We start from the raw sequence: 72,089 nt of genomic DNA on the forward strand, positions 1-72,089 counted from the left end.
AAACAAAACAGAATAAAACCTCTCACACTAATTATTTATTGAAGCTTTAGGATGCAAGGTGAACACACAAAAATCTATTGTATTCCTATGTCTAGCAATGTAATACACAATTTTAAAATTGTGTTTACAAAATTCAACAACAATGCAAATATTTAAAAGCAACAATGTAAATATTTAACTTCAAAAGGAAATACTCATGTACAAATATGTAAAACATATATATAAACTGTATTCTGAAAACTAAATGCACTGACGAAATAATCAAAGAAGACCCCAAAAGGAGAGATGCATAGGGCTAAAATTTCTATTTATCAATCCATGAACTGCTCAATAAAAGCAATTTGATCTTTAAAATAACTGAGATACATATTGTGTTCATGGATTGGAAGACTCAACCTGGTAAAAATGGCATTCCTCCTACTTTTTTTTTTCTTTCTTACAGATTTGATTTCATTCAAATCAAAATTACAGGAGTATATTTTGTAGATTTACAGAAGCTCACTCAAACAAAAGAAAAGAAAATAGGGGGTGAGGGGGTGGGTAAGGGCGATTTTGCCCAGATGGTGGAGTAGCCGACTGCAGCCTTCATGCCCTCATACAGCACTACAATTAGACAGCTATCCACAAATTTAAGTAGCTCTGGGAGAGCTCAGGGATCCACTCAGAAGCTACAGCAACAGACTGGGGAGAAAAGTCCGATAATGACTTCACAAAAAGGGAAGGCGGAACAGTTTCGAGTTGCCAGTCTCATCCCATCCCCCAGGGTGGGACAGCTTGATGCTGACAGGGAGTCCCAGAACCCAGACAATTCCCTTCACCAGGAAAAAAACAGGGAGGGTAACCAGCTACCCAACTTCTCAGGGCCCTGAGGACCGGCAGGAGGACCGGCTCTGGTTTCACCCCATTCAGAGACCGGCACTGCCAGGCCGTCTAGAGACAGCACGAAACAAGGAAGCAGAGGCTATGGAAACCAGCCCAGAGTTTCCAGTCACCTGCTCCACCAACGCCTCCGCAAGCCCTTGTCTCTGAGGGCCTGGACAGCCACTGCTTACACCAGCGGACCCCTGAAGCTTTCCTCACTGACGACCTCACTGTGGACCCCAGCGCACAGCTCTGCAGCGGACACCTGTCGTTCTCCTCACTGAAGAAAGCAGCGGCTGGCGCAGCCACCACAGACCCAGGCCGCTCCTGTCACTGAGGGCTCCACAGGTTTTCTCGCATTTAGAAACACCGGTGACTGAGTCTCTACCTGCTTCTGCCCTCCTCCTCACCAGCTGCCGCGTCCAGTGCTACCATGGACGCCTGCGAGCGGAGAACTGGCACCTGCGCCCATCCAGCCTCTCTCCGGGAGGCAGTTTGGCCTCCGCCGGCCGCACAGGCGCGGGGATCCGGCGAGATTCCCACCACCCGCCTCCGCCGCTGTGCGCATGCCCACAGCCAGTCCACGCGCTTGCGCCGCGGCAGGGAGCCTCACAGACGCTGGCGGGCCCTGACGAGGCTGGACTCGGAGCTAGCCGCGCGGCGCTGTGGCCTGGGCCCACAGCTTCGCCTGTCGCTCTGCGTCTGCACGCCGCGGACTCCGACTCCTGTCAGTGGCGTCCACTGCCCCGCACAAGCCTGCGGCTAGTCATCCGTGCCGCCCCAGCAGTGCACGCCACAGCCAAGGCCCCTCAGCCGCGCCGAGGCCTGGTCCAGTCTCTACTCCGCGTCAGTGCGCAAACTGCCGCCTGAACTCGGAGCTCAAGAAGTGCCTGGGGATAGAAGGCAGCCCACCCCAAATTGGTAGGTGGTGTTTTTAATAAGCAAGGGAACATATATGAGAGACTTGTTTGGGGAGACTGTGAAACAAGTAGTTGTGTGCATCTGCCCGCAGAATCTTCAGAGTTCCTACAGAGGCCTTAATGGAGTTCAGTCACGTACATTCTCTCAGCTGCTCCCTCAAGGCTGATTCACTGAGACAGCTGCAGCTGTGGGAACGGTGGGCAGAAGATACATTCCCAGGACAGGGGAGGGGTTGAGGAATACCGAATTCCCGGCTTCAGGTGACTTGCAGGTCAGTCAGCGGTCACGTTCTCTGGATGACCTCCTCCAAAGTTGTATTCCTCATATTTAGCTCTTATTTGTGCTCCTCTTGCCCGCCTCCTCTAGAATGTGCCCTGAAGGGTCCGCCATGGGTTTCATTTGCACGACCGTGGCTCATTTGATGACTCTCTGGCTGCACCATCCCAGTGGGACATTCCATTGCAAATTCGAATAGAACGTACACCCCTGGCTAATTCATGTCAATGTATGGCAAAACCCACTACAATATTGTGAAGTAATTAGCCTCCAACTAAAATAAATAAGTTAATTTTTAAAATTCCAATAGAAAGGCTTTCCCCAGGCGTCATGGGGCTTAGGGTTCTCAACAGATTTATCACAACCTGAGTCTGAGCAGTGACCATCTCCCTATGATTTTCATACTTTTACAGTGTTGAGTGTCTTGGCAGGGGTTCCAGTCTGGCATCTGGGGTAGCAGGCTCTACTGGTTGGTCATCCAGATGTGTGGAAGCTTGGGACAATACATTGGTCCACCAGGCCAAAGCAGTTGTATTTGATATTAATTTAATCTCTTGCTATAATATTCGGTTTTTCCTTTCTGTCAACCCTGATGCCTATGGGTTATAGCAGAGAGGAAACCTCCATTCAGTATTGTGTTCTTTTGGCCAGTCTTGCATGCCATGACCCTTAAAATATGAGGCCTGATCACTGTCTATTCCATGAGGATGTCTGTACAGTGGTACTTAGTTTCTCTAGTGCCCTAATGTTTGTAGTTTGGTAACAGGACAAAGCTTGAGTTAGGCCACACATGGTGGCCACACAGATCAAAACATACTTAAAAACCGCATTTGGAGGGAAGGAACCCTTATAATCAATTTGCCAATCTTTTACAAGTTGGAAATTCTGGTAGATACCCTCATATTCCTTTGGCAGTTGCCTTGGAAATTGCTTTGAACACAAAGATAATTGTATTAATCAACTCACTGTATGTAAAGGGCAATTCGACATCCTTGGCAATGTGTCATCCCGTCTGAGTGCTATGGTAACCCTTCTTTCTACATATCCAATCTGCTGTATCTACTGAAGGGTCAGTTTTGAGGATTCATATCTGGGCTAGGACATAAGCTTCCTGATTGCCGGGAGGTATCAGTGCCTTATGATTCAAAATATTGAAAACAACAAGGCATTCTCAGACGCTTGAAGGTGCACCCAAGTGTCTTTCTGTATATCCTGACCCACAAGCACTTACTTATGATCACCCATTACTCAGTAGGAAAAGTTCTTACCATGGCATGTTGTTTCTAAATTCTTCTGGTAATATCTGAGTCCATGCATATTTGTATTTATTTAATTAAAAAATTAAAGTATAGTTGATCTGCAATGTTATATTAGTTTCAGGTGTCATTTAGTTGCTAAGTCGTATCTGACTCTTCACAGCTCCATGGACTACGGCATGTCAGGTTTCCCACTCCTTTACTATCTCCCGGAGTTTGCTCAAATTCATGTTCATTGAGTGTGTGATCCTATCTAACCATCTCATCAGTATTTTTATAGATTATACTCTATTTAAAGTTATTATGAAATAGTGACTATATCCCCTGTGCTATAAATATACCTTTGAAGTTTATTTATTTTCTACATAGTAGTTTCAACCTCTTAATCTACTAACTCTATATTGCCCCTTCTGCCTTCCCTGTCCTCACTGGTAACCCCTAGTTTGCCCTCTGTATCTGTGAGTCTGTTTCTATTTTGTTATAGTCATGATTGTTTGTTTGTTTTTAGATTTCACATATATGTGATAACATACAGTATGCATCTTTTGTCTTCTGACATTTCACTAAGCATAATCCCTCTAGGTCCATCAAGGTTGTTGAGAATGGAAGGATTTCATTCTTTTTATGGCTGAGTAGTATTACATCACATATATAAACCACATCTTTTATATCTGTTCATTTGTTGCGTCCAACTCTTGGATGTTGTAAATAATGCTGCTATGAACATTGCGGTCTATGTATCTCTTGAATTAGTGTTTTTCATTTTCTTTGGATATATATCCAGGAGTGGAATTGCTTGTTAATATAATTGCTAGTTCAGTTTTTAGCTCTTTGAGAAGTCATACTGATTTCCATAGTGGCTGCACCAATGTACGTTCTCACAACCAGAGAACCAGGCCACCAACTGTGGTCCCACGAATCCCTCACCTTCTCAGCAAGACCCCACCAGGAGCCCTTCTGGGGGCACCACCTCTGCTTGTGCCCATCCCTTAGCCCAATTTCCCACCTTGGGCGCCTGGCCCAGCCCAGACTGACAGGTGAGGGAAGGAGAGAGGCAGGGGCATAACTCCATCCTCCCTTCCTTTTGACAAGGTCTTAGAGGTTTCAAGTCAAGGCTGGAGGACAGAGGTCATGACCTCACTAGCCACCTCTGAAGTCATGGAATCTGGGAGCAGAAGTCCCAACCACCATGAAATCAAGCGTCAGTTGCACCTTGGAATCATGGGGAGGGCAGAGATCATAAGCCTCTACAAAGGGATATATGTGTGTGTACATGAGAGTGGGGCCTTTTCAGAGGTCATATCTCATGATTTCTTGAGATGCACCATCACTGCTTTTGAGGCCTCAGTAAGCCAAAGGCCAAAGTGCCCCTCTCCTTTTCATCTACCAGCCAAGTCCTCAGGCTTTCTGAGGGCTAGGGGAGAAGGAGCTAAATGAAAGGTGTTCCAGGTACATATTTATCTCCCCTTCCACATAGCCCCCTAGATGTTTTGTATATTTTTACAGGGGTGCCTCTTCTAATAAGCCCACTTCCTGTTTAAATCCTAAGACCAGTGCTGTGTTACTAAGGTCTGGCCACTCTGAAATGAGGGGGTACTGTATGGGGAAGAACTGTGAGGGAACAGGCAGGAATCCAGGGCTTATCCCTGGAAATATGGGGTTCCAGCAGGAGTTGAACCAACAGGGGAAGAGGCATGGGTACCTGGATCAGAAAAAAAAAAAAGGCAAATTGCTTCCTGCTTATCTGACAGCCCATGTTCCTCCTACTTGTAACTATTGTGCCCCCATCTCCAAAGGTGCAAGCTCTAAGCTTAAGATTCTACTTTGCGGCTTGGTCCTCCCCACTCTCTAAGTGCTCCCAGGATTCCTGAGTCTTGCTCTCCAGAACCCTCTTCCCCAGAATGCTGCCCTAAGCTAAGGAGGGCCAGAGAAGGTTACCATGTACCACATACCAAAAAAGGGGTTTGGCCTAGGGGTCGGCCACTCAGCAGCTTCTTCAGCAGCCTCTTGGCAGCAGCCCCAGCCTTCCCAAAGCAGCAGGTATCCCCAAGCTGGGGCCCAACCTAGAAGGCAGAGGTAGGTTTAACAAAAAACATAATATTGACTTCCCCCACTCCAGTGGGGCTTCTGTAATGTGACTTCCATATGTTTATATAAAATGAGTGTTACATTGAGGAAAAAAATACTGATTTCAAAAGGTTATATATTTTATGATTCTATTTGTATGATATTCTATAAAATAAAAATAAAGCTATAGAGATAGAATACAAGTCAGCAGTTGCCAAGGGTTAAGGTTGGGGGAATGATGAGACTATAAAGGGATAACGTGAAGTGGTCTTTTGGAGACAGTGTAATTGTCTTTATCCCATTTGCTGTATACATGATTCTATACAAATGCTAAAATTCATAGAATGGTAAAAGAAATAAATCAGTTCCACACAACAATAATTAATGAAATTACTGAGGGAAGCATCCTGGTTTATTTAAGTGATAACCAGTGTTTGACATCCTCACATATACAAGGGTGTTAACTATAACAAAATGATGCATATTTTATTTTGAGATAAATTATGGATGTGTTTAAATTTTTTAAACTTCCTTGATGACATCATGTCAGTAAGGAGGAAGGGAGACCTAAAATTATGAGATCAGGCAAGCACTTTAACAGAACATATTTACCAAGACAGGCTGTATAATGAATAACAATTTGAAGTGGGTCTCAAGGTATTGGTAAGTATTGACCAACTTAGGAGGAACCTAACTTTCCAGGTGTAGACAATCCCCTTCTGAAAGCCGTGAACACCTACAATATCCTGGCATTTTTAAAGAGAGTTAAATGATCCTTTATGTCTGGATCTTAAATTTGTAGAAAGATGTAGAATCAAATGGAACTTGAATGGGGAATGATCTCAATTTCAAAGAACTGAGTTTCCAGAGCTGAAGAATGCTTTTATCTTGAGGAGAGTAGGGAACTGCTGAACATGGTTAAGCTATATATCCTCCACCTGATGTCTAAATAGTTGTAAAAAAAGAACCAAAAAAAAACAAAAAACAAAAAAACTTGTTAATGTAGCAAAGCCTGAAGTATTGCCAGATCCTTTCAAAGATTTACATATTATTTGACCTAATTTCTTTTATCTCTAACAAAATCCAGGTAATCTTTTGAATTTGTTTTGCTAGTATCTACATGAGAAATAAAAATAAAGCCAGAAGCATTAATAACAGATTAAAAGAGAGTAAATGAAAGAGGAATTGTTTTATATTTCTACTTATTTCATAAACAAGTACTAGCACTTATCATATATCCAGCAAGATGTTAGGTACTGGAAATTTAAAACTAAACATGACATAGTATCAGTACTCAAAGGGCTTCTTCCCCATGAATTATATATATATATATATATATATATATATATATATATCTCAAGAGGTAAACCTATGATTATAGTGCACTGCAGTTTGGGTTATGGCAAAATTAGTCATAAGAATAATCTCAGAAAAGGTGCCCCAAATATAGCCTTAAAATGTTCTAGGAATCCTAGGAGATGGATAGAAATGAGCTAGATAGTATACCCACAAGAAGGAACTATATGAGAAACAGAAAACAGCCTCAGATTTTCTAAAGTGTGTCTCATCCAGGTAACTGCAACTAATTACATGTAGGTAGATACATGGAGAAGTGGGGACAGGCAAACCTGACAAGACGTCTGGAGCTGGTTGATAATGGAACTTGTGTTTTGTGTCAGGGAGAGTAAATCTGAGGCATTGATTCTGTCTTTGATTTGTTTTAAAACCCAATCAAAATTTTCTTCAGAAATCCAATAAACAAAACATGTTGAAACTTCAGTTTTCTAGTTGCGCAAGGCAGTGCAGAGGGAAAGGGAGATGGACACCCTGAAGGTCTGTCCCAAGCTACTTTTCTGGCTGGTACTCTCTGAAGATCCTCCCCAAATCTGAAAAATTTCACTAATAATTGTGTAGTAGCTAAGGGATTTTCAGAAGAGGCATGATAAGATCATATTTACAATTTAGAGTGGAAATATGCATATTTTCTGTCAGTATCCTCAGAAGAACAAAAATTAAAAGCACCCTCTTTGATTAATCAGCAGTGTATACCATTGTCATTCATGGTAGGCATGTGCCTATGATGAAATGAGACCCCTTTCATTTTTAGGTAAACTATGGAATGCTTAAGGGAAATTTTGCCACTGCTATGGTCACAGCATGGCCATGAGGAAGAGGGCTGACCTAAAATCATTGCCAGACACGTACTTTATCAGAACACATGGAGCAAAACAAGTTTTTGAATGAATGAAAAGCTTCAGTTTTTTGTTTTTTTTTTTTTAAGAAAGGCTAATCAGCTATTTCAAACATCTCTAGGTCAGAATTTTTCTGTATTCTGCAGAAATATTCATGTATAGAAAGTTCCCCGGGGATATTCATACACATTAGAGTTTGATGATCTCTGTTATCTAGATAGTTACCTGGGTGATAGCTCAGTCTTGGTCTTGTACATTCAAACATTGGGTACAGCTCTTATAGCGCTGAATGAAAGAAGAGGGTTGGAGAATCTTTGTAGACTTAAATGTTACTAATAAGCAAAATCAGACAAGGGGAGTTTATAAAGGTCTGCAGTCACACAGTCCTTCACAGGCCTCCTCAGAATCAAACTAGATTATTTTGAAGTGAAGTAAAGGTCACTCAGTTGTGTCCAACTTTTTGTGACCCCATGGACTATACAGTCTATAGAATTCTCCAGGACAGAATACTGGAGTGGGTAGCCTTTCCCTTCTCCAGGGGATCTTCCCAACCCAGAATTGAACCAGGGTCTCTGCACTGCAGGCAGATTCTTTACCAATTGAGCTATCAGGGAAGCCTTTACTTGCTGCAATAAGAGATTCCCACTAATATTTAATCTCCCTAATGCAACCCCTGCCTGGATTCCCAACTGGATATTCCATGTCTCTTATGAACACAATATATATATACCTCAAAGAAAGAACCACTTTTAACAAGTAACAAATGGTGAATACAAGTGTTTCAGTTCCACTGGCTGTTCAGGGAAAACATTTGTGGGTAGTAAGGTGTGTTAAGGGGGGGGTGGAGGTCAAAGGTAACTGAAATCACTGATGCTCCAAGATTATCATTTTGCCAACAGTTTCAGGTTTTCTTCACATTTAATTTCTGACTGAAGCTAAAGTCCAATACAGTCATTTGAGTTTCACATTATCCTTTCCTTTTAGTTTCTTGAGGCCATGCTAAGAATTTGTGAAAATGGCATAGTGTCAGGAAGAAGCAGGAAATCTAAAGAGGTGAATCTAAAGAATTTGAAGCGTGTAATCAAGAAATTTGTTTGTTTTTGCTTAAGTGATTTAACTTTTTATATACAAATTTGATCAGAAAATCCCATTTATACCCTAATGAGGGCTTGAAGCTCCTTGGAGCTCTTTTCAGACATTGACCATTTGGCTTCTTTAACTGAGAGTGAACTCTGAGGATTTTTGTGTTGTTTTTTTTCTTTTTTTTTTCCTGACTGAAGTCAGACAGATTGACAGTGTCCCCAGAAAAAGCCCTGACCTGCCTGGAGCAAGGTAATAAATAATTAAGATGTTGAGAGGGATATGATGATTCTCACCTGGCTTGATCCCTCAGCTGCCAGGGGGTTTCCAGACTATAAGGCTCTGTGAGAAAATACTTTGCTCATGTTGTAGACCTAGGAGAGAATCAGTAGGAAGCAAAGCAATTATACTCATTGTGTAACTTAATGACACAATGTAATGTGCTTACTAAGTGGATGTGAATATATGTGGGTTATTAAAGCAAGGTTATGGATCTGAAGAAAGCAATAACCAAACTCTAAAACATTTATGACAATATTTAACAAGCTAATATTAAACAGACTTTAAGAAGTTTCAAGCAACTTCATATAATAAATGATATTAACCAAAAAGAAACAGCAGCTCCAAGGAGTATCAGTTCAATCAATCTTTTTCTCATTTTGTAATAATTTATTTGTATTATTCTCCAAGACACTGTGAACATATGTGTTTATTTCTGCTTTGATATATTGAAACTCATTACCATGAGGCTTTTTCTAAATATCCTCTGAAATATTTATATAAATTATAGACATACCAATATTGCTTATAAATTGACTTTTATTTTATTCCTTTTTTTTTTTTGCATTGAAGTCTTAGTAAGTTCTAATCTCAGCATCTGATTGTTATGCTTCTGTTAGTGGGGACAGAGAAGATCTCAGGGTTTATAACTCTCCATCTGTGCTAAAAAGTTAATATTTATTTCATAATATTGTTTTTAGCATATGTATACCACATAAAAACTTTGTAAGAAAATTTGACCTTCTGATGTATTGTTGATAGTATTCACTATCGCTGATTATATCATGGAGTCTTAATATCATTATACATGCTGTATGACAGAGATTTTTGGTTTAAATTTAACTCATAAGTAAAGGGAATACTATACAATTATTTTAAAATTTTTTGAAATTTTGGTAAACTTTGTTGTTCTTGTGATATTAAGGTGTACAGTTTAGTGGCTTTAATCACACATAGATGTGCAGCCACTACCACCATCCATCTCCAGCACTTTTCATATTGCAGAACTGAAACTCTGCACCTATTAAACAATAACTCCCCATTCCTCTGTCTCCTCTGACTCTGACAAACACCATTCTACTTTCTGTTTCTATGAATTTGACTCTTCCAGATAGTGGAATCATTTAGTAACTGTCCTTTTTTGACTGGCTTATTTCAAATTCCACAATGTTCATTGTAGCATATATCAGAATGACTTTCCTTTTATGGTTAAATAATAAAATATAAAAATTTAAAAATAAATAATATAAAATATTTTATGCATATACCACATTTTGTTTATCCACTCATCTATAGGTGGATATTTGTTTCCATTCTTTTGACTAATGTGAATAATACTGCAAGATCATGGGTGTACAAGTATTTGCCCAAGTCCCTGCTTTCAGTTCTTTTGGGTGTATATCCAGAAATGCAATTGCTGGCACATATGATAATTCAATGTTTAATTTTTTTGAGAAACTGCCCTACTATTTTCTGAAACTGCAGCCCTGTGTTACATTTCTGCCAACAATGTGTAAGGGTTTTAATTTCTCCACAGTCTTGTCAACTCTTGTTATTTTCTGTGTGTGTGTGTGTGTGTGTGTGTGTTTGATAATAACCATTCTAATGGTATACAGTATTATTTCACTGTGGTTTGAATTTGCCCTAATGATTAGTGATATTGAGCCAGTTTTTATGTGATTATTGTTCACTTGTGGATCTTCTCTAGAGAAATGTCTATTCAAAATTTTTGCCTATTTTTTTAAAACAGGTTAGTTCTTTATTATTGAATAATTCATGTTCTTAAATGAATTTTCTTACTTTTTTCTAAATGCACGGTTTTAGACTTTATTCAAGTTGTTCTTAATAGCAACGACAGAGACTTCCCTACATAAATTTTCATGGCTTGTCTCCTTGCATATTTCAGGGATAAACATATTTTATTACAAAATACACAGACGAATCTTAAGCTGAACTGATGTCTGCAGATTCATGAAATAATGGTCAGAAAGACCAAGCCAATTACCTCTTATTATCCATAATTTCTCCAAAGGAGCTAAAAGAAAACTAGTAATTATTAGTTGTATCTTAAAAAAGCAAAGAATTGACATAAATGAAGTTTGCCTTAGAAATAGTAGAAATGAATTTGGTTGAAGACGCTTTACTAAAATGCAAGTATCAACAACCAGATCCCATAGAACCTCCTGTGTCCAGTTAGATATCCACCTGAAAACCAGTGCATCTAAATCAAATATATCCTTTTCCTTCAAAACCTCCCATTCATTTTAACCCTCCCTTCCAAGCAACATTATTACCACCAACTCACAAACTTAGGTCAGTAGCTTGACAGTCATCTTAGACTCTTCTGCACGCTCTCATCCTTCCTCAAGCAATCCAAATATAAATTCTGTCCCACAGATCACTCACAATTTTTTTCATCCCTCTTGATATTTCCATGTCTCAGGCTATTATGACTGGTACACCATAAATGGGTTTTCTGATTTCGTTTTTGTCTCTCATCAGTTCATTTTATGCACCACAAATCTTTCTAAAAATCTTTCTAAAAGACAAACCTACTAATATGTCGCTCTTATCTAACATACTTTTATATGGCTCTCAGTGTGTTTAGGATTAAGTCAAAAGCTCTGATTTGGCTTGAAGGAAGCATTGTGAAGGAATGGTGCTTGAAGGAAGCACCATGCTTTTTAAATCTCTGCATATTCTTCTTTTCTCTTCCTCCCACACTTCAGGATCACTTAAGTTCCCTAAATGAATAGTCTCAATTCTATGACTGCACAGATTGATTCCTATACCTGGAGTACCCTTTAGCTCTTTGATTTTTATAAATCTGACACATACTTCTATATCAGTTGACAATTTATTATTTTTTTCCATTTATTTTTATTAGTTGGAGGCTAATTACTTTACAATATTGTAGTGGTTTTTGTCATACATTGACATGAATCAGCCATGGATTTACACGTGTTCCCCATCCCGATCCCCCCTCCCACCTCCCTCTCCACCGATCCGTCTGGGTCATCCCAGTGCACCAGGCCCAAGCACTTGTCTCATGCATCCAACCTGAGCTGGTGAAGTGTTTCACCCTAGATAATATACATGTTTCGATCAGTTGACAATTCAGAAGAAATTACATGGTTATCTTTTGTTGATCTCTAAATCTGGATAGAATGTTTCCACTCTCTGCTTTCATGTACCCCATGGTTTCCCTAAGGGCATTTATCACATGGTGTTATAGTATCCTTTTAATTCTTCTATACCTCCACCAGACTAAAATTCTTTGAGGTCAAGTAACAAGTTTGTTTTGTGCATAGTTTAATCGGTTCCTTACCCTAATGTTTGGTGTTATGGGCTGAACCATGTCCTCTCAAAATTTCTATGTTGAAGTCCTACCCTGTAATATATGAGAATGTGACTGTATCCAGAGAGAGAGACTTTAAAGTGGTAATTAAGCTTGAAGTCATTTGAGTGGGCCTAAATTCAATCTGACTGATGTCCTTATAAGAAAAGATGCACCAGAGAGTATGTGTAACCAGAAGAAAAGATACATATCTACATATCGATATACTTACATACACACATATACATACACAGCAGTAAAAGGGCCATTTGCAAGTCAAGGTAAAAGGCTTCAGGAGAAATCAAACCAGTCGACAATCTTGATCTTAGACTTCCAGACACCAGAACTGTGAGAAATAAATTTTTGTTGTTTAAGCTTCATAGTCTGTGATATTTTGTTATGGCAGCTCTACAGGCTGATAAGTATGGACAGTCAACAAAAATGTGTTGAATGAGTAAAACTTAAGGGTTTTTCATAGATTTCTAATGAACTTTGCCCTAATTATTTTATTAACACAATTTTGAACATACTATGAAACATTTATTCTACTATATATATATTTTTTCATTTATAACAGTGATGCAAGTTGGTCATTATTACCCTCAATTTTCAGGTGAGGAAACTGAAATTCAGTAATTTTAACTGAGTTTTCTGAGGACACCTCATTCATGGTAAAGCTTAATTTCCAGCCTGTGCTACTGATTCTAAGTTCAGAACATTACTATCATAACCCAATATCTCCTAAATCATTTCTTCTAATCAGGTCTACTTTATTTTGGTTATCCTATAAATAAAGCAATAGCATTCTATTCTTTGAATATCCATTTCTTAAATATGTTTTTATGGCATATGATACTTTAGACAAATATATAAATTAATCTTGAGCGATCGGTTGACTCAGTGTTTAGTTTATAAGGCCTGAGTCTGTAAGATGCTAATTGACTAATTTGTAAAGTTCATATTAAGTTGCCAGTTTAAAAGGCATGCTTTGATTATGAAACATCTTATAATTAATATATGAGAGTTTATTTTAAAGTGAATCAACTATTCCTGCAGCACACATTTAAGCCTTTTTCTGGCAATATTATAAAGTTGAAAGACTATTCAACTTAGAGACAGCTAGTTTCATAACTCTCCTGCAAGACCTACAAGTGACATGTTTTTGATACTCAGAACATCTCCCTGGATGCCAGTTCTCTTTAAATTAAAGTGCACCTTAAAGAATGGTGGTGAGGCCAGAAAGAGTAAGCTCATATAAAACCCTGACACACATTAGGTTTTCAATGTTATTACTGTTACCTTTGACATGAAGGAAGAAAGATTTACTGTACATGTTATAACTGAACATCTCCTCAAATCCAGGGTAATTCAGCTACATGTAAGATTATCAGGAAAGAAGAATTGGAGATAATAAATTTGCATATTTTACCCAAAGCAATGTCATACAAGTATAAGACTCTGAAGAAATATGAATACCCTGTCACTGACACTCCTTTCTTTTCCTTGCAGTTCTTCCAAAAGGCAGCTATCTATTTGTAAGCCAACAGAAAACTTCCTTTTTCCATCACCATGTTTATACAGTGAGAGCAGAGCTTGGGGAAATGATACAGCTGGTGGTTTGGTCTAGTCTCAGAAACACTTTCTGTGTTTACAAGGAAGAGGAACCCCACCATCGCCGAGCCTGTAAGTTGTCTTTAAGTCTGCTTCAGCATAATCTCTTATTTGGTCTGTAATCATCTCTTTTATTACTTAGCCGAAGTTCAGTTCTTTTTCCATCTTAAAGAAATCTTTAAATCATGTTTCCATTCACTGTTAAATTGATATGGGATGATAAGATTATTAGAATGACCTACAGCTGATGGACAGGGAAGCCTGGCATGCTGCAGTCCATGGTGTTGCAAAGAATCAGATACTACTGAGCAACTGAGCCAAACAGAACAGCTCTTAATAGCTTGCTCTTAGTAACTTCTATAGAACCGTTCATGAATAGTGGAATTCTGCAAATCTGGCCTGCTCTGGTTCCATTCAGTTTGTTGCCAAGTTTGTGTGTCCTAAGTTAGTGGGCTCTACCAAGTTCACAGTGGGAGAAAGTGTCTTCCTCCATCTTTCTTAATAAGTTGATGAGCCTCTGCCATGCCTTCATTGTGTCTGTGATGTTTTTAAAGAACTGGCTTACATGTTGCTTGTCTCTTATTTTAGAGGTATTTTGTTTCTTGAAAATCATGACCCTTGCACCTTTCCAAAACAAACAAAAATAACTATATATGCTATTACTGCTAGTGAGCACTGCCTTTTCTGTGTTTTGGCCACAAATGCTTTTCTCTATTTCTATCATAATGATGTCTACCTGGCTGTGTCCAGTTAAAATATACATAGTGACTGGGTTTGCCAGAAATAACTATAGAGCAGGAGGTCCCTGGAATTATTTCTTCACAGAAGGAACAACTAGCAGTTATCCACATACAAGAATGCCCTAATAAAAATCTCAGAACAGGGTTATCTTAAAGGACTCCCATGTACTACAAAAAAGACAGTCTGCATTAGAAGAGTAAGAGGAGTTGTTTCACTTTGACTGTGTTACCCACGCACACACTGACAGGGATTCTCTGGGTCTACAATTTATCCAGTAGAGGTACAGAGTCCAAGGTATATATTCAGCATCCCTGACATCCAAGGCTCTTCCTAAGAGGCCAGATTCTGTCTCATTAGGAACATGGGGGAGGTGACAAAGCTAAATCACCTGGAGTCAGCTAGAAAGAAAGAAGAGAAATAGGGCACACAGTGACCAGCACATGGATTTTCATGGTGTCTCTGTAACCCCGCTAGCAGCCTCACCTGACCAGGGACTCCATCCAGCCACTTTACTCACTCACAGAGCTGACCTGGTGTCTCTGTCTGCCAGGGAGCTTGGCTGGCAGTTCTGCCTGCCTGGGGTTCCCAGCCAGAAACCCAGCCTAGCAGTGGGCACAGCTGTTGGCCTCACCCTGGTAGGAAGCCGTGTCAGAGACACTGCCCCACTGCAGAGAATAGCCTATGCTTAACCAGGCAAGAAGCCAAGCAAACGATCCTAATGAAATGAAAAACATACTCTGTAGCTCAATGGAAGCAGAGAGCCCAGACAGTAACCCCACCCAATTGTGGAGCCCAGCTTCTAGCCCCACCTAATTCTGGGGTACACAGACCAGCCTCAGTCAACCAAGGAACTTAATCAGCAACCCTGTCCAGATTTGAGGCATAACCTGCAGCCTGCCCAAACTCGTAGCCTAGTAACAACGCAAACCTACAGCAGAGCGCAGTCACCAGCATTGTCTGGGCAGATAACCTTGCCAGTGATCTTTCTCAACTATAAAGCAGCTGTGATCAATTACAGAGTCAAGCCTGCAAGGCCTGCTGGAAGGAAGGGGCAAGACAACACCAGTCTTCCAGGAAGCACAGCCTGGGACCCCACTCAACCAAGGGTAATTATGAAGCCTAGCCATGAACCCACTCAGTTGAAAGGTCAACCAAGTGGTATCACCCTGTCAGTGAACACTAATCAATGAATTCAGTAAATTTTTAGGATAGAAAATCAATGTACTGAAATTAGTTTTATTTCTACACACTGACAACAGACTGTCTCAAAAAGAATTTAAGACAGTTCCAGCTACAATATAATCAAGCACAAATACTTAAAAATAAGGTTAACCAGAAGAATTAAAAGATATATACACTGAAAGTATAGAATACTGATAAAAGAAATTGAATAAGTCACAAATAAATGGAAAGATATTTCATGTTCATGGATTAAAAGAATTAATATAATGAAACGCCCATACTACCCAAAAGGACCTACAGATTTAATGCCACCCCATCAAAATTATAGGATCAATTCTTACAAAACTAGAAAAAATATCCTAGAGTTTGAATGGAACTACAAAAGACCCTAAATAGCCAAAGCAATCTTGAGAAAGAAGAACAAACTTTGAAACATTACACTTTCTGATTTCAAACTATACTAAAAAGCTAAATTAATTAAAATAGAATTGTATCAGTATAAAACAGGCACATGGGGCATTGAAACAGAATAGAGAGCTAAGAAATAAACCCACTCATATACAGTCAACTAAACTTCCACAAGGGATAAGTACACACAATGGGGAAAGGAGAGCCTCTTCAGTGAATGATGTTGGGAAAACTATATATTCGCATGTGAAAGAGTAAAGTCACATGTTATCTTACATCACTCACAAATGAGCTCAAAATGGATTAAGACTTAAATGTAAGGCCTGAATCTATAAAACTCCTCAAAGTGACATGGGGAGAAAACTTGACATTTGTCTTGACGTGGTTTCTTGGATGTGACACCAAAAGCACAGGTGACAAAAGCAAAAATAAACAAAGTAGTCATATATCAACGTAAATGGCTTTTCACAAGGAAGATGAACAAATGGCCAAGAGATACAAGAAAAGATACTCTGCATCACTAATCATCATAGAAATCCAAATCAAAATCACAATGAAATATCACGGTACACCTGTCAGAATAACTATTATCAAAAGACAACAAATAACAAGTGTTAAAGAAGATGAGGAGAGAGAGAACACTTGAGCATTTTTGGTGGGAATATAATTTGAAGCAGCCATATGGAAAAGAGTATGAAGGCTCCTCAAAAAAAATAATAATTAGAACTGCATATGATAGTCATCTCATGTCTGGATATATATCCAATGGAAATGAAAATAGGATCGTGAAGAGATGTTTGCATTACTGTGTTTACTGCAGCGTTATTCACAATAGCAAGACATGGACACATCAGTGTCCACTGACAGATGAACAGATACGGAAGCTGTGGTCTGTGTAAACAGTGAAGTATTATTCAGCTATGAGAGAGAAGGAAGTCTGTAATCTTCATAACATGGATGGACCTTGAGGGCGTTATGCTGAGGAAATGTGTCAGACTGAGAAAGGCAAATACTATATGATCTCACTTGTATTTGAGATCTAAAACAATTAAATTAATAGAAACAAAATAGAACCATAGTTGCCAGGGGCTAGAAGGTAGAAGCAAACGGGAGATGTTGATCAAAGGGTACAAACTTTTATTTATGACTTGAATAAGTTCTGCAGATCTAATGCACAACATTGTGAGTTTACTTAATTTTACAAGATTGTAAACTTGAAATCTGCAAAGAAAGATGATGTTAAATATTCTCAACACACACAGAATGTTAACTATGTGAGGTAATGGATGTGTTACCTAACTTGAGTGCACTAATCATTTCACAAGGCATACGTATATCAACTTATCATGTTGTATACCTTAAGGATATGAATTATATTTGTCAATAAACCTCAATAAAGCTGAACAAATATGTGTGTATATATTATATATATATGTGTGTGGAAATGAAATATATATCAAGTGGAAGTGGATATATATATATCCATTTATATATATATATAAATTTATATCTATATATATAAAATATAAATTTATATCCATTTATATATTTTATAAATGGATATATATATCCATTATATATATATATTCATATATATATAATATATATATATAAAATTGGATGTGACATATATATAATATATATATAAAATATAAAATTGGACATGACATATATATATCCATATATATATAATATAAATTTATATCCATTTATATATTTTATAAATGGATATATATATCCATTATATTTTTTATATATATATCCATATATATATAAATTTATATATATATTTATAAAATATAAATTTATATCCATTTATATATATATAAAATATATAAAATGATGTGAGTGGGACTTGTTAAAAATAGTCAGAGGTGGTATACACTACCAGGAAGGCAGAATAAAATCTATTTTTGTAATTGGTGTTTCTCTTTTTCAGAAAATAAAAATACAGTTATTTTTGGAATTTGAAATTTCAGAAAAACTATCACAAGTAATTCAGTCACAATCCATCACAGAGAACCATTGTTAATAATTGATAGAATATATCATATATAATTTCATTTTGTGTATATGATATATTATAATGAATTCACATATGAATATATAACCTATATGTATATAATTCTGTTTTATGTTAACAATGCATAAAAATCTGAATGTCACAATTACACATGATTACATAATCTTCCCTCCCATAGATGTAACTCCATTTTTATACATACATACATACATAGATGTATCTCCTCCTTTTTATTTCCTTTGGTGTATATTTAAATTATTAATTATTTATAAATAAAAAAGCAGTGGGTACATATTGAGGTTTTTTTTTTTAATTTCTAGTACCCCAATGAGAACCAGCTGCCAAGTCACTGATCCTGATTATATTGATGAGTTATTTGGGTGCACGGAGTGTATCTCACCTTTATAGCTCCAAGCTCTGGAAATACTTCTGGCACATGGTGTCAATTCAATTATCTGTGGGAAACTGGAATAATGAATGAATATCTAGAAATACATACTGTGACATTGTTTTCTTTCTTGTTACCATGTCTAGACAAGGATTGTAGTAGAACATAATAAGCCATAAAAAATCAGCAGCAAATATTTACCAATACCAATTGGAATACCACTGTTCATGACCCCTAGAGCAGTATTAGCAGTATGTGCTTATGGGACAGAGGCCAGGCTTCTGGAGCACAACTCCTAGATATGAGCAACTGAGGTAGCCAGCAATCTGAAGCCTGTACTTGAAGAGATGATAGAACTGGGCTTGATTTAGGATGAAAATGATACTCAAATAAATGTAAATCTGTAGCCACAGCTTTACACCAGTTGTCTTTAAACAATAGCAGTCGACAAGGATGCCATTCTACAGGGATGTGAGAATAAAACATCGAGGTCTTGTATCCTCAGCAATCCTCACTTTATCCATCAATCCCTGTAACATTTTTTTTTCCCTTTGCTCTCATACACAGGTATCTCTACTGGAGACTGAGAGGCTATTTCAAATCCAAATTTTGGCACTTACTACAAGTAAGTTGCCCATGTCTCATTTTTTCCCTTAACATTCCAGGATTATTAAAAAGATTATGTGAAATGATTTCTGTGATGCATCTTGTACAGTTCCAAACAGCAAGAAGATATATATAGCACATTATATTTTTCAACACTCCCCTCTTGTTAGACTTGATGACATTTGAGCTTAAGTAATTTAAAGATAGTGATTCTAATTTAAAACAAAGCAAATAACAACAACAAACTGTTTGGATCCCTGTAAGTTGACATTAGGGTGCCATTAAAATTTGTGAGCTGGGAAATTCCATAATAAAAAGTGATACTCTAGGAAATATATTTTGTTAGCATTATAAAAGGTAGATTGAGAGTGAATAAGGGCCCCTAGCATGAAGATACAGCAGTAATAGAAATGTTTATAAGAATTCTTTGTCAAAATAGCAACAACAACAACAAAAATAACACAAGGCTATGAAGGAAAGAGTTTCAGCATCAGAGTGGCTTTGGAATACCTTATTTACAAGATAAAAAGAAAGGTGTCATAAAGTTGTATATGTTTATCACTAAGAAAAACTTTTCATTAGTATTTCAAGAAAGAATGTTGTTTTTAGATCAAATAAAGGGGGAAGAAAGGAGATAAAATAAATCATTTGGGGGTCAAAGAGCTAAATATAGCCTTGCTTCTGTTCAGAATAAGAAAGAAGTTAGGTGAAGCCTAACTGAGTAAGATTAGTCACTTGTAACATATTTGAGTCTTACTACTAGAGGACATAAAAGAGGTGACGCACTGAACCTTCTCCAAGAGTTTAGCTTAGTGTCTTCCACCTTTAACTAAGGTATAAGAATAAGCAGATCCAAAAATCATCTCCAAAGGAAATGTTATATAAAACTAAATAGTTAAACCTTCATTTAATCACATTTATTATGTGATTTTATAGTTTATAATTTTCATTTATGAGCTATACACTCTACTACATTTAAGAATAACCAACTTAATGACTACCAACATAGTCTATAACCCCCCTTCTTGCAGTTGTATGGGTGGAGTGCTGTTATTTCTCCTTAGAGTACCATTACTCATAAAGACATCTTTATTTTCTCCTGAATTTTATTGCTACCATTAACAGTTGTCACTCATTACTCATTTTTAGAAACAAACTCCATTTCCATCACTTTTCCAGAGATTATTATGTGCACAATGAACAATAAAGTATAATATAGCTGAAATAGTATACATACTTCAGAATCTGTACATATTCTAAGTGACTGACTCCTACACATCAGCCTCCTCCAGTAAGATTCAAATTCCTGCAAAATTATAAACCAGTTTACTTCATGGAGTTCCTGATTGCTTACAAAGAGAGGTGTTCAGTGCATGATCCCTAAGCATTTGCAAGTGCCCTTAACTGAAATGCTTTGAATTGTGCACAGAACAGTGATAGATAATTCAGATGCATTTGGAATATCTTTGTATATGTTCAGTTGAAATGAGCATACATGGCATAATTGCATTATGATAGCAAAGTATTATTCCATATCAGTAATACTAACTGGATTTTGTTTGGGGAATAAAATTAATTGCCCTGTACCTCATTTGGCCTAGAAACATGAACTAAGTAACTTTCTTTTGATTGTTTCTTGGAAGAAGATTAAAAGTAGATAATAATTTTGAAACAAAGGCCTGTACACAAGTGCAACTGAATAAGCCATGAGTGTTGAACGTAAACTCCATTTTGATTGGGGGCTTCAACTATGAAATCCATTAGATTCGCTGCTTTTGTTTGAGCAGCTGTTGATCTGCAAATATATTCAGTGTAAATGTTTATATTAAACATTTAGACACAGTGTGTAGTTTGCATTGTTTCAATCCAATAAAAAAAAAAGTAAGTATCCTTAGTCACCGGGTTTTGCATATGTTTGCTTTAAACAGATCCAAACACATTGTTATGAAGTTTTTCTTTTTCTTCCCCCAAATGAGCATTGCTTAGCCACACACCAAAGAAACTGACTCAAAGATTTTAGTGAGTTGTTGGCAAGTTATCTTTTTGAAATGAAGTTAAACTAGAAACATTTTCCTAGACGTTAAATCCGAGAGCCATTTGCTCTTTTCAAAGGTGCCTCCCAATGATATGGGAAAGTGAAGATTACTTGGAATTTACTCCAAAGAGAGATTCTTAACAGTAAGTCCCCAAATAGTATGTCATCGGCTAGAAAAGTGACTTTCATGGCTTAAGTGTATTTTAGTTGTCTTTGTTTAGTGTAATATATGGTAGCTCAGTATTGGTGACTTCTTTCATATCGAAAAAGTATGTAACATGAACCAGAAAAGAAATCTATACCTAAAGGCTCCTGTAAATCACTTTTAAAAAAAATTTAAAGTCCTCTGTCACTTTTAATATCCACAGAATAATAATTTCAGAATAATAAGCTTAGACTTTGTTCAATAAATGAAGTTTATCAGCACTTCATTTGGGACTCTCCAGTATAGCATGCTGGGGTTGGAAGTCAGACAGAAAGTATATAAACTTTGTGCTATTGTATAACCTCTCTGAGGTTCACTGGAGTTAACATCTACTATATGGTCTTACCCTGAGGTTTGAATGGAACATTATACTTGACATCACCAGGAGTGATGTCTGCATACAGCAAGTAGATAATACATAAGGCTTGTATCTTTAGGCAGACTTAACATAATCTGGGAGAAGGGTTTGGTCCTGAGTTCCTGTAATTTTCTACAACTGTCATCACTGAGAGGATATCACTGTTTGTTTTGGGGGCAAACCAGTAGATTGGAACATGATTATCATTAAGCAAAATAACAAGCAAGCCTAGAGTTGTCTGCATCAGGAGCAAAACCACAGTATTCTTTATTTTGCTGACTCATTGGAAAAGACTCTGATGCTGGGAAAGATTGAGGGCAGGAGGAGAAGGGGACAACAGAGGATGAGATGGTTGGATGGCATCACTGACTCAATGAACATGGGTTTGGGTGGACTCCGGGAGTTGGTGATGGACAGAGAGGCCTGGCGTGCTGCGGTTCATGGGGTCGCAAAGAGTCAGACAGGACTGAGCGACTGAACTGAACTGAACTGAATGTGCTCTATGGAAGTTGGGGCAGGAATAGCCTGTACGGGGGCAAGTGATTTTTCAGAAGATTACCAGGTCTTTGGAAGAACAACTTGCTGCACTTATCTGCTTGACACACAACCCTGACTTTATTCTCTATTGATCCTGACATGGACCTTGGGTGGCAAACAAGTGGAGGGAGGACTGATTGGGAATTGATCATACCCCTTTGTTCTCTTTATCTATTTTCAGATTATTGGTTCCTAGACCCTTGGTACAAGGCTCTCTTTTATTGTTTGCTTTATAATTTCTCTAAGTGTTTCTTATTGTGTGTATCATAAAGATCCCATAAGCTAAATGAATGACTTCTTTGACAAAACTGTTTCTCACAAGTTACTTGAATGGTATCAGTGATGTAATAAACCATTTAACTCTGTCTTCAATAACTACATGTTTCTTCATATTTCTCTGTAGAAGCCTCCATAAACAGATTGGCTTAATAGAGGTCAAATGAATAGAGATTAGGATTTTAACCTTATTATTTAATTAATGGTGCATACCCAATATTACCATTGGAGAAGCACTTGCAAAGAGTAATCAGATGAACAGATTTAGGAGATAATGTTAGTCATACCTGGCATTTGTACTATACCTCATCTTTGAAGAGCACAGTGCATTGTATCATTTGATTATTGCTTCATTTATCAAGTGTTGCAGCCTAGATCCCACAACCCATTTGCTTTTCAGGGAAGAAAACTGTAGCTCTTTGCACTTTGGCTCAGCCTAACTTAGAGATTTTTCTCAAGAGAGGATCTTAAAATAAAATTGAATTGATGCTGAAATATGAGATATAATATTACAATGGAATTAATTTAGCCTAGGAGTTTCAGGAGAGGCATCCCAAGGTAGCACAGGATGAAATGTGATGGATGCTAAATAGTTAACTGTATAGGAGATGGGATGGGAGGGGGGTCTCCTTAGTTTAGGAAACAGCAGTGAAAGACAAGTAAGAGGAACAGAGGGCATTAGAGGGACTGAAAGACATGGAGCAGGTGGCGAGGAGAGTAAACTAGAGTGAGTGAGAGTAACAGGGGGTGGGAAGACAGAGAGAGAGAGAGAGAACTATTGGGTAAGATAACAAGTGATGAGACTTCCCTGGTGGTCCATGGTTAATACTCTGCACTCCCAATGCAGGGGGCCCACGTTTGATCCCTGGTCAGTAAACTAGATCCCACACGCCACAACTAAGAGCCTGCCTGGCACAACTAAGAGCCTGCATGGTATAGCTAAGGCCTGGCACAACCAAATACATTTTTACAAAATAGTGAGTGATGAGAAGCTGATATATATGATTATGAAGAGAAGAGAAAAAGAGAAGAATGAAAGTTATGAGAGAAGAAGAAAAAAGATTGAAAGAAATGGGTAGGGATGGACAGGGGATGGGAAGTAGGGAAGAGAGAGAAAAGGAAGAAGAGAGGGAGGAAGGAAGGAAAAAGAAAGGGAAGAATAAAGGAGGGAAGAAGGTAAATTGGAATGGGGTTGAGGTGAGAAAGAGTAAGGGATTTGGAGCTAGAAAAGTCAAAGCACTGGAAATTATTTCAGATTTTTGGACATTCTGTAAGGGTTGTGTAAAACACTTGGAGTGTTAAAAGATGACAGTGATTAGCATGATCAAATTTGGAAAGTGTGGTTACATAAAGGAAAGATGATGAGTTTTCCCTTCAGAAATTTGACATCTAATGGAGAAAGGAAGAAGCAAAGTAAAGCATAACAAAAACAGCATACAATCAGGAAACAGATTGGTTTTTGCTAGGGGCTAGGGTAAGAAGTGGGGAAGGAAATGGCAACCCACTCCAGTTTTCTTGCCTGGAGAATCCCAGGGGCAGGGGAGCCTGGTGGGCTGCCGTCTATGGGATCACTGAGTCGGACACTACTGAAGTGACTTAGCAGCAGCAGGGTAAGAAGACAAATGGGAAGTAATTGGTTAATGGGTTTGGGGTCTTTTTTTGGGGTGTGGTGGTGAAAATATTTTGAAACTAGATAGAGGTGGCGTTTGCACCGTATTGAAAATGTACTACATGCCACTAAATTGCTTGCTTTAAAATGGCTGATCTTATAGTTTAAGAATTTCCCCTTAATAGAAATGAAAGCAAAAAGTTTAAACTTCATTCCTAAAGTTACGGGACCTCTGAAAGAAATAATAAAGTGAAGAAAGAAAAAAAATATAGGGAGAAATGAATGAAAGAGAGGGAAGGAGGGGGAAAGGAGAAAAAGAAAAAGTCAGCAAATCACACAAGTTGTTTCTGAAAAGTGACTGACAATATAGTCTTGGAGGAAAGATGATGTCTTTGTGTTCCCAGGTTTAGATTTCTTAGAGACAGGTCTGAGAAGAGTCAGGATATAAAATGTAAATTTGGAAGTCATCAGTTTTGTGTTTAGCAGTTTAAATCTAACAATCAAAAAAACTGTCCCTTTCAAAATGATTTTATAAGGAAGAGTTCAGGTCTACATTTCTACCCATCAGCTCTTATAATTATTTTTAGGATGGAAAGTTTTAGAGAAAATGTAAGAGCAAAACTCAGAGAAATATCTTCAGGGAGGTCACATGGTATAAAGCATCTCTCTGCTGAGAGCCGGGTCTCTTGGAGTTAGGACACAGCAGAGCCAATTATCTAAAGATTTATGAACAGATTGGTCTGATTGATAAAGATAGGACAGAGTCCAATAACAAAATTTTATGTTTTTTTCTTAACATTCAAAATGTGTGTGTGTATTTTTTCCTTAAAGACATTGATTCTAAGGCTAGACAGTGACTGTTACTTTTATAATGCCGAATTCTGTTGTTTGCTTAACATCCTAGGACAGCATAACTGAGAAATGTTTCCTGACATTTGGGCTACAGTTCATGTGACCTGAAAGATCAGCTCACAACAGGCAATTGACATGAGAAGATGGAACAGTTTTATGATACCTACTGGCCGAATTTTATTCCAATGGTGCTGGGGATAGAGAGACTAGGCGAGATAATCTTACCTACGTATCTTCTCTTCCCTGGGTCTCATTCATGGCTTTATTTGTATCATGAGTTTGTTGAACAAGACAAATAGAGTTCTCTAACTTATTTTGCATAAGAATCACTAAAGGGAAATTTTCAAAATGCAAATTATTGAGCCCCATACAAATGTATTCTGACCCAGTAGTACTTGATCTTGATGCTATTGGCATGAAGATATTGGAAAAGGCAAAGGTAACTTTCTTCTCAAGTATTCTATAGTTCAGTACTTTTATTTCACTTCTGTGACAAGGGTATTTTTACCAGCCACAATGAGTCACACCCATGGAATTTTTTGGACGTGACTGATTACACACAGTCATGTTGATTTCTTCTTGAGACAAAATGCATCTGCAGTGTCTTCTTTATTCAAGCTGTAAAATACATACAAGGCCTAGAAAAAAGTAGTGGATTCTATTAAAACTCTAAAATGAGAGGTTTTGTGTTAAGAGTTTTATAGCTAGGTTTTTTTCAACTCTGATATATTAAGCTATCATTTATTCAGCACCTATGGTAAGTCAGTAGCAACACACTCCAGTACTCTTGCCTGGAAAATCCCATGGACAGAGGAGCCCGGTAGGCTACAGTTCATGAGGTCGCAAAGAATGGGACATGGCTGAGCGACTTCACTTCACTTCGCTTCATGGTAAGCCAGACACTAGCATAGGTAATTCAAGATAACAGAACATTGATTATGATCTTCAAGAACGTCAAAGTTAGACAACTTTGTAAAGTGTATAGTTGCATTACAATGAAATAAATGTAATTAACAAAAAAATATAATTTATGCAATAGATAAATGATACCTGAGAAGACTTATCCCCTTTTTATTTCATTTTAAAAATAGCTTTTTAAAAGACCTAAGAAGTTTTAATAACAGTGTTTAGACTTATGAAATATGTTATTTAATTAAGGACAGACATTTGGATGATAACACAGTGAATACTGCTGAATTTGGATAGATCCGAGAAGATATATTTGGAAAGATCTACACTTTGTAGTAAATGATATGTACTAGAATTGTGCATGTGCATACATGCTTCTTTCTGTAAGATCTGCAAGAGGAACAGTCTAACAAGCTGGTATTTAACATCAAGCATGTACTTGAATCTAAGCAAAAAGTTCCTAACTCAGATTGGGGCAGCTGTTAGTAGCTGACTAGGAGGGAGGAAATAGGATGCCTGCTTCCAGGGGAGAACAGTAGATAAGAGGAGTGTTTACATACCCGGTGTTAACGCCCTCCGCTAATTCACTTGTATAGGTGGTGCTATCCTCATAAGACAAAAAAGGAATGATAAACAATATTAACTGATGGGTCACACTATTGCAGGTGCTGTTTTAGAACACTGTACATATTTTGTCTGATCTGATCTTCAAAACTACATCGTGAATCAGGTACCAGAGGTGTGTGATTTGCTGCTCCAAAAAGTGGGTTTAAAGTGGCTGTGTCTTAACCGAGGTCACACAGTGTAGCAGAACCAGACTTAACCTACTTTCCTGTCTGTGTGTGCCCTGTCTCTTCAGTCATGTCCAACGCTCTGCAACCCCCTGATCCATAGACTACCAGACTCCTCTGTCCATGGGATTCTGCAGACAAGAAAACTGGAGTGCGTTGCCACACCCTCCTCCAGGGGATCTTCCAGACCCAGGGGCCGAACCCATATCTCTTGCATCTAAGCGCAGATAAACCTACTTTTATTTAATACCAAATTCTTGGTTTCTTGCCTTGACCATCACTTAATACTGCCTTTTAACATGCAGTGGTGCCTTACAGACCTAGCCTAGATACACTTGCTGCATCTGTTCATCATTTTTAGGGAAAGAAACCATGATGGAAAAGAGAGCAAGCTAAGTAATAGTTTTCTCATTTCAGACAAAGGCCAGACCGTTAAAGTCTTCCACTTGTACTGAGAATGCCAGTACCCCTCGGAATATTCCATCTATCAATTCACAGCATAAAAACAATCAAATTACAGTCTTTGAAGGAAAGGGAAACCCAGCCAGAAGACTTGATTTTTTTAAATGAGCAGAATTTGCTGAGCTACCATATAGAAGGCTCCATGTTACTAGACAGTTTGTAGCAGCAAAGGAGGAAAGTGGAACATCCACATGAGTGGCCTCGTGAGAAGATGTCTTTAAACTAGAGAAAAGCTGTTCAGCTCCCAGACTCAGAGGTTGGCTTTAGTTCATGAAACTCACTCACCCTCCACATAGACATGATAGCTATGAGATAATGCAGCATAAAATATTACATGCTTATAATGGGTCTCATAGCCTGACCCATTGCCACTGTAAGAGAAAGAAAAACATAGAAAATGATTTATTTCCTCACAATTCATGATTCATAACAGCTCTATTATAATGAAAATTACTGCTATAAATAAAATAGAAAAATCTTTAGAGATGATGCTGAGAGGGAGAAGAATTCTGTGAATGATAGGTTGATTGTGTCAAAATTGACACATTTCAGAACCTCTTTAGATATTCAGAAACCTTGAATGGACACCTAGTCATATGCCCCATTTACATCTGGAGATCAAAGAAGACAAATAACTTTGTCAAAATCTTTGAGAAAACTGGTGCCAGAATCTCAGTTAAAATCCATATTTTCCAATTGTCATTCAGTGATGTTGCTGGTCCAGTATGTTGATCCAGTTTTCCTTTCATTTACATTTATAAAATGTCAATAATGATGCACTGTACAATTTATATATCACTTGGGTCAAACAGTCCTTTGATATCCAACTAAAATAAGACTGAGCTGCCATCTCACACTCAGAGGAAGATTCAAGCCTCTGTCCCCATCTGAACATTTATGGATTGATTGAATTTTACATTCAGACTCCTGCCTCCAGTTTCTTTCTTCAGCTGAATTAAATAATTTACCGGTTTTTCTATACCTGCTATCCCATTTTCAAAGTTGCGGTGACCTTCAGGACTCTCTATTCATTAACCCAAATACTTCTTCCATTGGGTTTTTGGGTGTAGGGAGCTTTTCTTGAAGTTTGAAAACATTAAAATCTTGTTACAAGACTAAACATGTTATAAAATAATTATCAGACATACCTATTTCAAATAATTTGAGACCACTTTGTCTTGAAAATTTTGCACTAGTCATCTTTGTTGACTCCAGACTTACAACAACATAGTCATTTGTTTCTTCTCTTCTCAGATTCCTCTCCTCCTCTTTGTCCCGTCTGTTGCAGGCACTGAATCCCACAATTTTCTTTAAAAAAAAAAAAAAAAAAAACCTAAGCAGGACTTTTTTTCTTTTATATATATACATTTTTTTTTTTCTGTCTTTTTCTCTGGCCTATTCCCTAAGTACTCCATTTTCAAAAGTAAGTTTCTCTAACAAGTTAGTTTCCTTAAAAGAAGGGCCCTTAAAGATCTATTTGCTACTTTAATACAGTGTTTGCCTATCTATGACATAGCATCTACGTTTTTACTAAAATAATCCTCCCTTTGAATAGGAAGGACACACAATTTTAAGAAAAATTTACTTATATCATGTTGATCTGACATTCCTATTTCTATAAAATGTAAATCATATATTTATTTTTATTGGCACACACTCTGAATGAGCTTTGTAAAAAGTGGGAGCAGGAGAGCTGGACTACACTGCTTCCATCCAAATAAAACCAAATTAACATCCAAAGAAAGTGGAAATAAAGATAAATTTGGATCTGCACTGGAATGAAGGAAGGAAGCCATCTCATGCCACATACCTTGAGGTCTCCCTGTTAATGAGCCTAAGATGAAAGAGGGACCTTAAAAAGCGTGTAAATTAAGTGTCAGTGTCAACTCCTTAAAAAAAAAAAAAAGTCCCCTTTTGTGCTGTGATCAGATAAGGAGATTCTTAGAGGACTCTCTCCCACATTTCCCCAAACATCCAGAGTTTAACTGATACAAACCAATGCTCGATGTAGAGATGATCTCTAAGGAATCCCCTGGCATTCCAGTGGTTAGGACTCCGTGCTGTCACTGCCAACGGTCCAGTTTTAGTCCCTGGTAAAAACTAAAATTCCACAAGCCAGCATGGTATAGCCAAAAAGACATGATCTCCAAAAGAAGGGACGTGTAAAATCAATGCTGGACACAAAGGCTACCTCAAATCATATTGGCTGTGAAGCAGAGTGCACATAAAAAATGCATAAATTATATATCCATTGATGTACTCCTAGAGTCTTCTTACTCAGTCATTTGTAACCCCTAAATGCAAAATGTCCACCCTTATAGGACTGAGATCAGGCTGTTAGCAGGAGCCCAGTGTGTCTCACTTTGTCTGGCAAAGCAATAAATCTAGCATTTCCAACTTAAAAAAATGAAACAAGCAAACAGAAAACAGGAAATAAAAGTAGATCTAGAAAACCAAACATAAATGAGGCAAGAAGAGATGCGTGTGTCATGTTACAGAGTCAAGACTGTAAGGAATGGGAGACTATAAGGGAGGACATGGGTGATATGAACTGTGGGATTTAGAGGCACAGACAGAGAGAAAATAGAAGTTGTATGTATTTAAGTGGCCATTATGCAAACCCTGACTTGTTTGAATATTGTGAAAGACCTACAAAATGTTCAAAGTCCCTGTTTCCTTTAGGTATTTTAATTCTACTTAGGAACAACACCTGTATCTCTTATTTCAAGAAATATTCATGTCAATGTATGGCAAAACCAATACAATATTGTAAAGTAAAAAAATTTTTTTAAAGAAATGTTATTTTCCCAAATTTGACAAAGGTAATTCGTGTAATCCAGATTCTCAACAACCTATATCTAATACTATTTCCTTCTTTTAATATGTTTTTCCAATTAAAGCATTATCATTTTAATATTGTTAAAACCATTTATATTTGTTTAACATTTCAAGTAACATAAAAGCTGAAAGACAAAAGCAAGGGATAATACCAACCCAGAAGCAACTAGTATTAAGATTAGATGATAGCAATGGTGGTAGAACAAATTAGTGGTTAAACAGACGTCTATCTGTCCATACATACAAATAGAAAGATGATTGGATGGATGGATAGAAAAATATATAATAGTTGGATGATTGGAAGGACAAAAGAAAGATAGAGACTAGACTCATGGATGCACATACTGATGGATGCAAAGATGACTAGATAGACATTTGTTAACAGACTGTTTCTACTCTTATTGATGTTTTAAATAACTGTACTTCATTTATTCTACTTGAATTTAAGAGAAAAAAGAACCTGAAGAAAATCTAAATTAATCACTAAGTTTAAGACTTTTTTTTTTACATTAGGGAATATAATTTATTAACAGACCTCTAAGAAATTAAGAAAATACATTATTAAAATCATTAAAAGGTTAGAATCATTATTTTCCCTATGTGGTTGAGGCAGTATGGATTGAATCCCTTTTATGCAAATAAGATAATTAGCACTCAAACTTTTTTTACCCACATTCCATTTTTTATTGCTAATTATATTAATGTTACTTTGTTAAGGATTACACAAAGTGCATTCTGTTCTGAATCAATAATTTCACAGTTGTTGAGACTTAGTTTTATAAATGGATTAAAAGTGAATGCCAGTTTTTATTATGGAATATTTTTTAAAACACAGAAGAAGAGAGGATAGTAGAGGAATGCCATTATTAGTTTGATATAAATCCTGCATATCATAACAAATTTGATGTATTGATACAGGTTGCTTTGAAATTAAAGAGGAATCACAAACTCAGAGTCTAAGTTTTCAGGCATTTTGAGAGATTTTTCCCTGTAAGGAAATTTGACAAAGAGTTGTCACAGTAAGGATAGATCGGAGGTGGGGTGCCATTAACATCTAGTTGGCAGAGATAGGGTTGATGCTGAACATCGTAAAATACATAGGACAGTACTCCACAACAAAGAATTCTCTCATCCCAAATGTCAGTAATGCCAAACTTCAAACACCCTGCTCTGAACATCACTCAGCTCACAAAGACCCATGGCATTTTCTGTCTCCAGTGTTTTCCAGTGTCTACTTCAGCCCCTCCGTGTTCTACTGGAAGGTTAGAAACCCATTCTTCCTCTGACAGTTCCTCAAGGGCTTAGTTTCTAAGAACCCTCACCACTTTATCTTGTGTCTACTGAATACCAACCAAGTTTGTTTCAGATATCCAGAATGGATCAGTTTCATCTGATTAAAATTGTTTTCTTTCTAATTAATTCCTGTAAAGCTGTATTTAAATTTCCTGAACCAGAAGCAGTACTGGATAAAATCCATCCTTTTGAAAGATTTTTAATCAAGACTCTAAGTTCTGCTGCCTGTTTGCCTTCATGTTAAAAACCTTGTCTGCCCTCCATGGAGGGCAAATCATTCTCTATTACATAAAGTAAAATCCTTGAAAATATTTAAAGTGTTGAAAAGCAGTTTTGCATTCTATTGGCAAAAATATTCTTGAGTTAAAATGCTTCTTCTTCTATTATTTGATTATGTAATTAGTATTATCAGTAATGTCAACGTCTAACTGAAAACTAGATATTAGCAAAATTTATAAACACACCAAAAAAGAATTTAATAGATTTGTCATCAGTCATCTCATTATCCATTGACACTTCTGAGAAGTCAGAAGCACAGAAAGATACAAACAGAGGCACTGTTGTTAAAACAAGAACAAATTAAAAATCAAAACACAAACAGTGAAAAGTCTGATATTTATGTGACTAATGAATATTATTGAACAGAATTGTAAAAATACAAGAATATATGATTAGTGTTCACAGAGTGGATTGTAAAGAAAGTTATAGACTCCAAAGTTAAAATCTCTAGCTGAAATTCCAATACTACTACTTCAATTTCTTCATCTATAAAATGATCATATTAAAACAACACCTGACTCAAAGGGTTCTGCTAAGAATTATTTTAAGTACTGAATTTAAAAATCTTAGTTCAGTCTTTATCATGTTGGAAGCAGCAAATAAATATTAGGTAATATTACTATCATTAATCATTATCATATCTAGTCTAGTCACACACACACACACACACACACACACACCTTTGTTTCATATGAGGTAAATAAGTTTTAACTTTTTCAAGGAGGATATTCAGTCAGTGGTATAGTCAGTACTAAAGCTCTTCTGCCACTGACTCCATCTGCTCTGCTTTCTTTTGAAAATGAAATTGTTAACAAATTCATTATTTTTAAACCCAGAAGCTCCTATGGAATATCCTGCAGAAAAGGTAGGGAGGCAATTATAAGTTAAGTAAGAAGTTAGTGAAACTCTGCATACCTGGCATAAATTGTTCAGCTGTAAGTTTTCTCCTCACACTTTCATTTCCTCATTGTTTATCTTCATCTCTCTCCCGCTTATGGCTCCAAGTCGAGTCTCCTCTACTTGGAGGGTGGCAGCATCCAAGAAAGATCAGCATGACCTTGATTCCACATCTCATCTCTTACCTCCTTTCCTATTAGACCTAAACTTTTCAGAATTACTGGAGTATAAGGTATAAAGGAGAAAATGCAGCGGATGCTAACGGAATGAAAAATATGAACTAGATCATGAAGCACGATGGCAAAGGTCCATCTAGTCAAAGCTATGGTTTTTCCAGTAGTCCTGTCTGGATGTGAGAGTTGGACTATAAAGAAAGCTGAGCCCTGAAGAATTGATACTTTTTAACTGTGGTGTTGGAGAAGACTCATGAGAGTCCCTTGGACTGCAAGGAGATCCAGCCAGTCAGTCCTAAAGGAAATTAATCCTAAATATTCATTGGAAGGACTGATACTGAAACGGAAACTCCAATACGTTGGCCACCTGATGCGAAGAGCTGACTCACTGGAAAATACCCTGATTCTGGGAAAGCTTGAAGGCAGGAGGAGAAGGGGATGACAAAGGATGAGATGTTTGGATGGTATCACTGACTCAATGGACATAAGTTTGAGTAAGCTCTGGGATTTGGTGATGGACAGGGAAGCCTGGCATGCTGCAGTCCATGGGGTCACAAAGAGTTGGACACGACTGAGCGACTGAACTGATGAAGCATCTGTTACAGCTGTCAGAGGAGCGGAGAATTTTTTTTTTTTTTTTCCTTTAGCCAACAAGAAGCCTCAAAGTAATTTTGAGCAAAGGGATGATCTTATTAGTTGTATTTATTATAAATTTTTATCTAGTGGCAAAATTTCAGTGGATGCTTCTGGGAAAGGGAAGATGGTTAAGAATACTTGAACAACGACACTAGTAGTGGGTTGGAAAATGGACACATGCCATGGTTAAGAGATTGAATGAAGCAAAATTACTGAATTAATGAGTGATTAGACAAGAGGCTAAAAATAGAAAAAAATTGAGGAATATTCCTCTAAATGCAAAACTTAAAATTGAACTACTGTCTGCATCCAAATACTGTTTCCACCATTTCAGAAAATAGTCCTTTATTAGTAACAGTGCCTGTTTTCCGTTTACACCCACAGATAGCTGGTGTAGTTATTTATAAGTCTCCACATCTGGAGAACTAATTTGTTTGTGGACTATTCCAGTTCCACGGAGTTGTTAGCTATCACTCAGCTGCACCAAGTTCATTCAACCCTGATAATTAAATTAAATATCTACTGACATCAAATAGACAGCAGAAACTTACTAACAATACCAAGAAATTTTTCAGGCCCCTAAAGAAAGCCACACTGCATTATAATGGAGACAGAGGACATGTTCTATAATGGAGGGATGGTCAATTTAATATTCCACTCATATTTTAATGTGTCTGTAGTGTAGTCTAGCGGAATATGGTCTCACAAGTGGTGTAACACATTGGCGGCTCAATATAATAGGACTGACGTTACTATGGAATTCAATATTACGTGGGCATGACCTTACTGAAGATTTAATTACTTGAAATACCAGAAGGATGATGGTATAACAATATCACTGCAAAGGTCTTTAGAAAGAAGAGCATGAGTGTCATGGCTGCTAACTTCCACACATTTTTTTTTTTTTAATTTCTGCATTCATTTTCTTACTTAAGGGTATCACCATCAATTTTTACACAGGCTACAAGTCTTAGAATCATTACTTCTCTTAACTATTTTTGCTCTTTAAAAAATGCTTACAATTTAAAAAATAATAAGCAATACCAAGTAGTCTCCCTCATCATGCCTAAGGCACTAAGTTGTGTCCTCTTTACAAGTAAATACCATCATCAGTCCTTTATCTATCCTTCCTGTGATAAGATAAAAATATAATAGTGTGTGTGTTGTGTGTGTGTGTGTGTGTGTGAGGCTCTGTCTCTTTTTAAAATGTTAGCATATTTTACTTTTTAACCCCTTCTTTTCCTTATTTAGTGTGTCTTAGGAAGTGTTTCAAGTAAATATGTATAGATTAACCATACATTATTTTTTGTAGAGATGCACCATGACTTATTTAAATAGTAGCCTACTGATGGCTACTTGGGTTGCTTACAGTTTGTTATAGGCTTAATTGTGCCCTCCCCAAATTCACATGTTAATATGAATTTCATGCAGTTACCTCAGAATGATACTGTCTTTGGGGACAGAGACATTAAAGAGGCAATAAAGTTAAAATGAGACCATTAGGTTGGGCCCTAATCCAACCTGACTGGTGTACTTTTAAGAAGAGGAAATTTGAATTATTTGTTCTAGTTTCTGTGAAAAAATACCATGAAATGCATTGTCTCTGTAGATTGCTTTGGGTAATATGGACATTTTAATCATAAAGTTTTCAATCCATGAACATAGAATATCTTTCCATTTATTTGTATCATCTTCAGTTTCTTTTATAAATCTCTTTTACTTTTCACAGTACAGTACTTTCTCCTTTATTTTAAATTTTATTTTATTTTTAGTTGGAGGATAATTACTTTACAATATTGTAGTGATTTCTGCCATATATCAACATAAATCAGCCATAGGTATACATACATCCCTTCCTTCTTAAACCTCCCTCCCTATCCCACCCCTCTACATTATCACAGAGCACCAGCTTTGGGTTCCCTGCGTCATACAGCAAATTCCCACTGCCTATCTACCTTACATATAGTAATAGATATGTTTCAGTGTTGCTTTCTCAAATCATCCCACTTTCTATCTCTCCTACTGTGTCCAAAGGTCTGTTTTTTATGTTTGCATCTCTATTGTTGCTCTGTTGATAGGTTCATCAGTACCATCTTTCCAGATTCCATATATATGTGTTAATATACTATATTTATCTTTCTGACTTACTTCACTCTTTATAATAGACTCTAGGTTCATCCACCTCATTAGAACCAAATCAAATACATTCCTTTTTATAACTAAGTAGTATTCCATTGTGTATATGTACCAAAACTTCTTTATCCATTCATCTGTCAATGGACATCTAGGTTGCTTCCACGTTCTAGCTATGGTAATTAGTGATTCAGTGAACATTAGGGCACATGTGTCTTTTTCATTTCTGGTTTCCTCAGGGTATATGCCCAGTAGTGGGATTGCTGGGTCATATGGTAGTTTTATTTCTAATTTTTTAAGGAATCTCCACACTGTTCTCCATAGAGGCTGTATCAATTTGCATTCCCACAGTACAATAGGGTTTCCTTTTCTCCACACCTTCTCCAGCATTTATTGTTTTTAAACATTTTGATGACGGCCATTCTGACCGATATGAGATGATACTTCATTGTAGTTTTGATTTGCATTTCTCTAATAATGAGCAATGTTTGATAAGAAAACCAGGAAAAGGTACCATAAAAAAAGAAAATTACAGGTCAGTATCACTAATGAACATAGATGTAAAAATCCTCAAAAAAATTCTAGCAAACAAAATCTAAAAACACATTAAAAAGACCATAGATCATGATCAAGTGGGCTTTATCCCAGAGATATAAGGATTCTTCAGTATATGCAAATCTTTATCCTTTTTGGTTAAATATTTCCCTAGGTATTCTATTATTTTCTATTTGATTTTAAATGGGTCTATTTTCTTGATTTTCCTTTCTGATTGTCTCTTATTAGTGTATAGAAATGAAGCAGATGTCTGTATATTTATTTTGTATCTTGCAAACATTACTGGAATCATTCAAATACTTTTTTGGTAGAAGTTTTAGGGTTTTTCTATATATAGTATCATGTCACCTCTAAATAGTGCCAGTTTGATTTCTTCCCTTCCAATCTGGATGCCTTTTATTTATCTACTTTATCTGATTGTTATGACTAGGATTTAAAATACAATGTTAAACAGAAGTGGTAAGAGTGGGCATCTTTGTCTTATTTCTGATTTTTGATACAGAAAGCAAACTAGTGGTTAGCAGATGGGAAAGGGATGAGAGGAACAGGGAAATAGGTGAAGGGGATTAAGAGGTAAAAACCAGCAGTTATAAATTATATAAGTCACAGAAATGGGCAGCACACAAAATCTAATCAATATTTTATAATAATATTTTATGGTATAGAATCTTAAAAATATTACTATATTAAGCACTAAAATTAATATAAGATTGTAAACCTGCTATATTACGATGACTTTTAAAATGTGAATCCTTTGTACAATCTTTGTGAATTTGACTTAAAATATTAAAAAAAAAAAAGGGGAAATTTGGAAACAGAGACACTAGGATCACACACAGAAGAAAGACCACCTGTGGACATAGTAAGAAGGTGGTCACCTGCAAGCCAAGGAGAGAAGTCTCAGAAGAAACCAAACCTGTGGAATCTTGATCTTGGATTCCAGCCTTCAGAACTGTGAGAAAATAATTTTATCTTATTTATACCCCTTAGTCTATGGTACCTTGCTATGACAGCCATAGCAAAGTAATACACAGATTTTTACCTTTACAAAAATACATAAATTTTAAAAAATTGCATGAGGTTATTAAGACATTTCTGCACATTACAATGTATAGGTAGGTTGATTTCTATAAGTGAAATTACTGAACGCTGGACCGCATAAGAAAGCATTAGAGTCATCAGGGGCAGGAGTGGGAGAAAGTGTGGGTAAGAGCTTTTATTGCAGTTTCCATGGAAAGGTAAAGCAAAGCAGGTAAGAGAGTTTATGACTGGTTAGCTTGAATTTCAGTGGGTTCTGAGGCATAAGGTTGCCAGTTGACTGGTACCTGACCCTGGAGCCATTGGGCTGGGGGATATTGCCATGGAGTAGCTTTAAGAGTCCAAGTGTAGTCTGAGGTGTTGGCGCTGGATTGGTTAGTTTGTATATAAAGATGTGCTCAAAGGTTAATTCTTTACTATTTCTGGTATCTGATTAACAGTAGGGGGGCAATCTCCCATGGTTATTAAGGCCCCAGTTGTAAAAAAAATTTAGAAAAACATGGCATTATTCTAATAAAATGTTAGAATAAATTAATTTTTTATTTTTTATTAAAAAATTACTGAGTCTATCTAAATTAACATTGATGCTTATTGTATCTTCATCACAGAGGATTGCCTTAATAAATAAGTGGTAAAATGATGCCTTCTTTTTTGGTTATATTTTTTCTTTTAATTTTGATTTAGATTATGTGTCTCATCATATATTAGAAACAACAAAAATGGGATACTTTCTTAACTTTATATTGAATTTTTCAGCTTTATGTTCTGTTGGCATGTTTGTCCTTCCAAACAGAAACGTTGATTTTTTTTTAATGTAGTCGTTTTCAATCTTTCTTAAATGATTTTATGGATTTGTTTCTTATTTAGGAAAGCCTTTACCATTTACAATTATGGAAAATAATTTATAATTATTCTACTAATATTTTTAGTTTTAATTAAACATAAATCCATGATCAATCTGGAATTTAGTGTAAGAATGGATGTGTCTAAATTGCCTAATTTATGATATGTGTATATCATACCATATATAATTAAATACATATTAAGTATAATAAAATAACCAATTAGCATATATGTGGATACATATGTATAAAGGTATAGTAGTTTTTAAATCTCTTATTATCTGACAATATGAATTCTTCACATATTATTTTTTCTAAGTTTTCTTTCTATTCTTACATGTTTATTACTTAGAATCAGCTAATTTTTTTCTAGGTACCACGTCTTACTGATTCTATAGCCTTGTTACATTTTTAGATCAATTTAAGAATTTTTGTTTTTTTGGGGGGTGTTGGAGAAGACTCTTTTTTTTTTTTTATTAGTTGGAGGCTAATTACTTTACAATATTGTAGTGGTTTTTGTCATACATTGACATGAATTAGCCATGGATTTACATGTATTTTTTACCCTCAAGTTACGATTGTCTTTTAATATATCCAAGTGTGGCTTTTACAGTTGTGTAGATTTTGCACATCTTTTAAAGTTTACTCATAGTATTATATTTTCATGGGAAGTTAAACAGGATGTGTTTATCACTACAGTATTATTTTTTTGGTTTTCTGTTTAAGAAATTGATTTTTTTTCCCCACACTAATGTTGTAACTGGGCTTCCCAGGTGGCACAGAGGTAAAGAAACCATCTGCAGTGCAGGAGATGGGTTCAATCCCTGGGTCCAGAAGATCCCCTAAAGAAGGAAATGGCAACCCACTCCAGTATTCTTGCTTGGAAAATCCCATGAACAGAGGAGCCTAGGGGGCTACTGTCCATAGGGTCATACCGAGTTGGACACGACTTAGCTACTAAACAACAACAATGTTTTAACTAGTCATCTAAGTTAATTTTCTTAGATTGTTAGTATTTTAAAGTTGGTTGTCTTGGATTTATTAACTATGCCAGTAAATATTAGCTCCCTTCATCTTTTTTCCATTCACTTCTTTTATCTATATTTCATTCTCTCTTTAGGTTCTGTACCGTCTCCCTTGTCTCACCTTGAATTCTATTGTCTCAATATCTGTAACCTCCAAGATTCTCGGTCTCTTGTTTTTATTACTGCCTGTATTTTCACAGTTGCTCTTCACTGATTGCTTACCTGAAATATCTCACACAATGGAATCATTTTGCATAAAAGTAACAGAATATTTCTAATCACAACCTGGAGTGTACATGGTCACAGGTATTGAGAGTTTATCACTTGTACCATATGCATAAGAGATGATAAAAGGAAAAAGCTAGTGTTTTGATTGTGATAGAGGTGTCTGAACAGGCTTTAAACAAATTTTACTGGGTTATTCCTATGCAGGTAAAATTTAATCCTAGGGAATTCAAAGGTCTCCACTGGAGGGATAGACTATTTCAATTCTCTAACCCACATTCTTAGCCAATTGTCTTATTTGATCAAGTGCAACTGAAAATTCCAAATGGAGATATTAGGAAATAAACAACCTTGGTTGGGTCCTCCTCGACCTTTTAATAACTGTCATTCCTCAGCTCCAAGAGGTTGTGTGATCCAATTAGGCAAATTGAAAAAGACTGCTTTTGTGCAAAAGAGTGAGAAAGTTAATTGAAATCAATCCATGTTCAGTGGAAAATGCTACAGACATCACTGATAATTTAGAGCAATTAAAAGATGTTGTCCTGAAGCAAGGCAGAAACATTAAGTCTAAAAGCCTGTTAAAGGAAGGAAAATTACCAAAAATATTTAAATGATATTATTCACCTGAGATGGACTAGGGACATCCAATCCAATTAGAAATTGTAAGATATTTCATTAGTCAGAAGCTTTGTTCTTAAAACCACTGAAATGAGCATTCTTTCACCTAGTATCCTTTGCCATTGCAAAATAATCTGTTACAAACAATCCATCAACCCTAGTTTTGAATACATTCTTCATGCAAATAGTTGTTGTGGTTTAACTTTCATAAAATAGTTCCTCCATCTATAAAATAAGCTCATTTTAACTAGAATAGTGATTTTCAACCTATATTGTTTAGAGATTTAATATTCTAGGATGTAATTGGACATGTATTGTTTGGTAGGGTGAGGTAGGACAGAGAGCAAAGAAAGCAAAGAAATAACTTGTTAGAACTCTGAGTTGCCCATCTCATAATTAACACATGAACAACTCTGTTAAAAATAGGGATATTAAGTATGTGGTTCACCCCCTCACCATCCCTTTTATCTTGACCATAGCATACATCACCATTTAATCACATTTTCTTTTTCCTGGAGCCTGGATAGAAAGAGCCTCAGAATCCTTCTTACTATGTTATAGTAATCAGGCCATAGTTACCCGAGATCTACATTACTCTTGAGATGATGAAGAGTGATTAAACAGAGGATGTTGGTTAAAATGCCTGGCATGCTTTAATATTTCCTGACCAACACAGGGGTGAAGACTGATAATCTATCATGGGCAACCCACAAGGTCACAGTCAAAATACATACAGTCACTCTAAATATTTGAATGGTAAGCCTTTGACTGTGTGGATCACAAGAAACTGTGAAAAAATCTCTTAAAAATTCTTAAAGAGATGGGAATACCAGACCACCTCCCCTGGCTCCTGAGAAATCTGTATGCAGGTCAAGAAGCAACAGTTAGAACCAGACGTGGAACAATGGACTGGTTCCAAATTGGGAAAGGAGTACATCAAGGCTGTATATTGTCACCCTGCTTATTTAACTTACATGAAGATTGCATCCGGCAAATTGCTGGGCTGCACGAAGCACAAGCTGGAATCAAGATTGCTATGTGAAATATCAATAACCTCAAATATGCAGATGACACCACCCTTATGGCAGAAAGCGAAGAGAAACTAAAGAGAATCTTGAAGAAGATGAAAGAGGAGAGTGAAAAAGCTGGCTTCAAATTCAACATTCAGAAAACAAAGATCATGGCATTAAGCAATGAAAGCAGTGACAGACTTTGTTTTCTTGGGCTCCAAAATCACTGCAGATAGCACCTGCAGCCATGAAATTAAACGATTCTTGCTCCTTGGAAGAAGAATTATGACCAAACTAGACTGCATATTAAAAAGCAGACATTACTTTTCCAACAAAGGTCCGTCTAGTCAAAGCTATGGTTTTTCCAGTAGTCATTGTATGGATGTGAGAGTTAGACTATAAAAAAAGCTGAGCTCCAAAGAGTTGATGCTTTTGAACTGCAGTGTTGAAGAAGGTTCTTGAGAGTCCTTTGAAGGTCCTTTGGTTTGATTGGCAATCAAACCAATCATCCTAAAGGAAATCGGTCCTGAATATTCATTGGAAGGACTGATGCTGAAGCTGAAACTCCAATACGTTGGCCACCTGATGCATAGAACTGACTCATTTGAAAATACCCTGATGCTGGGAAAGATTGAAGGTGGGAGGAGAAGGGACAAGAGTGTATGAGATGGTTGGATGGCATCACCAACTCAATGGACATGAATTTGAGCAAGCTGTGTGGATTTGGTGATGGACAGAGAAGCCTGGCATGCTGCAGTCCATGGGATTGCAGAGTCCGACACAATTGCAAAGAGTCCGACACAACTTACTAACTGAACTGAAGTGGACTGAAGAACAAAGGAATGTGACTGTTCACATATTCCTTTATATACTTTCAAGACTAAAGCAAGTGAAGAATATGATATGAGTGCTGGCAGGTATGCACTTCAGATATAGTTGTCTCTGAAAAAGGAGCATTCAAGGTGTAATTGGAAGGAGTATGTAAGTATAAGAACAAATCCCTGTTTTAAAGAAAAGAAAGGAGGTATGAGGAGTGAGAGAAAGCACTTGCTGTGGAAAATATGTATCAGCAGTCACCCAGAGTGCCCTCTTTCATGATGCCTGCTTCTGGGCATTTTTACCACTTTTATCTCTAATTTTACCATTTGGATAGTTTTTGATACCTTGGTCTACTCTGGATTTATTCCTTTTGAAATGTGCAATATAGGATAATGTTCAGTGGTTTGTTTCCTAGAGACTCTGGTTTCTGTGTTTGAATTCCAGGTCTGCTGCTTATTATATGTGGCTTTAGGGAAGCTAATTTTCCTCTCTGAGCTTTGGTTATCAGTGATGAGATAATTCACAGTGTTGTTTGAAAATGCTAAATTATAAATACAGATGAAGCACATGTATTATGTAACCCAAAGCGGCTAATATGTCCACTTTCATTACTACCCAATCACTACAACTGCAACTGTAACTACTATTCCTGCTGCTACTTGAATAAACAGACATGCATTAAGCACCTACTGTACGCTCTGTGTCATAGTATTTCCTCAGTGACCTCATTGAGCCTTCCCCATCACTTTTTCCTTCCAGTGGTCTTACTGCAGTTTGTAATTCAGTTTCTTCATACACTTGTAAACTCCATGAGGGAAGTCACCAAAGACCTCTATCTACAACACATAAGATAATGTCTGGAACAGAGCAGACCTCAAAAAAAAAAAAAAAAACTTATGAATAAATGATTAGACTAATTGAAGTGCTAGAGAGAGTGAATATAAAACAGCCCCCCTCTCCTTGACAGTGATGCTCTATCCCACACCAGGGTTTGTTTTAGGTCCCAGCCCTAAAAGATAAATTTGACAGCTCCTGGCAGGACTTTCTACCTGTGCCTAGTAGCCCTCAGTTATTTATTACTATACTGCGTTAGTCACTAACCCCCATATCCTGATCAGATATCTTGTCAGCTCTAGGTTTACATCAATAAAATTTTCTAACATGTACTTGGAAGCTCAAAAAAAAAAAAAAAAAGTCCATTTTACTGCTGAAAAAATAAATTTCATAGTGAGGCAAAATTCTGATTTTGTAGATGATTCATTTATCCTCTGCTAAGGACAAAAAATATGATTTATTGATTTTGATTATCTAGTAAAAAAATCATGTCACCTTTTAATAAGCAACTTATTACCAGATTCCGGGGTCTTCAGTCTCATAAACAAGGATTATGGTTAAAACATATTGAAAGAAGAATTTAAATATAAAAATCAATAAAAATATGTAAAAAGTAATATGAATCAAGAGTAAAAGCAATTCATTCTGAGGCTTTATAATAACATTTATAAACTATCCTCGACCCGTTGCCTGTTTCTGAATAGGGAAGAGCAGTATTGAAAAAATTAACAAAGCAAGTGTGGTCATAAACAACTAAAAAGATAATCATAATAGCTACCATTTACTGAGTACTTATTGCATATTGAAAGCTCAGATTACTACAAAGAACAAGTTGTACTTAGCATTGAAAGCATTCCAGGCAAGAGACTTATTCTTTTACATAAATTATCATATTTAATACTCAGCAATCCTTGGAGCTTTGAGTTTTAATGCCCACAATTTAGAATGAGGAAGTGGAGACTCAGAGAGGTTAACTCATTGTGCCAAATCACAATTAATAAATGATTGAGTTTAGATCATATTTGAATTCTAAATTTGGTGATCTTTCCACTAAACTGTGCTGCCTCTTCCAAACACAGAAAAATATTAAAATAAATTCTCTCAACCATCTTGTCCACTGGTTGAGCATTAATTATTTTTTGATGAGAATTGTAGGTCTTTCTTTTTCAATGGATCATCCCCAAGGTGGTTCTCAGCTATTGCTCAGGGTAGAGTTAATAAGTGCTGGCATTTAAATTCTTGCATATTATAGCAGAGACTGTATGACTGAAAGCCAGGGCCTATTTTCTGTGAGCAATGTTTAATCAAAAGTGACCCATAATTTCAAGCTCCAGTGCCTACCCCCACTTTATTAACCAGACACTTGTTCGTTTTGGAGCCTCTTCACTCAGGTTTAAAATGCGGTGGGTGATCCTTAGAGAGGCTCTTTCTTTATCCCCTATCCTCTGGCTGCCCTTTCTAAAAGCTCAGGAAAGAAACTTGCATCCTTCAGTTTCTTAATCTTCCATACTTACGACAGATGAGTCGAAAAATATTAGGCTTGCTAGTGAGGGTTTGCTTAGAGGAAGTAAAGAGTTTGTGGTATATTTATGCACATACATGTGTGTCTGTATGTTCTGAGAAGGAGCAAGAGAGCTTTCAGTTCCATTATTATCAAAATGCAGCCTTCTTTCCCAGCTTATATCAAAGCCGCCTTCCTGTTCATCCCAGTATTCCAACAGAATTCTCTAGCATCTCAGCAAAGGGGGATACTGTAACTGACTACAATTCAACAGGGAGTATTGTCCATTAAATCACATGTGAGACAAAATGTACAGATTCTGTCCACCTCCCCTGTGACTATATATACATCAACATTTATATTTTATAAATATATATATATGTATATATAAACTAACCCTAAATCAATAAAGTGGTTCAGTTGCTCACAATATTTTCAAATTATGTGCATACCTCTAGGCATCTTCCCTCTTCTCTTCCCTTTATTCTTCCTTGTTCCCTTCCTTTCCATTTATTTGTATATGTTACTTTTTTAATGTTACAGATCTGCTTTTATTAAAGGCTTGAGAGAGTGATTTTCACCATAGAACAGGATATAAAACAACCAGAGGACTGTCTCACAATTAGAGGGAAATTGACATCCAGAATAACATGTGGAGAGACGGTTAGCTATATTTTATGGAGGAAGAATTGACAAGAGCTAAGAAGCCAGAGAAAAAGAGAAGTGCAGATAGGGAAAGAGTCAAGGAAACAGTCCAAACTGATGTAAGCTTTTTTTTTTCCCCCAATTGGGCCACTGTATGTTAAACTTTTGGGTGGATTTCTTCAATTTATGCAATCAGGAGCGAGGCCGCTTTGGCTTGCTGTAACGGAAGATACTGGCAGGAATTTGTACCTTGTGCTTCTTCTGAAAACAGCGTTTGAATTTAGAAGGCCAAAAAGTTTGAATCCTGTTATTACATAACTCTGTCACCTGTGAACCATCTTGCGAAAGAAATAAATCCCCATTGGTAAAAATGATTAGTGATGTAAATACAACGGGTTCAAAAGAGAAAAAAAAATAGGGACGATCAACCTTGTAGATTTATCAGGACCTTTGAGAGTCACCTGTGTCAAGGAAAGTGCCTTTGTTTTCCCTATACATCACTCAGCTGGGGATTTAGAAATACTGAATTAATTTGGACCCCTGTATTTGTGGAGAAGGCAATGGCACCCCACTCCAGTATTCTTGCCTGGAAAATCCCATGGATGGGGGAGCCTGGTAGGCTACAGTCCATGGGGTGGCTAAGAGTCGGACACGACTGAGTGACTTCACTTTCACTTTTCACTTTAACGCATTGGAGAAGGAAATGGCAACCTACTCCAGTGTTCTTGCCTGGAGAATCCCAGGGACGGGGGAGCCTGGTGGGCTGCCGTCTATGGGGCCGCACAGAGCTGGACACGACTGAAGCGACTTAGCAGCAGCAGCAGCAGCAGCAGCAGCATTGGGATTTGTCAGCTCAGTGCATCCATGTAGAGAAAGCTAGAAAGCCCCACTTGGGTTCATTCCATTTGTCAGTGACTCACAGCTTCCTTCAAACTCTTTAGGCATCCAGGTGTGCTGTGCTGTGCTTAGTCACTCAGTCGTGTCTGACTCTTGGGGGGTTACAAACTCCATGGTTGTAACCTGCCAGGCTCCCCTGTCCATGCAATTTTCCAAGCAAGAATACCGGAGTGGATTGCCATGCCCTCCTCCAGAGGATCAAACCCAGGTCTGCTGCATTGCAGATGGATTATATACTATCTGAGCCAATAGTAAGATGTTATTGTGATAGTGTTTAAAAGTAATCAAATATTCTTTAGATTGTTAGCCTAGGATCAATACCAGACTTAAGATATTGAATTAAATTACTCTTCTGAGGTGACCTTCCTTTAGGATTGACTCAGAAGGACTTGTGCCAGTAAATAAGATTTGGAAGTTAAAAAGTTTTTGCCTGTTTCATCCTGGTTTGATCCCAGAACTATTATTTTATTGGTTGCAGCTACAGTCCTCTTCACATTTCTTTATGTCCACAGATGCAGTCAGCCTTAATGTCTAACTCCTTCTCCAGTCTGTCCTTCTTACTCACTGTTGAGCAAGCAAATGTTTATACACACCTGTATATAATAGTGCTGATTGACAATATTAATGATAAAATACTTAATATTAAAAGATAAATAAAAGGGGAAGAAAATGTCAAAATTCAACAATAGCAGCTATTCTTAGATACATTTTGCAGTAAACTGTCCCTTTTGTTACTTTCTCAGTTCCCTTATACCACTGTTACCTTCCACAGACCTTTCATAAAAATCTCATTCTACTGAGAAGTAACATTGAAAGAACTTGGGCTCTTCCAAGTTCAATGCTGAACTCATGGTACTCATGGTGGGTTAAAGTCTTAGATTATGCAGGATATTCTAGGGATTTAGGGGCTGGTCAAGTAAAATGATAGGACTGCAAGAGATAGTAAAATGTAGCAAGCTTTATTGAGTGTTGCTTGGATACAAAAGAATGAGAAAGAAAGTCCCTTAGAGCATAAGACTATCAAGAAGCCTATGATGAGGACGCCAGGATGGGGAACCAATAATGGAACTCCTGGAGGAGAGAGAAACAGGAGATAGGATTTATATGTCAAGATGATATTGCTCAGCTGCAAGGCAAGGCATCTGTGCCAGACAGCTCTAAGGGTAGGAATGATTTGGTGTCCTCTAATTACAAGACTATCTTATTGGTGGCTAACAATTGGTGGCTGAGTGAGGGATGCAAAACAAGCAAACTCTAAATAGTTTAAAATTTGCTTATTTGGGTTGGTTTTTAAATATTTGATGTGTAAAAATTTGAGTTTTTTACCTGCAGGCTTTTGAACTAACGGATCTCAATCTGCAGTGAAGAAATAAAACAAGTAGGCTGGGACCAACACACAGAGGCCACCATTGACTTATTTACATAGCAGATTCACAAAGAATTCAGACAATCAGAGGCTGACACCTGGTTCCTAGATAAGGACAGTTGAAAATATATTCTGTTCCTTTTGTTCTTTAAACTTTAAGGGAAAGAAAGGGGTGCATAATTTGAAGAAGGCTGGGGCGAATATATCACTATTTATCAAATCTTGGTGAAATGATCCTTAACTGAATAATATTTGGGCATGATAACATATGACCCTCATGCCATTATCCATATTGAGCAATTAATAGCATATCTTACGACTGATCCCCTGAACAGGGGAATGGCAACCTATTCCAGTGTTCTTCTGTGGAACATACCATGGACAGAGGAGCCTGGAGGGCTACGGTCCATGGGGTCTCAAAGAGTCGGACACGACTGAACAACTTCCACAGTTTTCCTTGTGGAAGGTAAATTGGAATGCCATATTTCCCTAGGTTCCAAAGGACTATAGCTACTAAAAGTGTCTGGGGAGCACTAACTTGCAGTAAATACTAAACCAACTTTAACAATTTGGCCTCATTTGCTCTTTCATTCAAGTTTCTTATCACTATACATCAAACAACTTGTCTAGCAGTCTCACAAAACAACCCATGTGGATTTATTCATCGTTGTTGTGTTTTGATTTTAAACAATCTTAGAGCTAGCAATCTATCAGTGCTGTCTTGGGATGCCCTTATGTGTCTTTCTTAGTAAACTCTTACTAATTTATCAGAGTAAACTCATTTGTTACCTCCTCCCTCATAAAGTTTTCACTGACTGTCCCAGGCAAAATGAATAAATGTTCTCTCTATATTTCCATAAAACTTTACCCATGGTATTTTTATAAGAATGTTCCTGCTTCATGTTATAATCAATTTGTTACGCTTTTGATACTGTAGACTCCCCTCTTTCTATTTCTTCAAGGGCATGCCTCTCATAAAATTGAATCTCTATCATCTAGCATAGAGTCTGACACACAGAGACACTTAAGATTTGCTATATTAATGAAGTGTGTTGATTTTAGTAACACTCTAAAATGTTTATCCTAATAAAATATGACTAGTACGTTGCACTAAAGCAAAAATAATAATTATTTTTTATTTTATAAAAGGAATGCATTTAGATTAGCAAAACAGTTTAAAGCAAATCCTTGTGTCATGAATGAATTCCATAATATATAAAAAATGTGATAATATTTCAAAATGTTCTGTGGCTCACCTTTCATTCTTTGGGAAAAGTAGAACTAATTGCCTCGAAAGTTCTGTCCCACAATTCAATACAGGAGTTCCTTTTTGGATGGCAGCAATAATTCTCCATGTCATGAAAAACCAGTGTCATTGGAATTTGCCCTTGAGAGGAATCTGACAATTGTCAGAGTAATGGAAAAAGTCACTCAGGGGCATATCTGCGATCGCCTGTTACAGATGTGAGTACACCAGCTTCACCTGCACATGCTACTTCTAGAATTTCTTATAATTTACACCATCTGTTGGTCTGGATCCTTTGTTGATTTGTGCATCCTTTGGAAAGCAGAAACAGAACACCTGCCTTCACAGATGTTTCAAGATTTAACCTTTTGCCCAGATGTAAACTGATTTAAAAGAAAAATAATTGGCTAAATTCCAGGTGAATAAAAAAATGCAATCTTAAAATTTCCATCCACATAGAAGATAATCAGGGAATGGTTTATTAAAGATCTGCAGACCTAATTTCATTTTTAGGTTAGTTCTTATTACCTCGGTTCTTTTTTTGTTACATAGAATAAATTTCCAGATCAGACTTCCCCTCTCGTAATATCAAACACAGAGCCTCAGTCTTGGAGTAAAACCTTACTTGATGATGTATACACATACATGAAAAACCAAATGTTTTCATATTACCTATGAATGCAAATTATGAAGATACTGGCACTCTCCCATTCTTCTCATCTCCATTCAAATGTCACCTATTCATACAGATTGCTTTGGTGAAACGATAAAATAATCATAATCTCCAGGTAGTAAGTATCTCATGTATATCATCCATTCACACTTTGCCATGTATCACACTTTGAAATTGTGTTTGTTTTCTTGTTTTATTTTCCCTATATTCCATGAAAGTTAAGCTCTAAGAGAGGCAGACCTTTTCAATCTTGATCACATCAGTATTTTCAGTTTTGAGAAACATGCCTGACAACTGGTAGGCACTTAACAGATATTTATTCCATACGTAGAGAAACTATATAAGACTCAAAGTAGTAACAAAAATGACATATCTGATTTACATTCATTCTTCTCTGAAGAATCTCTGTCCAAATTAAATGGAATATGACCTGCATAAGCAATTTTAGATTTCCAGTAGCCCCATCAAAAAATGAAAAACAGGTGAAATTAATGTTAATGATATTTTTTTCTAGCCCAATAGATTAAAAATATTAACACTTTAACATGTAATCAGTGTAAAATGATGTAGACATATTAAATATTTTTGTACCAAGTTACAAAAAATGGTGTGTATACTTTGTAATCATACCACATCTCAACTCAGATGAGACATGTGCAAAATGCTTTATAACCACGTATGTGGCTAATGGCCACTGTATTGGACAAAATGGATCTAGATTAGAGTCTGTATTGGAGTTCAGTGAAAAAATAAGATGAGATAGTAGAGCTGTTGGTTACAATTTGTGAAGTCTAGAATGGCAAAGTGAATATTTGAACAGTAGACAAGTTATATTTTCAACACAAAGACTGAATTGATTGGCACTATGCTTAAGGAAAAGTAACGTCATGCATGGTGAAAAAAGGAGATGATGAGAAGAATTGAGGGTTAGTTGCCATTCAGTAAGTGAGAAATAATAAGCATTTGAATTAAGACAGTGACATAGAATGAGAAAGATGGGACAGATAAATCATACTAGGTAAATATTCTCAAGTTGGCATCTATTCAGTATAACATCACAAAATCTTTATGATTATATCTATTTTGTATCAATAAATATTTCCAGGTTTCATTTAGAATGATTTGCTGTGATAATAGCAGTTAAGAATTATGAATCTTTTCACTCATAAAAGAAGTCTTCTTGTACCTTTAAATTACAATAAACTGACAGCAAACTTGCTGAAACACAAATTGTTGAATGAAATATGAACATAATATTTAAAAAAATCACACCTCATTATATCAAACTTAGTTGGAGGCTTAAAGTGGAAGTGCTTTTTGAGACTAAATCTTTATGTTCAACAGAATATAGGAGAGACTCCATAAAAACAGTGATTTGCCACCCAAATGCTACACCTCTCATCTCTGCTCATACAGAGTCAACAAGTCCAGAAAGAGTGCCTTAGACCTTATTTCTTGTGTAAATGTATAACATTTCTGTGGGCCTATAATGTACCAGACATTGTTACCTCACATGTTACCTCACAGAGAACCTAGCTACCTACCTTCCATCTCATTCCATTTCAGTGTCAAGGGATTTAAAGTTCTTTTTTTTCAATCTATCCCTTTTTACTAAAAAAATAAAAATAAAAATTGTTACTATATGCAAAAGACAATAAGCCAGTCTATGTATAGAACATTTAATATTTGGTATTTTGTTTATTCTTTGCAACAACCTTATAATCAAAGCACCACTTTTGTTCACATTTTCCAAAGAGAAAACCATCCTGAAAGATGTTAATTAGCTTTTCTAAGTCAGAACAAATGAAGTAGAGAAGGGACAAGAACACCATTGATATGGCATTTTTAAAACAATCATATCAGATATCCTTTACATTATAAATAATCCAATTTAAGGTGACCATCTTCAGGGCAATGCCTATGAGAGTTTCAAAGAAGAGGGTGTCAGTAATGTTAAATTCTACGGAGAAGTTAAAGAAAGTCAGAACGGAGGACATCTGTTTAATTGCATTTCACAAAGAGGTCAACTTCGTAACTTCTGAAGCAGTATACTTTTTTATTGACGCATAGTTGATGTACAAAGTTAGGTTAGTTTTATGTGTACAGCAGAGTGATTCAGTTATACATATATACATATCAATTATTCTCCAGATTTTTCCCTTATAGGTTATTATGAAATATTGAGTATACATGTTTGTGCTATGCAGTAAGTCCTTCTTGGTTATCTATTTTCCATATAGCAGTTACTTCCAAACTCCTGATTTATTAAATGCTTCTTTATATGTTACTTTATATGTTGCTCTCAAGCTTCTGATTTATTCCTCCTCCACTTTCATCTTTGGTAATCATAAGTTTGTTTTCTGTGTTTGTGGGTCTATTTCTGTTTTATATATAATTTCATTTGTATCTTTTTTTTAAGTTTCCACTTTTAAGCAATATCATTTAATATTTGTCTTTCTCTGTCTGACTTACTACATTTAGTATGAAAATATCTGTGTCCATCTATGTTGCTGCAAATGGCATTATTTCATTCATTTTTATGGCTGAGCAATATTCCATTGTATGAATATACCACATCTTGGAATATGAAAGAAGGAAGATAGCCAGTCATTGCAAAGTAGATGCTGATTGAATAAAAGTTAATGTAGATGAGGCTTGCTCGATGGGAATGTCTAAAACTCCTCCATCTTTATGCAACTACTGTGATTAGACTTCTCAAGAAATTCATTGAAAATATTGGTGATAATATAAATTGTTTTAATTATTATCCAATTAAAGCCTGATCTACTGGATAGCTGTAGATAGTCAGAGTCAGTGGTGACTTAAGAAGCATTTAATATAGCACTTCTATTGAAAACCTTGCATTTTCTGTGGTATCTAGGAAGAGCATGGAATTTGGTATCCTGGGTTTAAATGATCATCCACTATCTTTTTATTTATTTTAATTGTTAAATGGATGAAAAATATTTTAATTGTTAAAATTAATATAATGCAACTTTTGGTGCTGCTCTGAGGTTGGAAAAGAAGCACGACATATATATGTGTATATATAAATAATAAGATATATTTTATATAATATATAGTGATTCGTTGATATAGTATCTACTTTCCCTTTCCTTTTCCATTAAAAAAAATCTAATAATAGCCCATCCACTTATAAAACAACTCTATGGAAGGCAGCTGCTCATCACTATACCACCAGCTCTTTGTTTTTCAGACATCATAGTTGTTCATGCCTAACTCAGATTTCCTAAAAATACTTTTGGAAAAAAATTCTTATACGAGAGAAACAGTTATTCAATAACTTATATCCATTGAAATATGTCATTTTGCAAAAGCAAGGAGTCTCAGTAGCACCAAAGAAATTTTTTAAAGTTGAATATTTTATGGCTCCCATTAACCCCCAAATCAAAGTCTTTTCTATCCCGAACTATTCAGAGTAATTTATATTGTTTATTCAGCAGATGCTTTTAATTTCAGAATCAGTTTTCTACTAATTATTTCTTACTGACTATTTTTAGTGTTTTGGGATTATCATCTCCTTCACTGGAAATACTAGGCTAATTAAAGCAAAAAAAAATTTATTGTGTACATACATGTTGAGTAAAATATAGTCCTCTGAATAATACTAGACATTAATATTTACTTCATATTGATATAAACTGATGAATTTATGTAAATTAGAAAATATCATTTATATAATAAGAATATAATCAAACATCTACTCACATATTGAGGTTTTATTTATTAGTTACTGTATTTTGCAGGTCCTTCATCATATCACCACCCAAACATGAGGGTTTTGTATCATTGTGCCATCATTTACTGGTTTACTAAACCTCCTTTAGCCCCAGTTACTTCATGTGCACAAAGTGTTAATTGTGATAGCCACCTCACAGCCTTATTGTGAGATTCAAAAGGGTCCACGCACAACTTCTTAGAATTTTAATTTACCACATAATCATAAACATTAGCTGCTATTATTTAATAGCTTTCAGAATTCTATAGCATAAATATATTTGATGCGTAGTTAGGAGATACAAAACAAAAATTAGGAGCTATGGAAAAAGAAAAGGCAGTTATTATGAATATAGCAGATCTTGTTGCCAGTTTTATGTGGCTGAAGTTATGCATTCTAATTTTTTTCTGCAAGTCTAAATAAAATTGACATTTAGAAAAGTCACAGTGACTTGACTCATTGATTTAGATCAACTCCAAATAAGTTTTTTTTATTGGCAGAGACATTTTAGCTATTAGTAAGTTTGACTCTTAAAAGGCCGTGTCTCCATGGGTGAAGATTTACTTATATAAGGAACTCATATAGGGATCAAATAGAAGCCATTATGTGCAACAAAGACAGAAAAATGAATAAATGTAGGTACTGCTGCTGCTGCTAAGTCGCTTCAGTCATGTCTGACTCTGTGCGACCCCATAGACAGCTGCCCACCAGGCTTCCCCGTCCCTGGGATTCTCCAGGCAAGAACACTGGAGTGATTCCTATTATAATTACATAGCCAAAGCTAATTTGTGTGTATTTATGCAAAATGATCAGAGATATTATCACATACTGAATGGATGAGCGTGTGGTTAGTGACACTTGTGAAATTCAGAACACTAATCATAAGTATTAGCAAGACAGTCATATGGAAATTAGTTAGCCTTTGCACTATAATACATTATGAATTAACACATTATTCTTGCCTTGCAGTCAACTTATTTCCCAAATCTATATAAAATTATTTCATTAAACAATTTAAGCAACCACAACCCTTAGATAAAGTTGTGGGGATTGTCTGGAAGTAAGCCAATGTCAAGATTACGAGGTAACAGTTTCATTATGCTCTTTATCATTATCTGTGTGTTTTCCTAACGAGTTTATACTGATTTATATTCACTTTCCTAGGTGGCACTTATATTACTCAGCCGTTAAAAAGAATTCATTTGAACCAGTCCTAATGAGATGGATGAAACTGGAGCCCCTTATACAGAGTGAAGTAAGCCAGAAAGGTAAAGGACATTACAGCATACTAACACATATATATGGAATTTAGAAAGATGGTAACGATAACCCTATATGCAAAACAGAAAAAGAGGCACAGAAATACAGAACAGACTTTTGAACTCTGTGGGAGAATGTGAGGGTGGGATATTTCAAAAGAACAGCATGTATACTATCTATGGTGAAACAGATCACCAGCCCAGGTGGGATGCATGAGACAAGTGCTCGGACCTGGTGCACTGGGAAGACCCAGAGGAATCGGGTGGAGAGGGAGGTGGGAGGGGGGATCGGGATGGGGAATACGTGTAAATCTATGGCTGATTCATATCAATGTATGACAAAAAAAAAATAATAATAAATAAAAAAAAAGAAAGAAAAAAAAATAAATAAAAATAAATGAACTTATGTAACAGAAAAAAAAAAAAAAAAAGAACCCGCATGCCTGCTGATGAAACGCATGTTTCATCTAAGAAATGCAGGTTCGATCCCTGGGTGGGGAAGATCCCCTGGAGGAGGGCATGGCAACCCACTCCACTCCACTTGCCTGGAAAATCCCATGGACAGAGGAACCTGGTAGGCTGCAGTCCAGGGGGTCACAAAGAGTCAGACATGACTGAAGTGACTTAGCATGCACGCATACTCAGTTTATGTACAAATAGAGAAAAAGACTAAAAAAACTGTGTATCCTGTGATTTATAAGGCTTTTAGTCTGCCCTGGCATGGATACATATCCTTAATTCTTTAAGAGTGGTGAAGAGTGCAAGAGAAATTTTAAAAGTTGTGTTTTAATTACTCTTCTCTAGCACAAAAGGAGTATTTTCTTAATCCAAGTCCTGAAAACTCATAAATATTATACATCTCTACATTTTTCCTTTTTTCCTTTTTTATTGAAGTACAGTTGACATACAATATTATATGTTTCAGCTGTATTACATGGTGATTCAACATTTATATACATTACAAATTTACCACCATGGTAATTCTAGTAACCATCTGTCATCATATAAAGTTGTGACAATATTATTTATTTTCTATGCTGTACATTATATCCCCAAGACTTATGTTATAACTTGAAACTTGTACCTTGATCTTAATCCCCTTCATCTATTTTACCCAACCTTATTGTATCTCTGTAACTATGAGTCTGTTTTTGTTTTGCTTTGTTTTTTTGTTTTTTAGACTTTGCATGTAAAGTGAAATCATGAAGCCTTTGTCTTTTTTGTCTAATTTCACCTAGCATAATACCAATCCCATAATACTAGGTCCATCCATCTTGTTACAGTTGGCAAGCTTTCACTCTTTTATATGGTTGAGTAACATGCCATTATAAATATACCACATCTTCTTTATCAATTCATCTATTGATGGACACTTAGGTTGTTTTATTATAATATCTTGGCTATTGTGAATGATGCTGTGATAACATAGGGCTGTATATATCTTTTCAGGTTATTGTTTTTGTTTTCTTTGGGAAAATATCCATAACTGAAATTTCTGGACCATATGATCGTACCATTATTAATTATTTGCACACCTCCCTACTCTTTTCCATAGCGGCTGCGCTGCTGTGTGCTGTGCCTCCTTCTTAGGGTTTGTCACACAGGGCGTGTGGGTCTGACTAGAGCACATCTCCACCTCTCCTATTCATCTCAATGTCGTTCTTATTCATATATCCTTCGTTCTAGGAAATGTGTTCTGCTAATCTTCAGGTCACTCTCAAGAGACAGCTGTTCTATATGGAGTTGTCATTTTGGTGTGTCCACTGAAGGAGATAAACTTGGTCTTTCTGCTCTACTATCTTGAGCTAGACTCCATATCTCTTCATTTTAAAGTTCTTTGAAAATGGCTTTATTCATTCTGCAATAAAAATGATAAGGTATAATGTCTCTTTCCCCTCTCTCTTTAGCTTTTTTAAAAAATTAACAATAGCTATTTCTCACTGGAATAATTTTTGTTTGGCAATAAATTTAAAGACATTTCCAAAGTCAGGAAAAAAATGTGGGGAGTGGGGGAATACAAAGTTATAAAATGCAAGTTGTCTTGTTAAAGCATAAAATGATTGCAGCAAATACCACTCCAGGGGAGTAGTGCCTTGCCACTGATTTTTGCTAATGGAAACACCTGACTGACTCCAAGGAGAATGTTGCTTCATGATTACTAGGGCAATACCATTATTCAAAACGTTAGTAAGATTTTAACACTAAGGAAATAGTTTTATGGCCAATGATGCTAAGTTCTCTTGGGCAATGAACAACTCTTATAAGATTCAAGAGTATCAGGTAGAAGAATCTTCAGCCTTAAATTCAGGTGATGAATCTTGATTTTTTTTTTTTTTTTTTTTAAGAGCTTAAACAAGCAACTAAACTTTTCTGAGTATTTTGGGGTTTTGGAATTCTTAGTTACTCACCTAGATAACCTAATAATTATACATTCATGAAACAATTATTTATTGTTTAATTTGTTAATTCATTCAGGAAATATCTGTGTAGTAGCTTCCTTTATATTAATAAATGTATGACAGCTCTATGAAAGTTTTACTACTGACTACAAACTTTAGTTTAGCTGATTGGTCATAACATTTGTTTCAACATATTGCCATATAACTCTGCATTTTCACGCTAGTTGGATTATATACTCTAGGGCTCCTGTATGAAGACATTTTGCCCTTTGCCAAGATTATAAATGTGTATTTCATTAGAATACTGAGAGTCTGTCTAACAGGTCATATTTTTTTTTCATAGCATATTTTCATGTTACTGATTCTGTGATATTTGTTAGCACTTTAGTAAAAATTGTGTCACAGTTTCTAATGAAAGCATCTTATGTTATCTCTCTGACATACTGATATCCATTAATTTCCCAACATTTTCTCTGATATACAAAGTGTAAAGTGCTGAGCAGAGTGCTGGGCGGGGCATCGTGGTGTATCTGACATTAGCTCTCATTCTTTCATTCACCAAATAAGTACTGAGTACTTGGGTATACTTTATTCTGGCCCTGGATATATAAAGAATAAATAAGTCAAGATCTATATATTTAGAATCTTGTACTTTAAAAAGATAAGATGAAATATTAAGGCAACTATGACTAATATGAGAGATAACATTGAGTTTCTATCAAAAGGGCAGCTCAAATAGTAACAGGAATTCTTTCAAAATAAAAATCAATTGCTTCTAAAATTGATATATTTATTTGGCATCCCTCACAGACATTAGTCAAATGTTTCCTACCTAAATAATTGAATGCTTTTATATTCAAAATAAAACACAGTATTAATTTGTCTATCTAAATAGGGAACTATCCTGGAATATATACTATTGTGCACTGTTGGTTTTGCTTTTGTTTTTTTGTTTTTCCTTTTAGTTTGGATACAACCTGATATGTGGGATCTTAGTTTCTGACCAGGAATGGAACCAGTGCCCTTTGAAGTGGTAGAACAAAGTCTTAACCACTAGACCACCAGGTAAGTCCCATATCCTGGAATATCTAATAATGATATATTCTAAACTAAACTACAAATATTAGGTATCAGTTTACAAACTCAGAGAAATAGGTGTAATCACTGTCAGTTTAGGACAAATATAGCTTCTTTGCTCATTTGCTACAGTATAACAACCTCAAAATTAATTTAGGTTTCATTTTATCAGGGTTAGCACGTACTATGTAAGGACTGAAATCAAAGGGAGATTGTTATAGAGGAGATTTATAATTATTATTATTACTGTGTGCTTGGCACTGAAGAAATTTGCAAACTTATCTCCGGTGCACTCCAAGTTTATCTGCAAATTCTAGACTCTTATTTATTTTAAATACTGTATTGAAAAATAATTGCTAACATTTGTTGAAGGTTCACATGAAGGGCTCTCTTCTAGGTTTTTCTGAGGTCTGTGTTATTTAATTCTGAGGATCATCACATGAGGCATTTTTCACAGATGAGAACTCTGAGTCATAAGAAGGTTAAGCAGCCTCTGTGAACCAGAGCGTGGCTAAATTTCACAATCTGAGATATTTCTTCCCTGGTGGATGAGCCACAAGATAAGTACTTGTGGGGGAGCTACAAGTCTAAATTCTTAACCAACAGTAAGCTGTTGTGCACGTGAAAATTGATCCAACTACTTTGCAGTCAAATCAGCATATTTCACAGTCACTTCTTTTTTGCTTTCTTTGCAGACTCCACACATGGGTCTGCTTAATGTTAAGCTACGCATGGAAACCTGGTTTAATTGTAACTGAAGTGGCACTTTTTCTCCTGCTCAGTGTTACTGCTGCTGCAGGAAGAAGTAAATATCTGTGGACTAGAATGCACAATTTTTAATACTGTGTTATACTTGTATGCTTCACAGTTCTTAAGAAACTGACAGTGTTCTGATCTTTGTCTTGGTACGAGGATAGTGTGTGCAGTAGACTCTCATACAACGCAACTAGTAACAAATGAAACTTGAAGTAAAATATGTCCAAACAACCATTCCTCCTTAATTGAGCTATTAATATATTGTATATTATACCAGTCTAGTTTAAATCAAAAGTGCAACTATCAAGTATGTTATTTTTAGAGCAATTTTAAGGTAAAGGTAGCATGTAACCATAATCAATATTTCTTAGAAATTTGATTGGTAGAAAAATGGCTTCATTTGTAGAAATTATTATGTTTTTATTTATTAAAATTTGATGCCCAGTAATTTCATATTAGTGCTCAATACTGTTCTGAAGTTGGAAAAAGTACCAAATCATTGTTTGGAATCTTAATTGAGGATCTGGATACTAGAAAATTTCAAATGTATGAAAGCACAATAACAGACATTCCTTTAAATCCATTTTTTGTTTTATTTTTTTGAGGAATAAATGGTCAGTTTTATTGGGCTCAGACTAGGAAACTGTGGGTCTTAAGGACCTCTGTGAATTTGTCAGTTTTCTTCTCTATATTCTTTTCGGCCTGCTTCCATAGCCTCATAAGCTGCTTTTTCTGATGATGGATCGTGGCCTTCTCCTTTCTCTTTTCCTCTAGGGTGATTGTTACCACCTGGCACTTCCAACCAACTTCATGAGCTGGGCGGCATAGGTAGGCACACTTCTGTGTAGGCTTCAGACACAAAACCTTGAGGGCAGCAGGAACCACCATTCGCTTTTTCTTGTCATAGGGTGGCGGGATCCCAGCAAACATCTTGAGGTGGTCCAGGGCATCCTGGCCTTGCTTGGTCTCATGGAGCAGCATGTCCCCCATGGCTGGGACTCAGAAGTGGTAGGGTCCACGAGAGGGGTTGGTGTTCATTATTTGTGGAGGAATGCCAGATACTTCAACTTATTTCTGTAGAAACTGACAAAATGTTGATGCCCTCATAGCACATAAACACAGCCTTCTCACTGACCTGGAAGAACCACGACGGCCGCCGGTGGCTCAGGAGATGATCTCAGCCATCTAGCACCAGGACCTGCCCTCCTGCCATCTTTAGCAGTTTCCTAGGCTGAAACCACTTTTTTTTAAGTGATTGAAAATATTCTAAAATTTTGGTATGATAAGTTTAAGAATGTGTTCTGCATGTGACTATCTCCAGCACTATAAATTGAAATTGTGTGGGTCCAAATAAATTAACTAATATTTAAACTTCATGTATTCCTTTCTGTTTGAAAATGCCACACCTAAACTATTATCCAAAGCCAAAAAATAGAGTAATCAAATGAACTGAGAGGAATTATCTGCTTATTTAACTGTATACACATATAATTTTAATGTGTGGAAAAGCTATTTCTGAAAATGTATAGCCATTTGTATCATTTTTTTTCATTCTATGGTTACTCATAACTAGCTGAGACATTCATGAGGATTTCACTTTAGCAATTATATATCTGAGGAAATATATTCACCAGGAAAAATGTTATGTTTTTAAAAAATTATTCATACAGTAGTGCATGCGTGTTAAGTCGCTTCAGTCATCTCTGACTCTTAGCAACCCTATGGACTGTTGTCCTCCAGGCTTCTCTGTCCATGGGATCTGCAGGCAGGAATACTGAAGTGGGTTGTTATGCCCACCTCCAGGGGATCTTCCCTACCCAGGGATTTAACCCATATCTCTTATGTCTCCTGCATGGGCAAGAGGGTTATTTACCTCTAGCACCACCTGGGAAAGCCCATCCATAGAGTAGATAGGAAGTCAAGAATGTTGTCAGGTACTGAACAAATTCCCACTCAAACCTGACAGACTCTAACTCCCTGAATTTGGGTAAAGAAGAAAGGGATTGTAAACCTTGAGTAGATGCTAAGTTCAAGCACACAGGAATATGCATTATATGATTGAATTGTAAATGCTCGACAGTCCCTGTCTCCTCTTAGAAACTCCCATGCAGAATAATATAGTCTATTGTGTCTCTCCTCTTATATCATTGCAGTCTCAGGTATTTGCCCAGCTTGTTAGCATGAAAACTGGGATTCAGTCACTTAATTTATCTTATTGCCTTTTCTGTTAAGTCTTGGCTCTGCATTAGCTCGGGCTACCATTAGTTTATTTAACAGGGGAACATGGACTAATGGTCAGCACAAGTGATTGCCGTACATAGCCAGGAGATAAAAAGATAAAAATCAATACTGATTATTGATTATTTGCAATTGTCATTTAGCCAGGGTAATTCATTGGGTTTTCAATCCCACTCTTCTAAATATGCATGTGTAAGTATAAGTACACATAGAAACACATACTAGAACTAACATTATCTATGATAAATATACCTTTCCAGTTTTCAAAAAATATTTTTGGAAAGGGAGCATTGATAAAAAAGGATGAGTTAATCATACTTGTTATTGATCTCTGCAAGCCCCCCATCTGGTTTGATCAGTTTCCTTTTCTTCTCTCTCCTCACATCTCTCTCTCCTTCTATTGACAGTGATTCTAAAATTTTTAATGTATATTTGTTAAATTGTGTGAATATATTTTAAATTTACATTAACAACATTTAAAAGAATATTTTTTGCTGATTAATATGGTTTCAAGATCTATTCTTGATGCCGATTTGTCAACCTCTAGTACACTTCTACCTGCAACATTTTTGTTTGAGAACAGCTGCTCAGTTCAGTTCAGTCGCTCAGTTGTATCTGACTGTTTGCGACCCCATGAACCGCAACATGCCAGGCCTCCCTGTCCATCACCAACTCCCGGAGTTTACTCAAACTCAGGTCCATTGTGTCAGTATGCCATCCAACCATCTCATCCTCTGTCGTCCCCTTCTCCTCCTGCCCCCAATCTTTCCCAGCTGTCTTTTCCCTGCCCTCCTCCTGCCTTCCCTCCTCCTGCCCTCAATCTTTCCCACTGTCTTTTCAGTGAGTCAGCTATTTGCATCAGGTGGCCAAAGTATTGGAGTTTCAGCTTCAACATCAGTTCCTCCAATGAACACCCAGGGCTGATCTCCTTTAGGATGGACTGGTTGGTTCTCCTTGCAGCTCAAGGGACTCTCAAGAGTCTTCTCCAACACCACAGTTCAAAAGGATCAATTCTTCAGTGCTCAGCTTTCTTTATAGTCCAACTCTCAGATCCCTATATTACCACTGGAAAAACCACAGCCTTGACTAAACAGACCTTTGTTGGCAAAGTTATATTTCTTCTTTTTAATATGCTGTCTAGGTTGGTCAAAACTTTCCTTCCAAGGAGTAAGTGTCTTTTAATTTCATGGCTGCAGTCACCATCTGCAGTGATTTTGGAGCCCAGAAAAATACTCAGCCACTGTTTCTACCATTTCCCCATCTATTTGCCATGAAGTGATGGGACCAGATGCCATGATCTTAGTTTTCTGAATGTTGAGATTTAAGCCAACTTTTTCACTCTCCTCTTTCACTTTCATCAAGAGGCTTTTTAGTTCTTCTTGGCTTTCTGCCATAAGGGTGGTGTCATCTGCATATCTGAGGTTATTGATATTTCTCCCGGCAATCTTGATTCTAGCTTGTGCTTCCTCCAGCCCAGTGTTTCTCATGATGTACTCTGCATATAAGTCAAATAAACAGGGTGACAATATACAGCCTTGACATACTCCTTTCCTTTTTGGAACCAGTTTGTTGTTCCATGTCCAGTTCTAACTGTTGCTTCCTGATCTGCATACCGATTTCTCAAGAGGCAGGACAGGTGGTCTGGTCTTCCCATCTCTTTCAGAATTTTCCACAGTTTATTGTGATTCACATAGTCAAAGGCTTTGGCATAGTCAATAAAGCAGAAATAGATGTTTTTCTGGAACTCTCTTGCTTTGCGATGATCCAGGGGATGTTGTCAGTTTGATCTCTGATTCCTCTGCGTTTTCTAAAACCATCTTGAACATCTGGAATTTCACGGTTCATGTATTGCTTAAGCCTGGCTTGGAGAATTTTAAGCATCATTTTAATAGCGTGTGAGATGAGTGTAATTGTGCAGTAGTTTGATTATTCTTTGGCATTGCCTTTTTTTGGGATTGGAATGAAAACTGACCTTTTCCAGTCCTGTGGCCACTGCTGAGTTTTCCAAATTTGCTGGCATATTAAGTGCAGCACTTTCACAGTGTCATATTTCAGGATTTGAAATAGCTCAACTGGAATTCCATCACCTCCACTAGCTTTATTCATAGTGATGCTTTCTAAGGCCCACTTGACTTCACATTCCAGGATGTCTGGCTCTAGGTGAGTGATCACACCATTGTGATTATCTGTGTCATGAAGATCTTTTTTGTACAGTTCTTCTGTGTGTTCTTGCCACCTCTTCTTAATATCTTCTGCTTCTGTTAGGTCTCTATCATTTCTTTCCTTTATTGAGCCCATCTTTGCATGAAATGTTCCCTTGGTAGCTCCGATTTTCTTGAAGAGATCTCTAGTCTTTCCCATTCTATTGTTTTCCTCTATTTCTTTGCATTGATCGATGAGGAAGGCTTTCTTATCTCTCCTTGCTATTCTTTGGAATTCTGCATTCAAATGGGAATATCTTTCCTTTTCTCCTTTGCTTTTCGCTTCTGTTCTTTTCACAGCTATTTGTAAGGTCTCTTCAGACAGCCATTTTGCTTTTTTGCATTTTTTTTTCTTGGGAATGGTCTTGATTCCCGTCTCCTGTACAGTGTCATGAACCTCCATCCATAGTTCATCAGGCACTCTGTCTATTAGACCTAGTCCATTAAATCTATTTCTCACTTTCACTGTATAGTCATAAGGCTCAAGTGGTTTTTAACTCTGTTACACCTGTTTTAACATCTATGTGCTAGATATCCAACTTTGGATAAATTCTTATTTTAAGTTTTGGGATACTGGAAACTTTTAAGCCTTTGTAATATTTTGATTCCCAGATCACTCAGTAATAAAGAATCCGCCTGCAATGCAAGAGACATGGGTTCAATCCCCGAGTCAGGAAAATCCCCTGGAGAAGGAAATGGCAACCCACTCCAGTGTTCTTGCCTGGGAATGTCATGGACAGAGGAGCCTGAGGGCTACAGTCCGTGGGGTGGCAAAAGTGTTGGACACAACTTAGTGACTAAACAACAACAATATTTTGATTCAGTCAAGATTGAGAACTACCAATAGACCAAAATTATACATAAATCCTTGTATCTTAATCCATACTTTTTTTTATGTTACGGTGCCTCAACAATCCAATTGAACCAGCTTTCTTTAATATTATTAGCATCTACCAAATGCTGATTATTTTCTAAACATTAGACTTAGCCATACTTTCTACCCAATCTTACATTACTTACTCTTTCTTCTCACCTTGAAACCTTACCTCAGTTGCTTCCTTCTTCCTCTTACCTCCTCAGTGCCTGAGACATAGACTTAGGTGCAAGCAATTTTTTTTTCCAGATGTTATCTCAGAAAGAAGAATGAGGGAATAGAGAGACAGAGACTGATCAATTGAAGGAAAAAGTCATTAAAGAATGCATCCTTGAACAGTTTATCATCATGAAAATGGGACATCCTATTAATTGACCCTGTATGAAACCATGTAGAATGCCCCACAGAAATGCTTCTTTAGATGATCAAAATATGAGGCAATTATCCAATAACTCCTGTAGCTTACTGGTTATGGGTTACCTCTAGAGATGTTGGGTAAGTTTCCCTTTTCACACACTGTCAGGCTGTGCCTGTGCCATTAGACAAGCAGTTGTCTAACATTGAAGAAAACATAAAAGTCTCCATTGAGTCTTTTGAGATGAGATACTGGGAGTTTTAAAATGCTGCCCCTCACAGCTGTGGTGGAGCTAGATAAGGTAAGCAATGTGTTGTGAAACTCAAGAAGTATCTGCCTTCAACAGGTTTCTCCTCTTCCTATCCTACTCTTTGCTTTTTCTTTTCTTCCTGCCTGAACATAAAAAATATGATCCAGGTACATGTATAGATCAAATAATGGGCAAGATCCAATTACCTACCACTAATAGGTTCATGATATAATAGGAAAGGCAGAGCAAACCATTTTAATCTGAACTGGTAGTCAAGAATATATGCAATAGGATGACTGAAAACATTGTACCTAGGTCATCTTGGGAGAATAACAGCTCCTTGAAAGGACTTATCTCTGAGATGTAACTTCAGTAGTGCTTATAAGTAAACCTGTGTCAAAAAACAAGTTGTTTCATCATGCATGCATGCATTCTTTTTATATGCCTGAAAAAAATTATTCCATTCTTGACCTTATTGCATATACGCGTCTGCATTGTCATTCTATAAAATCTACCTTTTTAAAATTTAAGTAATTATTTGATTAATGTTTGGCTCCCATAATAGACTAGGACCACTAGAAAAGAGATTGTCTCTGTTTTCACTTACCATTCTTGAATTTCAAGCCCTGATATAGTGCCTGACACAGATACATAAACAAAGAAAGCAAGGGTAAAATGAAAGAACCGAGAATTCTGTGCTTCAGTCTTCCTTTTACTGTAAATTTGCCGTATGATCTTGGGAAGGTCACTTGATATTATAGGTCTCAGTGTTCACATGTGGTCACTAGACTTACTGATCTAAAATGGATCCTCTAAATCAGTCTGTGACTCAAATAATGTGAAGGCAAATTCGGCATTTCAATAAACTGATGATAGCCATTCTTTACTGATGCATCTGTCTTAGAAAAGAAGTGACCATCTTATGTTTACATGACCATAGTAAACATAGTAAACGTATGTGACCATAAGTCTCCTCTACATAATTTCAAATCTCTTTCACTCCTACCCTCCACATATACTATACTTCTTTACAGTAAGTCCTCTACATACAAAGCTTCAAGTTGTGAACTTTCAAAGATGCATACATGGCTTCCATCAGCATTAGGTTACCCTCTGTCTCTTATTGCTAACAGTCCTCAGCTCTGCCATGTCCTACCTCCTCTCTTTCCTCCAGGCAGTAACTCTTTTTGCCTGTTCACTTGATGCCAGCACCTGTATGCCAGCTGTGTACTGTGCTACTGTACTTTTCAAGGTATTGTACAAGGTATTGTAAGATTAAAAATATTCTCTTTATTTTTGTGTTTGTTTATGTATTATTTGTGTGAAAATTATTTTCAACCTATTATTTACTACTTTAAATAGTACAGTATAGTACTATATAGCCAATTGTGTTAGCTGGGTACCTGGGCTAACTCTGTTGGACTTTCGAACAAATTATACTTACAAATGTGCTCTTAGAATGGAACTGATTTGTGTGGGGGACTTAATGTATATATGCGTGCTCATTGTCTCCAGTCATGTCCAACTCTTTGTGACCCTGTCGCCTTTAGCCTGCCAGGCTCCTCTGTCCATGAGATTCTCCAGGCAAGACTAATGAAGGGTTGCCATGCCCTTCTCCAGAGGATCTTCCTGACCCAGGGATCGAACATGTGTCTCCTGCAACTTCTGCATTGCTGGCAGATCCTTTAGCACTGAGAAGCTTTTTTTTTTTTTAATTTTGAAGGTCAGAACAGCATGAATATGAGCACACTTCCATTTAAAAAAAAAGTTATTAGTCTTAGAGTCCCAAGCCTCCATGAAGTGGACACTTAATCGGAATATATTTAGAGCCAGTGTATCTTTTGTTCTTTATATTTTAAAAAACTACATTAAAAGGAGGAAAAAAAGGTGTGGGATTGCCATGTTAAATATAAATCAGTAATGCCAGAGTTGAGATATAGTGTCTACTCAACGCCTCTTTGTTTGGCAGAGCCATGGAGCCCCAGATCCATGTCAGCATCCTCTAGGAAAGTTAGAGAAAACACAGACTTTCTGATAAATTCACTACCAAACATATACTGTCAATGGGATGCTTTTAAAAGCTAAATCCTCAGCAGTCGAAAGTGAGAAGATACTGATCAGAAGAGACTTCCTTCATGAATTCAGGCCTCTGGCTCCTCTGCTGTATATCCATTCACATAGGAAAAGAGGCCACGCATCCATAGTGAATGTGTATTAGCACATAAAGAAGGAAGGACATGACCATACAGGGTGTGAATTCACAGCTGAAGAAGAAAGAACACTCTGACAAAAAACATCTAGTGAGCTAAACATATGGCTTCAAACTTTCTGAGTTGTCAGCAGAATACACCGTCCTGTAGAGAAAATTATGTCAGCCTTTCCCCCTAGAAATCACTCCATAAAAATTTAACTCTGTACCATTTCAAATTCATCTGAGGAAAAGAGAGATAAAGTACCCTTAAATCAAAGAGATTTATGTATTCCAATAAAGCTGCAAGATTTTGTTTTGATAGGAATAATGCAAGAACCAACAAATTAAATGCTCTTGAGGAATGATTATGACTATAGGAGTTATTTTGTTTTTATCAGGATTGAATAGCTGTAACTTGTCTCTTACAGTTGTACAGATTGCTGTGGTATTGATAAGTGGCTTATGAGAAATGGTGTTGAATTGGGAGGAAAGTTTAATTTACTTTTAATTTGATTTCATAAACCTGACTTTACATCTTGAGTTGTAGTTATTCATTATTTACCAGCCATGATACAAAGTAACCTGCCACCAGGGACAGGGACATCAATAACGCCCCTTATGAAGATCACCGTCTTTGGAAGGGATGGCATACATTCCACTCGGATGTCAGTGATGAGTAAATTTGAAAACTGCCTCTGACCTCTCAGGGAGTTTCAGCTTTTACACACTTCTGCTTCCTGAGGGTCCTTCTCTGCACTTGGCATTCACTAAAGTGCCACAGAGGCAGAATGGACTGATCAAGTGATCTGGAGGCCAGTCAAGATAAATTAGATGCTTAATTTATATACCAGGCATTGCAGACAGACTAATTACAAAGAGACAGTTTGATAAAGTAATGTAAGGCTCTGCACATATTAGGCAGAGCTTGCTTCCATGAAATTATTGCTGATATATTTGCTCTGCGCTTTGAGATTTTGCATGCACAATTGTGCAATGAGCACTATGAAACACATTCTATAAAGAGATTAAAACTGTGCTATCTGCCAAACTTTTCTAATTTTATGCTGCCCACAAGAGAGGATTTTCCTTTGCTTTTAACTTTGTTTTAATATTCACTGAGATGGATGTGAAATAGTTAAACAAGATGTCTAAAGATATATTAGCTGAGAAAGATGATGAAAATAAAATCATAATAAGATAAAATCAGTCACTAAAAAATGGGGAAATAGGCCTCTTGAAAAATAATCCTAGAATTAGAGTTCTTGTCTCATGTCTTAAAAATTTAGAGACTATACTAGATTTTGGGCTCACCACAAGGCCCGCTGGTAAGGAATCGCCAGCCAGTGCATAAACACACATTTAATCCCTGGGTCACAAGAGATCTCCTGGGTAAGGAAATGGCAACCCACTCCAGTATTCTTGCATGGGAAATTCCATGACAAAGGAGCCTGGCGGGCTGCAGTCCATGGCTTTGCAAAGAGTCAGATATGACTTAGGGTCTAAACAACAAAAACACTAGTGTTTAGAGAAACAGAGTGCAAAACGAGAGGTAAAAGCACAGTTATAGAGAAGTTTTGGGAGGCTACAGGTGTTATATTGCAAAAACACAGGAATAATGAAGACTGTATTACAGACCTTTCTATTTGTGTACAGTGGCTAATAGGGGCAAGCAAAAGTTCGTGTTCTTGGAAAATCATTAAGCATTGTAATTGAATGTAAGCTTAAATTAGTTGCCTAAGGGGAAATGAGGAATTGAGGTCACTTAACTTAAATACTGGTCATAGCAAACACGTTCTTCCAACAACACAAGAGAAGACTCTACACATGGACATCACCAAATGGTCAACACCAAATCAGACTGATTATATTCCTTGCAGCCAAAGATGGAGAAGTTCTATATAGTCAGCAAAAACAAGACCAGGAGCTGACTGTGACTCAGATGATGAACTCCTTATTGGCAAATTCAAACTGAAATTGAAGAAAGTAGGGAAAACCACTAGAACATTCAGGTATGACCTAAATCAAATCCCTTATGATTATATAGTAGAAGTGAGAAATCTATTTAAGGGACTAGATCTGATAGACAGTGTGCCTGATGAACAATGGACAGAGGTTCATGACATCGTACAGGAGACAGGGATCAAGACCATCCCCAAGAAAAAGAAAGGCAAAAAAGCAAAATGGCTGTCTGAGGAGGCCTTATAAATAGCTGTGAATAGAACAGAAGCAAAAGGCAAAGGAGAAAAGGAAAGATATACCCATTTGAATGCAGAGTTCCAAAGAATAGCAAGAAGAGATAAGAAAGCCTTCCTCAGTGATCAGTGCAAAGAAAGAGGAAAACAATAGAATGGGAAAGACTAGACCATGGGATTTTCCAGGCAAGAATGCTGGAGTGGGTTGCCATTTCCTTCTCCAGGGGATCTTCCCAACCCAGGGATCGAACTCAGGTCTCCTGCATTGCAGACAGATGCTTTACCATCCAAGCCACCAGAGAAGCCCATAGAGCTCTTTTCAAGAAAATTAGAGACACCAAGGGAACATTTAATGCAAAGATGGGGTCAATAAAGAACAGAAAAGATACAGACCTAACAGAAGCAGAAGATATTAAGAAGAGGTAGCAAGAATACATAGAAGAACTGTTAAAAAAAAAAGATCTTCATGACACAGATAATCACAATGGTGTGATCACTCACCTAGAGCCATCAGGTGAGTGGAACATCCTGGAATGTGACGTCAAGTGGGCCTTAGGAAGCATCACTACGAACAAAGCTAGTGGAGGTGATGGAATTCCAGTTGAGCTATTTCAAATCCTGAAAGATGACGCTGTGAAAGTGCTGCACTCAATATGCCAGCAAGTTTGGAAAACTCAGCAGTGGCCACAGGACTGGAAAAGGTCAGTTTTCATTCCAATCCCAAAGAATGGCAATGCAAAAGAATACTCAAGCTACCACACAATTGCACTCATCTCACATGCTAGTAAGTTAATGCTTGAAATTCTCCAAGCCAGTCTTCAGCAATACGTGAACTGTGAAATTCCAGATGTTCAAGATGGTTTTAGAAAAGGCAGAGGAATCAGAGATCAAATTGACAACATCCCCTGGATCATCGAAAAAGCAAGAGAGTTCCAGAGAAACATCTATTTCTGCTTTATTGACTATGCCCAAGCCTTTGACTGTGTGGATCACAATAAATTGGAAAATTCTGAAAGAGATGGGCATACCAGACCACCTATCCTGCCTCTTGAGAAATCGGTATGCAGGTCAGGAAGCAATAGTTAGAACTGGACATGGAACAACAAACTGGTTTCAAATAGGAAAGGAGTATGTCAAGGCTGTATATTGTCACCCTGCTTATTTAATTTATATGCAAAGTACATCATGAGAAACACTGGGCTGGAGGAAGCACAAGCTAGAATCAAGATTGCCGGGAGAAATATCAATAACCTCAGATATGCAGATGACACCACCCTTATGGGAGAAAACCAAGAAGAACTGAAGAGCCTCTTGATCAAAGTGAAAGAAGAGAGTGAAAAAGTTGGCTTAAATCTCAACATTCAGAAAACTAAGATCATGGCATCTGGTCTCAAATCTTCATGGCAAATAGATGGGGAAACAGTGGAAACAGTGTCAGACTTTTTTTTTTTTTTGCTCCAAAATCACTGCAGATGGTGATTGCAGCCATGAAATTAAAAGACGCTTACTCCTTGGAAGAAATGTTATGACCAACCTAGACAGCATACTAAAAAGCAGAGACATTACTTTGCCAACAAAGGTCCATCTAGTCAAGGCTGTGGTTTTTCCAGTAGTCTTGTATGGATGTGACAGTTGGACTATAAAGAATTCTGAGCACCAAAGCACTGATGCTTTTGAACTGTGGTGTTGGAGAAGACTCTTGAGAGTCCCTTGGACTGCAAGGAGAATCAACCACTCTATCCTAAAGGAAATCAGTCCTGAGTATTCATAGGAAGGACTGATGTTGAAGCTGAAATTCCAATACTTTGGCCACCTGATGTGAAAAGCTGACTCATTTGAAAAGACTCTGATGCTGGGAAAGATGGAAGCTTGGACGAGAAGGGGACAGCAGAGAATGAGATGGTTGGATGGCATCACTGACTCAAGGGGCATGAGTTTGAGTAAACTCTGGGAGCTGGTGATGGACAGGGAGGCCTGGCGTGCTGCAGTTCATGGGGTCCCAAAGAGTCAGACACGACTGAGCGACTAAACTGAACTGAACTGAACCTAAATATTGACTGAAAAAAATGTCACTCTAAAATCAAGGGTGTGAGACATGATATACTTGAGGGAGAGGAGCATATCAGCTTGTTAAAGAGAAGTTCAAAGGTCTACACAGAGACAGAACAGAAAGAGTTTTTGTAATTGCAGGTGGTTACATAATGTTTTTGAAAATTCCCTGATATGGAATGCTACCATCAGAATCACAGTGGGTATTAATGTTAACGTCATGCAATGAAAGAAATCTCTTAATTTATCTCTAGGGAAGAATATTTAAAATGAACCAACAAAACATGTCCAAAAGCTCATTGTAGTCAATGCACTAGAGACAGAATTTCTCAATTTCCACTGCCTATAGCCAATAGGAAAGTAAACCTAAATGAAGTTACTTAGATTGTCCCATAGGTTTTACTGCCCATGTTGTTGCTACTTCCAGGTGAATGGTACCTGACATCTAGTATCTAAGTCATTGTATACATTTATTCCTTAGGTTTTAAAAGATACTTTCATGCCTGCCTGAACCTCTTCTAGCAAGAACCTTATTCTTTTTTAATTTTGAGTTGAAGGCTGCCTTGGAGCTCCATAGAAGTTTTGAAGTTAAATGTCTCAAAGCAGTTTTCTTTAGAATTTCAGAAGAAAATTCAAATTAACAGTGTCTAATTTCTCAGGGTGGAGAATGCATTAAATCCCTGAACATTCAAATTAAGCTCTGAAAACTTCCTGTTCACTCCATGATTTGCCTTTATAAGATTCTGGAGTATCTGATATCTCCTCCTCACCATGTAAACTGATCAAGAAAATAATTATGTCCACAGACAAGTGATTTTATGTCCCTGGACTCTGTGACACTTGGCATATCAATGAAGTTTCCTTGACAATGTGTCATGTGTTCAAGTTTCTCCTTCCTCTATGACTTGTATTAGCATAAAGCTGCTTTAAAAACAACACAAAATCCTATATTTAAATTCCTTTCTGGGTCAGAGGCCACTGATTTCAAATACATGCTGGGAGGCATATAGCCTTTTCAATAAAAATAAAAGGTCTGTAGGGTTCAGAGTCAGACTTTCCTGGTTCGAATCCCAGTACTGTATTTTGAACAATATAATCTTAGACATATTATTTTTTAAATGTCAGATTTTCATTTTGTTAAATTATTTCCTTTTTTAGTAAAATGGCAATGATAATTCTTATATCATTGAACTATAAGGGAAACTAAATGACATAGTGTATGGAAATTATTTAAGAATATACTTGATGCATAATTAGAATTCAGCCAGTTTACAGATTCTATATACTTCTCACCAAAACTATTTTTTTTTCTAGGAGCATTTATGGTTTATATTTAAAGTAAAATAGAAAGTGGGTTCTCTACAATCTCAAATGCACAATGTTCTTGTTTACACAAGAGTTTTCCATTTCTGTTTATCAGAACAGCTAGAGATGATATTCCTGAGATATTTTACCTTGCATTTGACACAATCTTTAACTTAGTAATATCATCTTTGTCTTTATGTCCAAGACATTCTCTCCATCCATGTAAAACTCAGGTAGGACACCTAAACTTCCTTTCCCTTGCTTCTTTATCTATGTAAAGAAGGTGGTAGCAAGATTTGTCCCCCAGTACTACTGTTCTATGACCTTAGTTACCAAACCTAAAAATGCCTTAGTTTTTCAAATAAAAATTAATATGCTGTTTTATCTACTGAAGTATGT

General features: G+C 36.8%; 1 long non-coding RNA gene and 1 pseudogene across 1 annotated transcript; one reads left to right on the forward strand and one right to left on the reverse strand.

Moving 5' to 3' along the window:
• Positions 1–1,659: 1,659 nt before the first annotated feature.
• LOC133050511 (uncharacterized) lies at positions 1,660–57,262 on the forward strand. Its single transcript, XR_009691633.1, has 4 exons — positions 1,660–1,782; positions 13,779–13,952; positions 53,709–53,812; positions 57,168–57,262. It is a non-coding gene; the product is annotated as an uncharacterized LOC133050511 (long non-coding RNA).
• A 1,403-nt stretch (positions 57,263–58,665) lies between these two features.
• Positions 58,666–59,310, reverse strand: LOC133050506 (large ribosomal subunit protein uL13-like; annotated as a pseudogene).
• Between the last annotated feature and the right edge of the window lie 12,779 nt (positions 59,311–72,089).

Source organism: Dama dama, chromosome 4, assembly GCF_033118175.1.
Source record: "Dama dama isolate Ldn47 chromosome 4, ASM3311817v1, whole genome shotgun sequence".
NCBI lineage: Eukaryota > Metazoa > Chordata > Mammalia > Artiodactyla > Cervidae > Dama > Dama dama.